The sequence below is a fragment of the Canis lupus genome, chromosome X (genome assembly GCF_003254725.2).
Source record: "Canis lupus dingo isolate Sandy chromosome X, ASM325472v2, whole genome shotgun sequence".
In the NCBI taxonomy this organism is placed as follows: domain Eukaryota; kingdom Metazoa; phylum Chordata; class Mammalia; order Carnivora; family Canidae; genus Canis; species Canis lupus.
Window position 1 is genome coordinate 114,180,754 of NC_064281.1, and position 72,089 is coordinate 114,252,842.

General features: G+C 37.2%; 1 non-coding gene and 1 pseudogene across 1 annotated transcript; one reads left to right on the forward strand and one right to left on the reverse strand.

The window, feature by feature from the left end:
- Positions 1-35,441: 35,441 nt before the first annotated feature.
- On the reverse strand, positions 35,442-35,974 carry LOC112668576 (prefoldin subunit 1-like; annotated as a pseudogene).
- Positions 35,975-64,821: 28,847 nt separating this feature from the next.
- On the forward strand, positions 64,822-64,951 carry LOC112668612 (U6atac minor spliceosomal RNA). Its single transcript, XR_003141743.1, has one exon. It is a non-coding gene; the product is annotated as a U6atac minor spliceosomal RNA (small nuclear RNA).
- The last annotated feature ends 7,138 nt before the right edge of the window (positions 64,952-72,089 follow it).

The window sequence follows — 72,089 nt, forward strand, 5'->3', positions numbered from 1 at the left end:
TTGTCCTTTTAGCAGATGAAAGAAAATTAAGTAGTGGTTTTACATAAGCACACTATTGATATTAAAAGCTTATTTTTAAAACCCTTACAACAACTTCATTCCATTTCATCCAGCTTAATCACACATAAAATTTCATTCCCAAGATTCCATTTTTCAAAAACTTTCTATAACTTCCTATGCCTATTCTACTTTGTCCCTTGTTTTCTTTCCTACTCAGAAATAATCAGCTTTACTTTAGAACAAAATTACTTTCTTTTCCCTCAACAAAAATGCATGTCCATTCCTCACAATTTTTCTTACCAAAAACATATATCCTACCTGCTATATGTATAAAGGTTATTTTTTATTATTTCTAGTAGCTTTAATTAAAGATATTAATTAGAATTTTTAACCCTTGGAGGGTGCCTAGCTGGCTCAGTCAGTGGAGCATGTGGTTCTTGATCTTGGGGTTGTGAGTTCAAACTCCACATTGGGTATAGAGAATCCTTAAAAATAAAATCTTTATTTTATTTTTAAAAGATTTTATTTATTCATAAGAGATACAGAGAGATTGGCAGAGGGAGAAGCAGGCTACCTGCACAGAGCCCAATGAAGAACTCAATCCCAGAACGCTGGGATCATGATCTGAGCCAAAGACAGATGCTCAACCACTGAGCCACCCAGGTGCCCCAAAGTAAAATCTTTAAAAAAAAGAATTTTTAACCCTTAGAAAATTTAGTTTCTAGTGAAAACTAAGAAGTAAGGAATTGTGAACTTTAGATTGGCAACTTTTATGAATACATTTCATAATTTCTAGAAACATTCATTTTCTCATAGTCCATATTTTAAAAAGGTGGCATAGGACATGTTTACTAATAAACTCAAATATCTTTAGTTCCTTTATAAAAAAAAAGAGGTCAAGAGTAGGTAAGCTTAGAATTCTTTAGCAATTAATTTTTCAGTATTTTATCTTATTTGGAAATGAATCTTATTTGGAAATGATCTAGATACATTGCTAAAAATTTCACCTAAAAACTCTAATCTCATTTATGTCTATTTAATTCATTTTTTCTTAACAATCATGTTTAGAGAACCTACAAAAAGCTTCATTAGACATTGACAATGTGAGTCACCACCCTAAGTTATTTTTTTGGTTAACAAATTTTGTAACAGAGATTTCATAAGCTTATTTGATTAGTAACCTCATGTAGGATAAAAGTTTTATAGTTAATGCTGATAACCCAAAAGACAAGCTTGTTCTAATGAAACTAACAATCTTAAATTTTTATTTACCAAGAATTATTCTTGATCATATGAACTTGAAAAACATTTGGTTTAGTTTCGATATCTGAGATCTAGAAATGATTTGTGAGAGCTTTTTGTTAAGCCAATTAAATGGAGCTCTTTTACAACTTAATTTTGGTAATACCATATCTGTAACATACATACATAGATATACATATAAACCCATTTTATAGCTTCTGTTGTAAAATGACATAAAACTCACTAGTTAATAAATGACAGCTAGAAGGAATAAATTAAGTTTATCTGTTCAGATAGCTAAAGCATTTTAGTATTTGTGCAGAAGACCTAAGATTTGTATTTGTCCCCGAAAGTAATCTTAAAGTTTGTGATCTAGAATTTGGGCAAAAGATCCCTTTTAGCAGTTCGTATTTTTTAAAAGATTTATTTATTTGAGAGAGAGCTCTCATGCATGCATGGGAGTGGGGGTAGGGCAGAGGGAGAGGGAGAGAAGCTGAAGCAGACTTCCTGCTGAGCACTGAGCCTGAGAGGGAGCTCAATATAATGACCCTGGGATCATAGCCTAAGCTGAAATGAAAAGTCAGATGCTTAACTGACTGAGCTACCCAACTGCCCCTATATTTTTTTTCAAAGGTCTCTTTACCTTTTTTCCCTTCAGTCTCAGAATGTGGGCTGCCTTTTCATTTCAAAGATATGATGATTTACAAATTCAAGAGACAGAAAAATAATGCAAGTTTTTCCTGAAGAGTTTTGGGTTCTATCTATTATCAAAAGTTTAGGGTAATTGCTATTTAGAGTTTTCCTTCTTTTTCTTAAGTATAAGACAATTTTGTTTCCAGAATTACATTATCTGCAAATATCTGAAAGCAAACAGAAAAGGGTCGAAGTGGGTTTTGAGTTGCTTTCAGAGTTATGCTTTTGTTTCTCTAAAGAGTCAAGTTGTAAATTAAGAATTAATTGTACACATGAAACTAATATATCTATGTTAACTATACTGGAATTAAAACAAAAACAAAATTGTTGATTTTAAGTCTTTTTCATCTGCATTCCTGTATCCTATCTCCAAAGATTTAGGTAGCCTGTTCCATTATCATGTTTAGAGTTCAATTTGCCCATTCAACCACACTATTTGGAATTTGTCTTTCTATATCAGGGTGAAAAACTCCAACTAAGATGGAAATCAAAAGATTTGTTTCTATGTTCTGCTGTCCAGGGGACATGAATTCTTTATGCAGATGTATAGGATATATCTGCAAAGGACATTGCATAGGAAGACCTGAAGCTGGCAAAGTTTTATTAGAGAGCCCAGCAAAATGAGACTTACTGTCCATCCCAGGTGCTTCTGCTAAATTTATTTCCTGGCTTTTCGCATTTACACAAGTAATCTGTATATCCCAGGCCTGGAGATTAGACGTGAGTGCTCTCTGTAAATCTTGTAGGAAAAGGGAAGTTAAAATAGGCATCAGGGTGTTTAAGGGATTTTCTGGGGAAGGTGGAAGAGTTTGGGGAGTTAAGGGAATTTGCTGAGGAATAGGAGCCAGATTTTAAGAAAGGGAATTTATGTTGGATGTAAACTTTACTTTTGTTCAAAGTTTAATTTCTGTTCTTTCATTTTATTAAGAGAGTCCTTAATGCTAGCCATTATACTTCTTTGTATCCATCTTTTTTTAATCCATCTTTTATTTATTTATTTTTGTATATTTTTTATTGGCGTTTGATTTGCCAACATACAGCACAACACCCAGTGTTCATCCCATCAAGTGCCCCCCTCAGTGTCCGTCACCCAGTCACCCCATCCCCCCACCCACCTCCCTTTCCACTACCCCTCGTTCATTTCCTAGAGTTAGGAGTCTCTCATGATCCATCTTTTAATTTAGTCTTTCCATAGGTATCAATAAGACAATTGTTTAGGATGAGAGCTCTCTAACTTTCTTTTTTTTTTAAATATAGAAGTTTTTCCAATTCAAACGATTCATTTCCTGGCCAATGATGAGTAGGAGCTATTAATCTCAATAGCCAAAATAAAGAAATAAATTAAATTAAATTAAATTAAATTAAATTAAATTAAATTAAAATTAAAATTAAAAAAAATCTCAATAGCCACTCAAATCAATTCACCTTTTTATGGCTTACCAATTACACAAGAAGCATCCCACAAGAGAGTGCAATAAAAGCAGTATTTTTTAAAAGATTTATTTATTTGAGAGAGAGCTCTCATGCATGCATAGGAGGGGGTAGCACAGAGGGAGAGGGAGAGAAGCTGGAGCAGACTTCCTGCTGAGCACTGAGCCTGAGAGGGAGCTCAATCTTATGACCCTGGGATCATAGCCTAAGCTGAGATCAAAAGTCAGTTGCTTAACTGACTGAACCACCCAACTGCCCCTGTATTTTTTTTTTCAAAGGTCTCTTTACCTTTTTTCCCTTCGGTCTCAGAATGTGGGCTGCCTTTTCATTTCAAAGATATGGTGATTTACAAATTCAAGAGACAGAAAAAGAATGCAAGTTCTTTCTCAAGAGTTTTGGGTTCACAAGATCCAGAAAGGATCTCCACAAGATCCAGAAAGATCCTTCACAAGATCCAGAAAGTTTACTCCACAATTAGCTTCAGAAAGCCAAGGCCCTCATTGTCACAGGTGGTAAGAATTGTGTTGTGAAAATTCTATCTCACATTTCTTACAGGGACATGAGACACTTCCAGCCATGGACCTGCCAATCCATGACACCGGACAGGCACTACTAGAATGGGACTTTTCCAGCAATAATAAGAGCACAAAGGTTGAGATGACAAAATTCTCTTATGCACTGGGTCCCCTTATGACAAACTGCCCTGACAGCTGGCACAACTGGACAAAAAGAACATTGTTTGTGACATCGTGTATCAAAATCCCAGTCTATTCTACTGGCCACCAGGTGCACTCAAGTATATGCACTGGATAGCAGGGTCTAGAGAGAATATTCTTACGGTTCACAAAGTCAAGCTCTCAGAACATATACCAAGACAAAAGGAAAATCTCATGACAAACACAAAAGACAGACAAAAGAAAACAATGACCATCTCTGGGAGTAAGAGGATCAATAGAAAACGAGAGTACTCATTAACGAATCTTTACTAAAGTCACTATACTCAATGAACTAATTCCACAAATACTTTGTCCTGCTAATCTAAATTCAGAAAAGGAAGGGACAACAATTTTTTACCTTCCTATCTCTCTCTCTCTACTGGGCATATACAAAGAAATCCGGGGAAGCTGACTTTGGTAAGAATTCTTACCTTCTGCTGGCTTTTTTTTTTTTAAGATTTTATTTATTTATTCATGGTAGACATAGAAAGAGAGGCAGAGGTAGAAGCAGACCCCACGCCAGGAGCCCGAGGCCAGACTCGATCCTGGAACCCTAGGATCACGCCCCGAGCCAAAGGCAGGTGCCAAACCGGGAGCCACCCAGGGATCCGCCTTCTGCTGGCTTTTGTCAGTTCTCTGGGATCTTGTCTTCAGGCTCCAGAGTGAGTGTGATGTCTCAGTATCTGCTGGCTAGCTCACAAAACTGTAGGGAGAAAAAATAAATTTACCTCTAACTTCTAAGCTCTTGGCTAGATTGGACATTCCCTGTAATGAAAGAGAAATTAATGGGAAAAACATATTTAATCAATTTTCATATGCAGCAAATATATGAGACCCATCGACAGTCAGGCATTTTGAAGCTTATATGCAGGACTGAACTGAAAAGAAGGTATAGGTGTGGGACTTCAAAGGGGAGGAACTCAATTCCCAGGGAGGTAAGGGCAAATGTTTGGTAAACAAATGTTTGCCATGCTAACTGGAGAAGTCTTTCTGATGTAAAATGAGGTTATCTTTGGCAATGGCTCTCTTCTTGGTACATCTAAATTCTTTTAGGCAGTTAAAGGGGAGGTAGAAAGGTCTTCTTGAGTCACTGGGACCTTTATTGTCTTCAACTCAAAATAACCTACATGCCTAAGAGGCAAGTTTTGGGGCAAGCTGCTCTGAAACCCAGCATTTGGAATGCCCAAGGGACTACCTGGATTCAAATGCATCCTTTAGGAAGCATAATTTTTGTACCTTATTCATCCAAATATTCTACTTTTGATCCTAATTCTTTGGTTTCAAGTTAAGTTAGGGGAATGGTTGTTAATAATTGGAATGTTCCCCCTAACATCTCTGTTCACAAGGATGAAACCATGATGATAGCAAAAAATTCTCCACGTGCCTGGGCCTTTAAAGATTTCTAGATTAAAATAAATAAATGAATAAATGAATGAATGAATAAATAAATGAATAAAAATTTCTAGATTAATTTCACTTATTTTCTCTAAATTCTCACCACAATCCCCTCATATTAAAACATTTCGGCCATTGTAGATATATAGGAACTAAGACCCCCCCAGAAGGGAAGTGACTTGCTGAAAGCCCGAGACTCAGAAAATGGAGATATAGAACTCACCCCTCTGGCCTCCAAGGATGAATTTCTCTCCAAGGTATCATTTCTCTCTTATACCTCAGCACTGCATGGAAATCTCTGGACTTTGCTTGTCTTCTTTACTAAATTAGGAATTTCTCAAAATGAAGAGGATTGTCTTATTCATTTCTATGCCCACAATGGGGGCCTGCCACAGAATGGATATTCAAGAAATATTTAATGAATGCAGTAAGTACTTAATAAACAAAAGAGTGAATAAATGAATGAACAGACAAACTGACCTGGGTCTCCCAACATCTTTGATAAACTGCCTCAATGAATGGCAATAAAACATAAAAATTATCTGTGCACTCCTCCTTTGTTTTTTCCTTTTCTCTTTACCCCCCAACTCGCTCAAATAGTCAAATGCGCATACATGAGTGGCTTTTAATTATAAAGAACTCAAGAAAAAAAGAAGATTGTACAGAAATTTTCCAACTGGAAACTGAAACTTGATTGAGATGGAATATACTTTAAAAGGAATATCAGTGGGAAATATCAGAAAGGGAGACAGAACATGAAAGACTCCTAACTCTGGGAAACGAACTAGGGGTGGTGGAAGGGGAGGTGGGCAGGGGGTGGGGGTGACTGGGTGACAGGCACTGAGGGGGGCACTTGACGGGATGAGCACTGGGTGTTATTCTGTATGTTGGCAAATTGAACACCAATAAAAATAAATTTATTTAAAAAATAATAAAAGGAATATCAAAATTGGAGAATTGCAGATTCTACTTTTAGCTATAACAGAATGGAGATCAGGGCCTGTGATAATAAATTTGTATTTTCAGAAGATCTATTTTATGGACAGGCATTAAAATTTACTCCTTAAAAAAAAAATTTACTCCTTAAAAGTCATCCATATATCAATCACTTTAGTAGTAGTAAAATAGATGCAAGCCCATCCAGGAAACAGGGCATTTCACTTGCACAGAAATTCTAGGTATAAGATGCATTTAGCCAAACATCTCTTTTTTCAAGTTCCAATTGTATGTTTGGATGTGCTTTGGGTGATCGATAGCCCTTCTGTGCAATAAACAAAAAAAAAAAAACAGGCTTTATTAACTGTGTTCACTGTCTAGCAGACCAAGGAGAGTTGTACTAGCCATTGCCAGTTTGGGAACAGGCCCATATCCTTTAGAATATAAGTATAATGGATGTGAGATATTCAGGTGTCCGTTTCCTGGAATTAAAAATGAATAAGGAAAGCAAATGAATGTCAGCAAAAACAAAACCAAGATGAAATAAAAATAAAAACATAAACTTGGCTCACCCTTATAAGCCAAAGGGGTCTGTGTGATGGAAACCATGTTTCTGATATTCTAGACCCTGGTTTTAACTTTCTAGCCCTTTCCTTTCCTTATCCAGTGCTGTTCACCCTACCTTTCAATCAAGTGCTATACAACTTAGTTGCTTTTTTTCTTCAAAATAACACTGAAATTTTTTTGATTTATAATTTCAGAATGTCATGATGCTGGAGTATTACAAAACAAGCAGTGGATTTCACAGCAAAGCCTACATTTTTAACCAGGCAGCCACTGCTGGAATAATGAGTCCCATAACTCAACATACAGGCTCAACAATTGGTAACATTTTTAGCCACATTTGATTTGTCTAGATACGTATAAATATGAGTGCATGCTTGTGTGTACATGCATTTTTGTCTTCAACCATTTGGAATTAAGTCCCAAACATCATGACTCTTCATCCCTAAAACTTCAGCATGCCTCTCCTAAAATTGAAAACACTTTCCAACATAACACAAAACCAGAACCATCCTAAGAAAATTAACGATTTCTGAATCTCTCCTTACATGCAATTCCTTTTAGAATTTTCACTACTATACTCTAAATATCTTTTATATATTTTTCCAAACCAGAATCCATCCGGTCAAGCTCTCCTCATTGCATTTGGTTGTTAGTCTCATATCATCTACAATATTGACTTTCTCATGACATTTATATTCAAAGAAATCAGGCCATTTATTTTGTAAAATCTCCCACATTCTCAATTTACCTGATTGCTTCTTCTTGGTATCATAAATTGATCCTTTATGCTAAACTGGAAGGTAAATCTTTTTATCCAATTAGAATCAGGTAAAAATTTTTGGCAAGGAAAAAATCATAGGTGATGCCCTGTACTTTGTATGGTTTCACATGTCTTTTCTCTCCTTTTCTCTGTTGAAGCTTGCCTGGATAACTGTTCTAGCCCAAGGTAGTTTGGGATCAAGGGTGGGGCTCTGTGCTGAGGGAGGAGTCCACTTGAGATTCCCTCTCTCCCTGTCTCTCTGTCCCTTTCCCTGCTTGCACTGTCTCTCTCTCTAAAATAAATCTTTAAAAAAATATGTAGCTATCAAAGAGTTGCTTTCCTATACTTAGTATTGCAGAGGACAAGTCTGGGGCATCTTGACATTTGCAGGAAATGACTGGTAGTTTTAATAGATGTATATACAGTTTCTTAAAAATTTACCATTATAACTAAATTTTTAACATGATGTGTCTTAATGAGGCTATTTTTTTATTATTTTGTCTGACTGATCCTTTCCATAAGTCCCATAGGTCTTGTAGTTGCTGCTGTTGTTAGTTATTTTTTCTTAGATCTGCACAGATTTCTTGGTAGAAATATATTGAAGTGTGCAATACATCCTTCTTTAAATATGTACCCATAAATCATGTGTTAAAAACCCAGTATTAGCATAATGTAATATTTCAAATGTAACTGAAACAGCTCTTTGATAATCTATAATTGTGAATTGCGTTAACGTGTAGAATTCTGATTCTCCGAGCACAAAAAAAAATAATCCTCTTAAAAACTATGAAATCAAAATAATTTTTTAATTCAAAAAATCTAAACCAACAGTATAATAAATCATCGCATGAGGAGAGCACTCAAAGTATAGATCTTTGATTCTATTGTCTTGCAAGGAGAATTTTAACAAGGAAGATTTTGTTCATTATGTCAGGTCAAGAATATTAACACTACCTTTGTGTTCCTGAGTATTTTCATGAGTCCTTGAAAATGTCACTCAATTATAATTAATTGTTCTAAAATTCAAAAGTCTTAAACTTTTTGAGCATTTTGTCGCGTAGGCAGGTTGAAAAGCAACATTGATCACTTCACTTAGACATGTTTATAGCTGACAAATACCTAAATAAATCAGTGATTCTTCATCATCAAGGAAATGAAAAAGACTGGGAAAAAGTACTTATAATACATATATCTAATAAAGATTATTATCCAGAATACATAAACTACAACTAAATAATAAAAAGGTAAACTACTCAATTTAAAGCCATACAAAAATCTGTACACTCTTCACAAAGAAGATAGACAAATGGCCAAAAAGAAAAACAAAACAAAACAAAACAAAACAAAAAAAAGAACACGAAACAATGTTCAACAGCATTATCAAAAGGAAATGCCAATTAAAGCCATAAGAGACACCAGTACAATTACACTAAAATTGCTAAAATTGAGTAGCCCGGGTGACTCAATGGTTTAGCGCCGCCTTCAGCCCAGGGTGTGATCCTGGAGTCCGGGGATCGAGTCCCACTTCGGGCTCCCTGCATGGAGCCTGCTTCTCCCTCTGCCTGTGTCTCTGCCTCTCTCTCTCTCTCTCTCTCTCATGAGTAAATATATAAAATCTTTTTTAAAAAAAGAAATGGGTACATTTTATTCTATATAGATTATAATGCAATAAACTTGACATAAAAATTAAAGAAAATGTTAACCTAAAAATAAAGAATGTAAAACTATAACTATAGTTAGTTTGAGATATTTTCTACTAGCACCAAGCAATGGGTCAACAAATCTTCATCTGTGGAAAGGAATGAACAAGTGGACTCTATTACAGAGGCTGAATCTGTGGTAGAGCAGCAGACAAATCTTTGTTTATACCGCCACCTCCATCTGTACCTCTAAGTCATGCTCCCAAGTTGCCTAACAAGCTCTTCAGACTCAAATCGACATGAGATCAGTGTCCATCAATCCTTGTCCCTACTCTAGATCTCCAGCCCGGGCCCCCAGAACACACTCATCAAACAGCTCAGGATTCCTCACTTGCCAATTAAGTCGAAGGAAGTTCTGAAGAATCAGGAGACATGCTGTGTATCCTTTGAGATACTGGAAAATAAAGCGTCAGGTAAATGAGCAATTTGAGTTCAGGAGGAGTCACAGATATGCTTTTCACAAACCAATTAGTAAACTGCAGTAGGAGAAAACAGAAGTCCTGAAATAGCTACACAGCTCAAGGTTTTGCACTTTGGTTTGCTTTGTTTCACACTTTTACTAGTTCCTACCTTGACTCCACATGCTGGGTACTTGTTGTGTAAACCAGAATCTACAAAAAGTCCTTGCGGAATGCTCCAGGAGTCTTCTCACTGCATTTTCTTTCTCGGTGCAGCACTGGTGCAAATTGTAGGCTGCTTCCTATAGGATGAACAAAGATGATTTTCAGGAAAATTAGAGTGGGTAGCAAACTCTGACCTCGGCTACCCTGTGGGGTAGCAGCCTAGAGCTCTGGAAAATATTTTATTTTGTTTCTTTAGAGAGTAGTGGGGGAGGTCCCAGTTGAAAATGTCCCAGGGCTGTACTAAAAAAAAGGAGTCCAATTCTAACTCCTAGAAACAGCCACCTGTTGCTTCCTAACTAGCACTTCTGCGCCCACCGGGGTCCAGGGCTTTTGTTCAGTAAGTAAGTTCCTAAATGGCACTGATTCATGTGTGAGCCCCCATCCCACTCTGTGATTTGCCTGACTCTCAGGAATCTCACTGCCAGAGGCAAGCTTCAAGATCTCGAGGCAAACCTAGGCAAGTCTTGTAGGACACAGGGGATAAGATTTCCTTATGAAGGAGAAACATAAGAAACACGCACGCAACAGACACCACTACCAATATTCCAGTGACCCCTGAGGTCACAGTTGACCCACATTCTAGGCTTAAAAGTCCAGAATCTTACATTTTTCTATTATAACAAGGCAACATTTGTTCCTTTATCTAGGGTATTTTCTAACATTTTCTGTGTTAGAAGAACATGGCAAAGAACAACGTAAGCATAGAAATCATGTTAGTATTAGATGGATTTTCACACTGGAAAAGGAGTCTTTGCTTTAAAATTGGATTCATTCCTTGAGCTTCCTTGAAATAGTGAATTTCCTTACCATGTTTAAAAAAGTGGGTATCTCGTGAGCTTCAACACTTAGATTTGCAGACCCATAAACATGGAGAACAAGCTGATAGTTGCCAGGGGGAGGCAGGATAGGCAAAATGGGCGAAAGGGACTGGGAGACATAGGCTTCCAGTTATGGGATAAAGAAGTCACAGGGGTGAAAGGCACCACATAGGGACTATGGTCGATGATATTGTAATCACATTGTATGGCCACAGATGGTAGCTACACTTGCAGCGAGCACAGCGCAATGTATAGAGAAGTTGAATCACTATGTCCTATACCTGAAACTAATGTAACATTGTGTGTCAACTATACTCAAATTAAAATTAAAAAAAAAAACCCCTTAGATTTGCATGAGCTTTTCAGGAACACACTATGAAACACATTGTATTAGATTTCTATTGCTGCCCTAACAAATTAACACACACTTAGTGGCTTCAAACACACAAATGTATTCTCTCACAGTTCTGGAGGTCAGAAGACTGAAATGGGTCTCCCTGGGCTAAAATCAACTTGTGGACAGGGCTGCTTTCCTTCTGGAGCCTCTAGGGAAGAATCCAGTTCCTTACCTTATTCACCTTCTAGAATTCATCTAGATTCCTTTTCTCATGGCCCCTTCTTCCATCTTCAAAGCTCTCTCCTCTGACCTATGTCTATATCCTTACATCTCCTTCTAACACCTTCTTGCCTGCCTTTTATAAGGACTTTTGTGTGTATCTTTCCTACTCAAATAATCCAGAATAGTCTCCCCACATCAGGATCCTTAATCACATCTCCAAAGTCCCTTGTGCCATGTAAGGTAACATAGGTGTAGGCTTCTTGGACTAGGATGTGGATGTCTTTCCAAGGCCATTATTCCACTCAGGACACACAGTGCCATGTTATTTTCTATGTCATTTTTAAAAAGCATACTAATAAAGTATTTAATGAAGTTCTATGTCCTTGTTCATGGAGCTGCAGTTTTGGAACAATTGATATTACTTGTCTGTGAGCTAGATTTAGAATAACGGCAATGTCAGAGGAGAGAAAGTCAAAAACATTAAGTCACATTGACCTAAACCTGAATAAGCTGAATCCAGTTAGAATCTTGTTACAAAAGTAACAAAAGTAATTAATCCTATACTAATTTTGTCAAGCTCATGTAAGCTGTTTAGCTTCCATTCCACCTATGGATATAGAACAATGAATAACATGTAGATAATTCTTTTTTGCATGTTTTAGTTAGTCAAATAAATTCCCCTGCTGAAAGAATAGGCAGCATTATTTATTCCTTAATAGCAGAGAATCTAAACATATCTTTTAGCTATTTGGAGGTCACTTAGACTTTAAGAAACTGTTCTGTCATTACTGAGTCATAAAACCTAACAGCCCATGAATGCTGCCCGAGTTCAACGCCAAAGGCTAAATAGGATAGAACAATGCATTAATTACAGTCTCTTACCATCAGCAGTTGGTTAGGGGAAACATAGTTATATGGAAACCTCAAAAAACATCAAAAATTAAAACACTTTCATGACAGTAACAGTAAAACATTTTTAAAATAAAAATTCCTATTCCATATCTCAAACAGCTTCTCTGTTGTCAATGTTCCTTGTTCTTTGCTAGCTCTTGTTTTGACATACCTGTAATCATAATATAGATAAAAATTTGCCTTTGGCTTTTTATGCTTTACTTAATATATTTATTTTTTTCAGGTAACTATGTAATAGTCATAATTTTCATTTTAATGGCTAGTGTATTCCACACCACAGATGTAACATTACCTTTAGGATCCTGTTACTGGACACTTATGTTGGTCCCATTTTTTAAAAATTTTTTGGTCCCATTTTTTAATCATTTATAAACACTGCTGTAGTGAACATTTTTGGGTATGTTTTTCTTAGGGAGTGGGGACATTATTTTCTTAGGATAGTTTTTGAAAAGTGTAACCGTGGTAATACGGAATTTTAAAACTGATCATGAGAGGAAGCTTTGTTCCATATTTATACTTAGAGAAAGTCCCACTAGAGAAAGGGAAATTATTTTTTTAAAGTGCTAAAAATATCTTTATTTTACACTCATACCATGCCTGAAATCATTTTCCTGAGGACAGAGATAAGAATGAAGAATATGCCAAATGCATACAAAGGTTAAATTATACACAGATTATTGTTGATAATGTAGAAAAGATTATATACGTAGGGGAGGAAAACTTTTCCCTTCTAGACCTTTGGCTAGTCTAATAATTAAATTGACATAAGACAGATTAACAGGAGAAAAAAATTAATTTCATACCTATAGGAACTTCGTATAAACGTTGAGAGGTTCAATGGCAGGCAGTTGAGGCTTGGATGCTATCCTGAGCTGAGCAGACAGGGGTAGCGGATCTGGGGCTTCAAAGGGAAGGAAGACAGTTCACAGGAAGACGTGAAGAGCAAATGTTTGGTAAACAAATGTTTGTCCTGCCATGCAGACAGTGGGACACAGGGAGTGAAAGAAGTCCATTGGAGAAGGACAAACATTATATGGTCTCATTCATTTGGAGAATATAAAAAATAGTGAAAGGGAATAAAGGGGAAAGGAGAAAACGTGAGTGGGAAATATCAGAAAGGGAGACAGAACGTGAGAGACCCCTAACTCTGGGAAACGAACTAGGGGTGGTAGAAAGTGGGGTGGGCAGGGGGACGGGGTGACTGGGTGACGGGCACTGAGGGGGGCACTTGATGGGATGAGCACTGGGTGTTATTCTATATGTTGGCAAATTGAACACCAATAAAAATAAATAAATAAATAAATAAATAAATAAATAAATAAATAAATAAATAATTCCTAAAGGCATTTAAGGGGGAGGTAAAAGCTTTTCCTGAATCTTTTGGGCCTTGATTGTTTTCAGCTTCAAATAATCCACATGCCAAAGTGCCAGCCTGCCCTGAGCCCCATCATATATATATTTATTGAAGAATTGTGGAAGGATAAAAGAAACAGTGAATTTAAAGAGGGCATTAAGATGGAGCTAATTATACACAGCTCATATGTGTGGCTTCTGTTACATTACATGTTACATATTTAATTTAACAATTATTACTCCTCTTGTAGGCATTAGTTTTTAAAGAATAGGGCATTAAGTTCTACAGATGTTGTTACAAGCTACAAAATTTGAATGGTAATAGAGACATGTTAGAATTTCCAAAGTATATATATCTTAGTGTCAGTAATGGGGTGTAAGGCAAGAAGTAGATTTGGCTTTATCAGATGATGGAAGGAAGGCCATTTCTAATAAATTCTTCATGCTGCTTTGTCATTTTAATTCAAATGTACAAGGAGGAAAGACATTTTCTTAAAACTGGCAGTAAAATACTTAACAAAAGAAGGGAGCCACGGGTTAAAGGTTCCACGGAGTGGGAGAAACACTGCAATACATTGAAGCCTTTTCTAGTTTTAATTTCCTTTCATTATGTAGCTGGACATTGTTTACCTAAGGAATTCCCAATCAAATGGAACTAGACTTCGAAGTAAGAAATATGACCAATATATACCAAAGATTAAAAGGTATATTGCCTGTTCAATAATGTGAGAGAAGTAAAAATCCACGCTAATGAGAAAGATGGTTGGCTGCTTTTACATGCAAGACTGTCTTCCAGTAGAGTAGCTCTCCGTGACTACAATGAGTGAATCCACCAGAGAATTCCTGATGCAGCCACCTTTGCTTAATAAAAGAGAATACTGATGTATTCAAACTTTAAAATGCACTGGCTGAAGATCCCATCATATAGCACTGAGAAGAAAAGTGGCAAACTGGAATTTCTGCTATGAGCTATAGAAGGGATAGTAATGATCAATTTCCTGAGAGGAGAATCTTTAGGATATGAGGAGTTACTGCTGATTTGTAAAGAACTTACACCAAGTGGCATGATAAGCTTGGTGAACAACATTAAGCTTTGCTTACGAAACCAACTGGTTGTTAACGTAACTTCATTTCTATATTTCCATTCGTATTTTAAGCATAGAACCTTTCATTCATCCCTTCATTTATTCTCTCATTTGTTCATTCAAAGTATTACGTGCCCAAGTCTGTGATTATATCAGTGACCAGGATAAATATAAAATCCATGCTCTATGCAGCTGACCTCTAATAGGTATCTTTTTATGGTACATATTTTTTTTTCCTAATACAAAGCATCAAAAGGGCCCATTATTATTGGTGACACAGGAAAAACAACATCAAGGTATAACTGTCAAGTGAGGTTGCAGGGACTTATTCTAGAATTACATGGAACAATATAACAAACAGCGGTATATTTCAATGAATATGAGATAAGAAAGAAAGAATGCATGCTCAGAAAAGTGTTAGAATTGACACCAATTTTGTTTTTTAAGGTGTCTGAGAGAGGTCTGTTATGCAATTCACCTTCTGTTTGGGGTGGGCTCAACCAGAAGAAAAAGGTTTTATATGCCTTCCTTTGCCACTAGGTCCTCTTCAGTCTGTGGACCCTCATAACTGTAGCACTGGTGGCCAAACAGAGAAAGACATTGGGCAATAGGTAATCTGGTTTATTTCCATATCCCCTGGATTCCCAAACTATGCCTGGCCACGTCGCTCGGAGGAAGAATGGAAAATGAATGCAGGGCTACACCAACTGTATCTTTTTTCTTAAGATTTTATTTATTCATTCATGAGAGACAGAGAGAGAGAGAGGCAGAGGGAGAAGCAGGCTCCATGCAGGCAGCCTGATGTGGGACTCGAACCCAGGACCCTGGGATCACGCCCTGAGCCGAGGGCAGACGCTCAACCGCTGAGCCACCCTGGCGTCCCAACACCAACTGTATCTTGCATCAGGCTTCCTCTCCAAAGACAAACTTGGATAATCCTGGGAGTGCAGACATGTATAATTGACCTCCAACTGGCTGAGTTGGCATCATTGGGAAAGCTCTCTTCAGAGGCTGAAACATGTAGCCAGCCTAAATGAGGGGCATGAAGTGAGTTAATCCACCTTGGCAGAGACAGATGGCCTCACTTTGAGGGTCTTTTAAAACAATGAATGCTTTTGAGAGGGAGCACCGTGTGCTCACTTTGGCATTTTGATTATTTTGAATTAAAGTTACTTGAGAAACAGCCAGTGCAAGAAGGACACTCTGACCCTCCTTTGCTCCCCTGAAAGCAGGAAATAAATCTCCCATGTGTAGGTTTTTATTCTCTCTGTATCAGGAGGGTACAAGTCTTCTTTATCACCAGAGACCGGGAATTAAGGCTGGAGAAGGCTATATAAACAACCTTGCTATTTTTTCCACTAATTTACTACCGCAAGCCTACACCCCTTTGTCTTGTCAATTCTTTACAAATGTATTGTTTCCTTATTAAAAAGGCATAAAAGGGGATCCCTGGGTGGCGCAGCGGTTTAGTGCCTGCCTTTGGCCCAGGGTGCGATCCTGGAGACCCGGGATCAAATCCCACATCGGGCTCCCGGTGCATGGAGCCTGCTTCTCCTTCTGCCTGTGTCTCTGCCTCTCTCTCTCTCTCTGTGACTATCATAAATAAATAAAAATTAAAAAAATAAAAATAAAAAGGCATAAAAGCTGCCTGCTTTCGTCACTTACTTGAGCCTCGTATGTTTGGGGCTCCTGTACGTGAGAAATTAAATTTGTTTTTCTCCAGTTAATCTGTTTTTTCTTTTTCCCAGTTAATCTGTTTTATATCAATTTAATTATTAGAGCAGCCAAAGAACCTAGAGGGGAAGAAGGAAAAAGTTTTCCTCCCCTACACTTTGCATATGGGCTGCAAAGGAAGACAACCACTTTCTACATAGCTGAAGTGCCCTTTTTTACAGCCAATGCAATCAGCTTAAATATTAAGTTAAAATATTAAGTTGAGATACTCTCCTCTGCCCATGCTTCAAAGAGTAAATGCAACACTAGCCATTATTGCATCATCTTTAAAGAGACACTTTGTAATGATCAAGCTCATTACCTTTGAATGTTTAATTTCTGTCGATACACAACTAAATAATTGTTTAAAATATCGGAGTCCTTGAGAGCTTGTTTGGAGGTTCTAGCAGGGGAGCACAGCTACTCGTATACCCTTGACCGAAGAACGGTCCTCCTCTATTGGGGATGGTCGTCCTCTTTGACCAAACACGCAGCTTGGAGAGGGACACACATGGAGTGGCGAGGGAGGAAGGGGACACCTACCTAGTCAAAGAAGCTGTGGTCTATGTCTACAATGGAATATTCCTCAGCCATCAGAAACAATGAATACCCACCATTTGCTTCGACGTGAATGGAACTGGAGGGTATTATGCTGAGTGAAGTAAGTCAATCGGAGAAGGACAAACATCATATGGTTTCACTCATGCAAGGAATATAAAAAATACTGAAAAGGATTATAAGGGAAAGGAGAGAAAATGAGTGGGAAAAATCAGAGAGGGTGACGACACATGAGAGACTCCTAACTCTGGGAAACGAAAAAGGGGCGGTGGAAGCGGAGGTGGGTGGGGGGATGGGGCGACTGGGTGACGGGCTCTGAGGGGGGCACTTGTCGGGATGAGCATTGAGTGTTATGCTATATGTTGGCAAATCAAACTCCAATTAAAAAATATATAAAATATAAAAATAATAAAGTTTTGTAGTTAAGCCTACCGAGACTATTAAAAATCCACCAAACTATCACCCAGAAAACATTACAAAGTTTCCAGTCAGGAACCAAACAGACATTAGAGGATTTTCCAGTATCCCCTTGGATACCTTCCCAGTATGGCAGAAAATAATCAGTTTATCAATAGCCAGGTCAAATTCCACTTGACTTTTGCCATTTGAAGTTGAATATTCACCTGTCCACATGGACTTTTCCTAACCTACACAGATAATCACTGAAAATATTATGTATTAGCAGAATTCTCATCACTTAAAAGACAAGGCTCTGAATTTTAGTCCTTAAACTTGTCAGTTACTTATTTTTTGTTTTTGAAAAATAAGTACAAATATCAATCAAATGACACCTGTTTGACAGAGGAAGTGATGTCTGTTATTTTTGGCCTAAATGGCCAGTGCAGGCTGTTCTGTAAAACTCTGGATCTCTTTATAGTCAATGAATAATGGTTATTACATTGTGTATGGTTCCTTTAAATGCTACATGCTCATTGGTCCCTGGAGACTTAGAGACCAATTAGCACATAGCTTCTTTTCAGATATATTGATCATCTGAGAACAGATATCACAGACCTCCTGAAAGATTAAAAAGTTTTGTGTGACCTGTAAACTGTGGTAAAAAGAAACACTTTGGTTGACATATCTGTATGTTACTTAAAGCAGTCTATGTTTGTTTCCTCTGCTGGAACTGCTGGACTCTTTTGGTCACAATGAACCGGAGTTGGGCTTTTTCCTCCTACAAAGTTCTAAAACACAGTATGAACAATCTTAGCTATTTATAAATGAACCAACTTCAGCCTCTCCATTTTTCACTATTATCTATTTCCTCAGGGTCTTCTGCCCTTGGAAATTCTGAACACTTGCAAGTCCTTGATGCAGTAGACGTTTTTATTTGGCCCGCCTTTAGGAGAGTACCTGTGCTACTTTCTGCGCTAAAATCTAATCCGTGCAATGTCAGCCCAAATACCTCCTCCAAAAGCATTACCCTGGTTCTTAAAGGACTATTTTATTTGTTTATTTTTTAATGTATTTAATCATGAGAGACACAGAAAGAGAGGCAGAGACATAGGCAGAGGGAGAGGCAGGCTCCCTGCAGGGAGCCTGATGTGGGACTCGATCCCAGCACCCTGGGATCACGACCTGAGCTGAAGGCAGATGCTCAACCACTGAGCCACCCAGGTATCCCTTAAAGGAACACTTTAATGTTCACTGATATTTTAATGTATAATTTAAGAGAAAACTAAGAAAATCATGTAGTTTCTCCTCTATCATAAATGATAAACACTGCAATTTAAAAGTAAATACATACATAAAGATTATTCTTGGTATAGTAATAAGATTTTTTTTTCTTACAAAACCCAACAGAAATAATACAGTTTGGGGTCATGTCACCATTATTAGGACCTAGGGTGTGCATTTTTCTTAGTCTGTAGTCAATATCTCTAATTGCCAGCAGGAGACATCTACTTGAATATTTTCTCCTTTCAATCCAGATCAAGTGTGTCCAAATGTCTACTCTTCGTCTTCCCAGGAAATCTGTTCACCTTTACCACCTTCCTATGTTTGTCACTGCCATCTTCAACCTTTCATTAGTTCTAGTACCAAACCTTAGAGCCTTCTCTGTATCCTTTCTTGCCCTCATCCTCTGCAACCTTCGGGTGCCTTGTCAGTCCTTCCAGTGTATGCCTTTTATATCTGTTCACTGCTACCACCCTAGTCCGAGTCCTTGTCATCTCACACTTGGACAAATACAACTGATGCTTCCTGGCTTTAGAAGCTCTCAAGTTCCTTTTGCCCCAATTCATCTTAGACATTGCTGCCAGAATAATTTCCTTGAGACATAAATCTCATAGAAGCACCTTTCTATTCAAAACATCCAGTGTCTCTTTTTTTTAATTTAAATTCAATTAGCCAACATATAGTACACCATTAGTCTTGGATGGAGTGTTCAACAATTTATCAGTTGCATATAACATCCAGTGCTCATCACATCACATGCCTTCCTTAATGCCCATCACCCACTCACCTCCCCTCCAGCAACCCTCAGTTTGTTTCCTAGAGTTGAGTGCCTCTCATGGTTTGTCGCCCTCTCTGATGCCTTCCCATTCAGTTTTCCAATCTTCCCCCTATAATCTTCTGTGCTGTTTCTTATATTCCTCATATGAGTGAAACCATATGATAATTGTCTTGTTTCTCTCAGCATAATATCCTGCAGTACCATGCACATTGATGTAAATGGTAGGTATTCATCCTTTCTGATGGCTGAGTAATATTCCATTTTATATATATATATATATATATATATATATATATATATATATATCTCCATCCAGTGGTTCTTTAATGACCTCTTTGATATAGCTAAAATGCTATGACATGTAGAATTTGTTCAACCTCCTCAGACTGACATCCAAGGTTTTGCCTGTGCTGGCCTGACCTTGCCTCTGTACTCTCATCCCACTATTCCATAACAGGGACCTAGATCTCCCAACAAGGTACCTCTTCACTGCCCACCAACACCATAATCATTCCTAACTACAAGCTTTTCTTTATGCTTTATCTGGTTGTGTCCCCTGCCAGCCAGTGTTCTTTAAAGTGTCATCCAAAGGTCAACTGGATCAGAATCATCTGAGACGCCTGCAAATCATGCAGATTCCTGAGCCTATAGCTCAGACCTATTGTAGTTGGAGACTTAGAATATGCATGTTTATGAGCTTTCCAGGTGATTCTGGTACAGGCTAAATTGCAAGCTCTTTCAAGTCCAGGACGTGTGGAATTCTATTCTTAGTCTCCTCTGTCTGTGATGGACCGCCTGGCACACATTGGGAAGTGAATTTTTTTTTAAATGGGTGAATTTACTTCAATAGAATATCCTAAATAGGAAAGTCTCTTCAAATGTCAGATGTCTGGCATGGGGATGAAATTGTTTCTTTCCTTTGCTCTCCAATGGTGTCCTAGCTTTTGGTTAAAATCAGGTACGGCCACTCAAGTCTAGTTTCTACTTGTACAATTGAAAACTTCATAGCAAGCACCAGATGGACTCAAATGTAGGCAGGGTATCTGTCTAGCAAGCATGGAGACACAGATCCTGTTGCAAGCTCTTTCAAGTCATTATAAAGAAAAAAGTTAGAAAGTGAAGGCTAGTGGCAGGCTCACATCAAAGTAAGTATGTTCTTCTGACTGACAACAAAATAAAGCCCAGGAAGTTGTCAAATTCACAGCCAGAGATAATAGAAAACTTGATAGGCTGGTGAAGAAGCATGGCATATATGGTTTCTGGTCAGAAAGAATAAACAACCACCACTGAACAAAACAAAGCATCTTCCTCTGACAGCTGCTCATTCAACAATGGAAATACTCTGGTTAAAAAAAAAAAAAGAAATACTCTGGTTAATGTCAAAACCTGGGTGAAGCACCACAAAAGGTGAAAATGAAAATAAAGAAAGAAAATAATATATCCATACGGAGATTCCATCAGGAGATAACACTGAAGGTTATGATCCTTTGAAAAAGCCACTAGTTTTTGAAAAAGTAATATATGCACATGCACATGGTTATAATAAATCATAGCGGGACCTCTGGGTTGGTTAGTTGGTTAATTTGTGAACTCTCGGTTTTTGTTCAGGTCGTGATCCCAGGGTCCTGGGATCAAGCCTTGTGTCAGGCTCCATGCTCAGCAAGGAGTCAGCTTGAGGATTATCTCTCTGCTCCTCCCCCCATGCTCTTTCCCTCTCTCTCTAAAATAAACACATAAATCTTTAAAAATATATTTAAGATGAATATATGATTCTCCCTCTCACATGCCTTGCATTTTATATGGAGGTTCAGATTATTAAATAATTGGTTCTTTAACATGTCTTACATATTTCAACCCTTTAGTGCTACTACTCATCTATAACATATATTGAGCTCTCACTCTATACCGGGAAGAATATTAATGTAACTTAATTCTCACAGCAATCCCATTTTTTTTTTACAGAAAGAATGGCCAAAGGCTATAGGCTCTGAGGCTCTAGCTGCCCTAAGATCGAGGAGAGCAATATCTTGGCCTTCCAGTAACACCTGTGTGCACTGGCCAGACTAGTTGACAAGCTCTGCAACTTGTCCAAGGGCCCATGGTTAGTAGAGTGGGACATGAATCTGAAACTAGGTTTGTTTGACGTTGAATCTCTTATGTTTTTTATTTTTTAAAATAAATTTATTTTTTATTGGTGTTCAATTTACCAACATACAGAATAACACCAATAGATGGGGGCTCATCCCATCAAGTGCCCCCCTCAGTGCCCGTCACCCAACATTGAATCTCTTAACTATGTTACTCTGACTTTCATCCCCAAACTTTTAGTTGCAGATCCTGTGTTTTGCGCTGGGGGCCACTTTAAATGCCATGAAACAACAGAATTGTGTAAAAACATGGAGGCAGTAATCATTTCCTTTTAGTTCTTGAAAATGTAATTCTATAAATAATTATTCATATCTCTGTGCCACTAAGCCTTATAATATGGATTTTGTTACTTCTCTACCTAAATAAGTACTCCAGGCAAGAAGAAATCCTATAAAATGGAGTTTATACAAGCAAGTTCTAATAGTTTCATGAAAGATTTGGACGTGAGAGCTATTGTCTTGAGTCTTTTAAAAATTGTTGAAAATACAACCTGGAAAAAATTATTTTTCTTTCCATATACTTTCCTTGTTCATGACTATAAATTGGTAAATTATCTCATTTCTGAAGGCTGAAATTGTTCAGGTAAGTATTTCCCTATTGGAAATATTTGCCTTTGGTTTAGCAAATAAAACCACTAACTTGAGTTTTGAAATAAATAAAAGTTGAACAGTCATTCAGAATATTGATTTCATTGTTTTTAATTCAGAAAGCAAAAATTGGAACTAAAGCCCAGATGCTGTTTCCAGGATTTAACTACTTTTAAAATGTTACTAGAAAGGTAAAGGGTCACTTTTCTGTTTTTTTTTTCCCTTATATAATATGTAATTCTGAGAATACTTAGCACTTTTATTTTTAGGATATTATTTCACCTGGAGGTGTCTGGGTGGCTCAATTGGTTAAACATTCAACTCTTGATTTTGGCTCAGGTCATGATCCTAGGGTCCTGGGATGGATCCCTGTGTTGGGCTCCCTGCTCCATGGGGAGCCTGCTTCTCCCTCTCCCTCTGCCACTCCCCCTGCTTGTGTTCTCTCTCTCTCTGTCAAATATATATATACCTTTGTGTGTGTATGTTTTCAACTGTATCTAGCACCCTTCACCAAATGATTCCCCACTTCTCATTAGTGAAAAAGCAAATGATAATGCTGTTTAAATGATTGAATAAAGAACACTGATCATCTTACAAGCTGATAAACAATGCAAACAAACAAAACTCAAAAAGTACAATTTCTGTAATGCAGCAGCTAAAACTGTATAGAGCAAAAAAAACACCTCAAAGTGAATGTAATTATTTTTTTAAAGATTTTCTTTATTTATTCATGAGAGAGACACACAGAGAGAGAGAGAGAGAGAGAGGCAGAGACACAGGCAGAGGGAGAAGCAGGCTCCACACAGAGAGCCGATGTGGGAATCGATTCTGGGACTCCAGGATCAGGCCCTGGGCCGAAGGCAGGCGCCAAACCACTGAGCCACCCAGGCTGCCCGAATGTAATTATTAATTTTATAATCATGTGAGTAAAACCATATATTTCAAGTGGCTATAAAATCTTAATTTACAAAATTTAAGTTAAATATAATACATCGAAAATTTGCTAATGTAGTAATGACACACTATGACGTTTGCATATATTTCAAATATTTTCCTTAAATTTTTCTCTTCATACCAGGCCATCATTAAAAATACACTTTTCCATGTTCCATTCCTCAGGACACCTATAAGCACATATATGTAAGATGAGAGCAAGCTTTGAGTGGAAACTGCAGAGGGATAAAGTCCTGTATCAACCTAATTCAGTCTCTATCAGGATTTCTCAGCACTACTGATATTTGAAATAAAGGGAACAGAATTTGCCACCCCCAAATATTTATCTTTTGCATAAGGATTATTAAAATATTTTTTAAGAATGAGTAGACATAGGAAAAGCTCTGAAAACTGAGAAGTTACTCTTTTGTAAGGAACATTTACATTTATAAACAAATCTCTATTTATAAGAGTATCTCCCTTTTTATACCAGGAAGAGGATGACCAAATCTCTAGAAACTCTTACCAAGGAAGAAGGTAACACCTAAATCTGCATAACAACCTGACCTCTATTCACTGTGCTTTTTCTGAGAGTTTCCCATAACTGGCTCACCCACGCCTACCATCTTCTTTTTTCTTTTTTTTATCTGAATATAATTGATATACAATGCTACATCAGTTTCAGTTATACAGTGGAGTGCTCCCAACATCTTCTTTTTCTTTAGCTGGAGATAGTTTTTAAGGTGGTGGCTTGGGCCATTTCAGGGAGGTACTCAGTTTTTCTGGGTCTCTCCTCTGTATACAAGAGGTATGCATGTAATTAAACTTCAGTTTGTTGTTCTCTTTTTAATTTGTCTTTTATTATAGGGGTGGGAGTGTGTGTGTGGGGGGGAGGCTCTCCGCCAAGAACCTAAGGGTAGAGGGAATTTATTTCCTCCCTCACAGGTCCAGATGATTTCTTGTGAGGGCTTGCCCTGTTGGGTGTTTAGCAGAATCTGTGATATCTATCTAGCACCTACTCAGTAGATGACAGTAGCAACTTTCTCCGGGTTGTGATAACCAGAAACGTCCCCAGACATTGCCAATTGTCCCCTAGGGGACAAAACTGTCCCTAGTTGAGAAGTCCATATTTGAGATAAGACCCTTCTACGTCTTTAACTAGTGGGGAAGGAAAATCAAGTTTCAAACTTTATACAGATTAAAGCTTAGACCACCAAAAATTAGGGTGGAAACTGAGAAGGAATGATGAGTGTATTTTTTTTTCCTAACTTGATCTAAAAATAGTAAACTAAAACAGGAACTTTTCAGAACTAAGCAGATTTAAAAATATCTGTGAAGACTTCAAAACACAATTGATCATAGCCCATAAGGTCATTTGCAGACAGGCCTGTACATGTATCTTAGTGACTGCACCAGGGTATGTGCTGTGCAATGGGTATCCAGAAGGCAAGGTGACTAGGAGAAAAACTGGAAGTAGGAAATCAGACTGCAAATAAAATACAAGTCAGGACAGCAGTGAGGTAGAAATGTAGAAAAGCACATAGAAATCAAATGTAAGAAATTGTTTACAGACACAGAGTCATCATACAGGACATCCCCAGAAACAGAAAATGAAGCAAGGCTGGGGGCAAATCATACGCATGAACCCAACAACGAGAGAGGGCACCCATACTGACACAGCCCAGGATTGCTTTCCTCATCTCAATTTGTTTATTTCTCCTCCCTTGGAGAGAGTCATCACTAGTCAACCTGGCCTAGAAACCTGCATGTGGTGACCACCTTTCTGGGTCAGCAGCATAGGATCAGACTCACTTGTTTAGCAAAGGCATTTCCGTGACACTCTAGCAACAGATAGCAAGTTAATAGATTGTGTCTGCTGACACTACTGGTTTCCATCTCATTGTGGAAATGATGGCTGCTGTTTTTCAATAGGGACTGTGGGCAGACATTCAGACTGGAAATATGATTGATTGTGTTTGTATCTGCTCTCTCATTTTCCAAGTGAATTTCAAAAACTTACATGAGAAACCCCAGAACATCTCTTTGATGTGCGGTAAGGCCCTGATGAGTACATTTAAACAGTGTCAGAAGTCATACTTTTTCCACTTATGAATTTCTCATCTATTTTTGTCTTTAGAGCACTTCTTAGCATCTGAAGTTTGTTTGTCCTTGTTTCTTGTGTCTCCTGCACAAAAATATGAGTTCTATGAATGCTGAGACCTTGTTGTCTTGTTCACAGCCAAGTCCCTAGCACCTACAACAGAGCTTGGCATGTAGTAGTCACTCAGTAAATGTTTGTTGAATGAATAAATTAATGAATGAATGGGCAATAAACAACTGGAGAAACATTCCTACTCAAGTAAGAAGTCCTTTTGAAAATTTTAATCTCACATTATTGTACCTACCCAGAAATACCACATTATCTGCAGATATTGTCACTCAACTCCCTCTGTTTTGGAGGTGTCAGTGACTGTCAACGGAGGCTCTGAGGACTTCTTGATGAACCGCAGAGGAGGAAATCACTCTGATCTCCTGGATCTTGACACCAGCCATTAAAGACTGCATATCAGCCTGAGAACTAGAAGTAGCATTAGTGATTTTGGGTTAAAAGACAGACCACAGAGCAAGGAAAGTAATGAGGAGTTGTGTTTTCACCTGCCCTCCATACAATTAAATCTTGACCTCTAGCTGTATCTAAATATGAAATAGAAACATTTGAATTCAGATATGGCTGTGGAGTCCTACTGATACCAGATACGATGCATGGGATTAACACCTCTTACGGAACAAATCATTGCACTAATTAGATCCCAGGAGCCAATACCTGCAACAACAAACAGAGAATAGTAGATGGGATACCATATGCATGACCAGCTCAGTGAATGAATAAACACTGGTAGTTCAGTATCTAGTCCCAGTCCAGACTCTGCACAGTAAATACTCTAGATCTGAGAATCTGTAGTAGGCCACCCAGTTAAAGCCTTGTAAAAGTAAAGTGAATGGGTTGTGTAAGGGAAAAAATGCAACCAAAATATTGGTATTTTGAAAGAAGAATTTACAGCTTGGCAAGGCAAGTTGTGAAAATTCTGTTTTGTTGAAAGGAAGAGAGCTTGCGCAGCCTTTAGAATAGCTTCTCATGACTAAGGAGATCACAGAATGCAAAAGATTCAACATAGTTTTTTGAAAATAATGCTATTTGAGGGGCACACTGCTCTAGTTTGCTCAGTTTTGCTTTTATTTATAGGTTTTACTTTTAATGAATCCGAACAATAGTTATTTTCCTTAATGGAGAAGCATTTTAGGAAAGTTCTTTGAATTGCTAGAATCACTATACAAGCTTAGACTATTTCTGATTCAAAGAACAAACTATTTGGTTTAAAATATAATGGATGATGGGGCAATATGAATTCAAGATCTCTTTGGAGTTTAAGATGCATTAAGTAGAACCAGAGTAGAGAGTGTCAATAAAATATATGATCATTCTCATTCTTAGAAAGAACAATGATTTTAACACACATGCTAATATAAAGACAATGAAGAAGAGAGGAAGAGAGTTTCAAATAGAAGATCTTATTTTTTTTTTCCAAATAGAAGATCTGCATACAGAGACACCTGAGTGGGTCAGTGGTTGGGCGCCTGCCTTCGGCCCAGGGCATAATCCGGGAGTCCTGGGATCGAGTCTTGCGTTGGCTCCCTGCGTGGAACCTGCTTCTCTCTCTGCCTCTCTCTCTCTCTCTGTGTCTCTCATGAATAAATAAAATCTTAAAAAAAAGAATAAAGAAGATCTGCATACAAATGATGTCATTTATTCAGAGCTCACTAGGTACTCTGCTTCTTACAGGGGCATGATGCAAAAATGGTCTGGGCATCCTTTCTTGGCTAACAAAAATGTATATGGCTACACATGAGTAGGCTTGGAAACTGGCTTCACTATTCTCTACCTTACATGTATAAGTGAGATTCCAACATGGATTCATCATTAATATCTTAGCAGTTTGGTACCAATCTATGCATCAGCACATTATTAAAATCTCCAAAAAAAGTGGCACAATGTCTTAGTCATAAATAGTAAAGTAAGTAAAATAATCTTTTTCCAAGGAAAAGGAAGAACTTAGGTACTCCAAGTCAGTGCTCAAGTGTTTTGGGGTAAGTTATGCTTAAACTAGATTTCTTCATTTGTAAGTAGTCACCTCTCATTTATACATCATAAGAATAAGCACAGGCAAAAAAAGGAGAGACTGGATTATAAAGCCATGACTCAACAAAGGAACTCACAAACTACAGACTCAGCGATCTACTCTCCATTTCTTTTGCACTCATGTTTAAATGTATTAAGGTCATCAGTTAATTCAAGGGCAGAGAAATGCCAGGTTCTTACCACAGTGTCAAGTGCTCATGAATGTGGAAATCATTATATTTTACTATAAGAGTGAGATTTTTTTTTTTTTTAATTTCGGAAGTAGATGTACAAACCCAAGTGGTCTGAAATAAGCCTGATGTGGGAAAAATAGAGGAAGGCATGACCATAGCATTGCTCTTCCTATCCTTTGGACATTTTCTCCTTGAATTTTCTTGTTGCCTTCCTTAAGTTCCCTTAGTAATAATGTAGTAAAGATTGCTACGCAATATTACTTTTCCTTTTCCTTAATAGCAGAACCTCGAACTTGTTTGGTTTGTCAATATGCTTAACCAAACAACTGTATTTCTGAACCTCCCTTGCTGTGAGAACAAAGGAGAAGACTAAGATTTGGCCAGTGTAATGTAAATGAAACTGTTATGTGCAACATTCAGGAAGGTTCCTTAAAGATAACTCACTCCATTGCCTAATCTCTCTTCTTCTAATGCATGGAACACAGATACAATGTCTAGAGTTTCAGCATCCATCTTAGACCATATTAGGAGAGTGGGACAGAAAAATGGAAGGAATTTCAATCCCTGGAGACTTTAAAATTATACTACTAGCCCTGGATGTCTAGTCCTGGAAATATTTTAGACAAGAGAAAAATTAACTTTCCTATTGCTTAAATCAGTGGCATTTTGGACTTTTTGTGTTAGGCAGCTGAATCAAATTCTAATTGATATAAAACACAAAAAGAATTCCCCCAAAGTTAAAACAGTGAAGGAAATAGGGAAAAGCAGATACAAGGTATTAAAGAAGTAAATGGGAGAATTTGTTATCCAAAAATGTCTCTTGGGCAGCCTCGGTGGCTCAGTGGCTTAGCGCCGCCTTCAGCCCAGGGCATGATCCTGGATACTTGGGATGAGTCCCAAGTCGGGCTCCCTGCATGGAGCCTGCTTCCCCCTCTGCCTGTGTCTCTGTCTCTCTCTCTCTCTCTCTCTCTCTCTCTCTCTCTCTCTGTGTGTGTGTGTGTGTGTGTGTGTGTGTCTTTCATGAATAAATAAATAAAATCTTTAAGAAAATGTCTCTTTGGCATAAAGATTATTTTATGCTGATTATTTTTTAAAAAATAGCAGACATGAGAGAAGTTCTAAAAAGCAAGTAAAAGTTAATTACCCTTTGGTAAGAGTAATTTCGATTTATAAAGGTGTTGGGGACAAAAAATTTTCCTCTACGTTCAAGATTCTTCTAGCTGGTCTAGAATCAATTGGCATAATACAGATTAACAGGAGAAAAAAACAACAACAACAACAAAGTTTACTTGCATGCACACAGAGGCCCAATAGTAAAATTGAGACCTAAAGAAATGACCAAGGCAGGCAGTTTTTATACTCTTTAGGCAAAGAGGCATAAATATGTGAGGAATTGGCAGGACAAAGAAAATCTATGTTTAGAGGAGCTTTAATCAGTAAGGAATTCTAAAGAGAATTTTGATTAGGGTAGTAAATGAGCAAAAGTAACAAGGTTTATTTATGCAGCCTTCTCATTTCTGAATTCCCTATCTCTGGAGAGAAAGATGTCTCTTTAGCTCCTGTTACAGGGAAGGTATCTTTCACATGGGAGATTAATTTCCTGCTTTCTGGAGACAACAAGGATATGGAGGGGAGGCTCAGAGTGTTCTAATTGCACTGACTGTTCTTTTAAGTAACTTTAATTCAAAATAACCAATATGCTGAAGTATCACATTTGGGAACTGCCTGCCTTTGGCCCTCACAAGGGAAATTTCCATTTGTAAGGGTATCTCCCTCTGTACCAGGAGGAGAAAAATATAGAGAAAGTTATCAATGGAGAAGGCATGGACTTAAATCTGAATAACAACTTAATCCTTGTTACCTGTGCTTTGCCTGAAAACCTGGTTCTACCCCACCAAACATTTTCTTTTTTCATTGGCTGGAAATGGTATCTAAGGTGGTATCTTGGGCCATTCCAGGGAGTCACTCAGTTTTCCTGGGTCTCTCCCATGTATACAGGAGGTATACATGTTATTAAACTTCTCTTTTTCTTCTGTTAATCTTTTATTACGGGGGGTCTCAGCCAAGAAAGGTAGAGGAAAAATTATTCTCCCCCACAGAGGCAAATAAAATACACATAATCAGGACTCCTATTTCAGAGAGCTAGCAGATGCCTATAATGACAAGTTGCTCTCATTACATGACTAAAGAGAACAAATAAAATATATTTGTTCATGAAGCTTTCAATCCGTTTTGGAACAAATATGCGTAATCCAAAAAGTTAAAGATGGTACCATTTTTTATTTATAGTAGTATTGTGTACTTCTACATCATCCAATAATGCCCTCTCCAGCATTAAGAGGGAACTAAATGTAATGCAGTCTCTACTATGGGTTAGGAGCTATAAATGATTTAATAGTGTCCTTCAAAAATTCCTGTTCTCCCAAACCTCAGAATGTGGCCTTATTTAGAAGTAAGGTCTCTGCAGATAATACTATTTGAGGATCTCCAGATGAAATCATCCTGGATTTGGGGTGAGCCCTAGGTCCAACGACTGGTTTCTTTACAAGAAGGAGATTTGGATACAGAAAGACCTACAGAAACAGAGAAAGAGACACAGAGAAGGCCACATGAAGACAGAAATTGGAGTTATACTGTCACAAACCAAAAAATGCTAAGGATTGTCAGCAACCACCAGTAGCTAGGAGACAGGCATGATATGTTTTCTCCCTCAGAGCCTCCAGGAGGAACTAATCCTGCTGACACCGTGATTTCAGACTTTTGGCCTCTTGAACTATGAGAAAATAAAATTCTGTTATTTTAAGCTACCACGTTTGTGGTAATTCATTACAGCAGCCCTGGGAAACTAATACAGGATCCTAACATACATTCGCTTATTTAATCTTCACAACAGCACTGTCAGACTGAAATCATTATATATATTTTATAGATACAAATGATGAGTCACAAAGAAAAGGTAGTATTTTATTTCTCTGATAGGTATGCAGTGCCTATTCTGTGCTAGACTCCTTATATATTAGGAAGCACAAATAGAAATAACTGCAAAGAAACACAAATTATAAATGATCAAGTCAAAATTTGAATCCAGGTCTGCCTGACTCGAGAGGCACAATGTCCTTATCATATTAGTAAACAATGTTCCTCCAATTGTCTTCAATCCTGTGGTGTCAATGCAATTCCAGCGCTATCAGAGCAGTAGAAATTACTCTTCACTAATGGTCCTATCTGTGTCTCAGTGCTTTTTTTTCCCCCCAGTAAGACCAAGCAGAGCCACATACTTTCCTTTCTGCAAACAAAATGCTTTGGGTGAAATTTCTCAAAGCTGAGATCATGGGACTTCTTCCTTTGAAAGTGAAAATGTTTTTGCAGATCCTTCCTTACTCCATTGCAAAGAGGGATTTGTTCCATCTGCTCATCACATCTGGGTCAAGGGCAGTAGCTCTGAAGATGATTGTTTGATTTCATTGAAAAAAAAAAAACAGTTTATTGGTTCCTAATTCTGAAACCATATGGTGCCAAACTTGACTTAAGAGCCTCTGTGTGCAAGCATCAGCACCCCCTCCTTTTGACCTATTCCCCAAGTAGAATAAGGATCATCCTGCTCCAGGCATGAAGAAGCAAAGGGCAGGGTGGACAGAGTCAAGACCTGACTATGTTACAGTGAAAAAGCTGTAGAATCATAACATGAAAGAATTAGAAATCCATTCATTTTCACTTTTCTAGTTTACAGATGATGAAATTGAAACCAACAATGGGTTAGGGACTTGGCCAAGGTTAAGTAGAAAGGCTAGAAGACAGAGTCAGAAATAGAAAGCAAGGTTCATTACTTAAAAGCTGATGCTCTCTCTATAAATCGTATTCTTTCTTTGAGCCTCAAAATCCTTATTGGTAAATCAAGGCTAAAGATACCAGCTTGGCATATCCATTAAGGTTATTATGATCATCAAATGAGAATCTACATGAAAGACCTTGGGCCCAACACTTCTCGTCTCTGGGTCTCAAGTTCAACTACTTTCAAATAAGGATGCTGCACTAGTTGATACCTCAGTTACAATACTTGTCTCTATGGGTTTTGTCTACTCCGTATTTCCCGTCCCTGAACTGAACAATTTGTCTCTTCTTGATTCAGCTTATTTTAGCAACAGTGAACAAAGTGTTTGGGGTCAGATAGAAACAAAACTGGCATCTCTATCCCAAGGGCACTGCCATATTACACATTCCATTAAAGAATATAATTAAGTGAACACACTCAAAAAAAATTCTGCTGAATGATCACAAACAAAGCCTTCGCTATAATCAAAAAGGAGTGCTCCTTTCACTCCTGGTTTTGTGCCATTTTTTCATACTTCTAATTTTGGTTGAAAAAATACTAGGTTCTATTTTAAATGCTATTATTTCTCAGGAAATTCAATTACAAAAATGATTCCTTTGTTCTCTAAATGATAGTTGGCTAAATACTCTACTTGTGAGGGTTAGAATACACAATAAAAATAGGGATTCACCTAACTGCAATTGTTACCTACCCAGGTGCAAGATTTTGTTGGTGTGGGGAAATATGGAGAGAGGAGAGTAGGAGGAGATGCTTTTCCAGTACATATGTGTTGTGTCTATTTTCCAATGTTAAAAAAGGGGTGAGCGTGATTTTGAGGGTTAGATTGAGGGGAAACTCAAAATTGTAAGATCCTTGATGAAGATTTTTAATAGATTTTAGAAAGACAATTAAGAGGTATGTGTAGAATGTTTTATCTGCTATAACCTGAAAGGCATAATCTTGATATACCTAATATTAACCTTTCATCCGCTCACCCAGCTGCCCTGCCTTTCAACAAGTAATTTTGAGTACACACCAGGCGTCAATCTAGGTTTTGGGGAAAAAGTAGTGAACAGATAAAAATCCCTGCCCTCATGGAATTTACTTTTGTGTGTGGTGGGGGTGGGGGCGGGGGAGGGTAGGAAGCCAGACAATAGACAGATAAATAAGAAAAGTATATGGTATATTAATTGGTAAAAGCCTATGGAAAATAATGAAGGAAAGGAGATAAGGAAGACAGGTGGCAGGGATAAGAATTGCAATTTCTGCAGAGACCTGCAGAGATAAAGGAGTCATCCATGAAGATATTTAAGGGAAGAATATCTGGGCAGAGGGCTCAACAGTTGCAAAGGCTCCGAGGCAGGGGCATGCATGGGGTGTTCAAGGAAGCCAGATGACTGGAGCGAGGCAGGTGAAGAACAGTAGGGGATGGGATTGGGGGAGATTTGGAGGGAGCACATGGGCTTCCAAATAAATGTTTTTACTCAGAATGAGACGAGAAGCCACCTGAGTTTGTTGAGCAGAGAAGAATATAATTTGATATATGCTTTAATAGGATCAATGTGGCTGTTCTGCTGAGAACAAACTGAAGAGGAACAAAGATGGAAATAGAAAGATCAGTTAGCAGGCTGTCGAGGTCATCCAGGTGAGAAGTGATGGTAACTCCAACCAGGCTGGTAGGGTAGTTGCTGTGATGGTTAATGAGAAGTGGTCAGATTATGGCTATATTTCGGGGACCGAACAAATCCAAACAGGACCATATTTCAGGCAGACAAGCATCTCTCATGCTCAGGCTAAAGGAATTGCAAACTTTAGAGTGGCACTTTATATTTTTGAGGGGTGGGAACTGCAAACCTGATAGCCTGACTTTTATCCAAAGGAGTTCACTCACTCACTCTTAAATCTTAGAAAAGGAATTTGAGGAAACATCTACTCTACAAATATCTTATTGTACCTCAATAGTTTCTGAGCTATACTCTCAGTATTTATTTTTTTTTCCTTTTATACTGTTAGTTCAAATTGGTATTTTCACTGACCAGATATTGAAATATGTGCCTTGGGACCACACAAGATAACTGAAGGGAAAACAATGACAAGGGGCTTAAACATGAGGATTGCAAGAACATAATGCAAATGAGAAAACATATGCAGCAACATCAGTATGTGGATGTGCTTTTCCAGCAAATATCAGGCGCATCGCCAAAAAGTCGCAGGTGTACACGGCATGTGAAAATACGAGAGTACAAAGTGAAGAGATTTATGTCCGGTACCCTTTCACTCAATTGAGAGGTGGGCATCATTTAAATACAGTTTTGCAAATACTGGAGGATTTAAGGGAATATCAATAACTCCAAAATTTAAACAGGGAAGTTGAGAAACGATGAATCAACGAGGTTTCAGAACACTGGAAAGCTTCTGCTAACCAAATTTCTCAATTTGTCCCTTTATGAGGTTTGACCATATTTTATGTGACTGGGTTCAAATTGTGTATTTAGTCAGGTTGCGATGAAATATAAATAAAAACGGCCATTGATTCATCAATATCACTGTTAACATGAATGTCACATTTATATGTACAAATGACTACTTCTCCGAAATAAACTCATTGATTTTGCTATGCATAGACACCTGGCCCAGGGGATAAGTGATGGCTGAAATCCCATTTTTCATCCACTTCTTTCCAAGTCACAACTCTGGTGATAGGAGAGGGGGCATCTGTTTATAATTATGTCAGGTAGAGAGGTCTTTTGGTACGTCACACTAAAGTATGTAATGTGCTCACAACGGCTCCTCCCTCCATTCCCTTTGTAAGTAGTCACCTCTTGGAGTCATTTTATTTTTTTTTATTTTATTTTTTATTGGAGTCATTTTAGACCAGGCTTCTCAAACGTCAGTGAGCATAGAGAGCTCTGGGGCGGTTGCTACTAATTCTGATTCCTGGGCCTAGTCACCAACCTCTTAACCTGACATCTCAGTAGAATGGGGACCAGAATTTGCAACGTAAACAATATCTCAGCAGGTTCTGAGGCTGGTAGTCCATGAACAATAGGCTGAGAAACACTGTTTTTTAAAAATTTAATTTAAAATCCAGTATAGTTAACGTGTTATATTAGTTTCAGGTACATAATAGAGTGACTCAACAGTTGCATACATCACCCAGTGCTCATCACAAGTGCACCCCATCACCTATTTCACCCATGCTCAGCCTCTTCCCCTCTGGTAATGAGCAGTCTGTTCTCTAGAGTTAAGAGTTTGTTTCTAGGTTTGCCTCCCTCTCTCTCACTTTCTTTATCCCCTGTTGCTCCTTTGTTTTGTTTCTTAAATTCCACATATGAGTGCAATCATATGGTATTTGTTTTTCTCTGACTGACTTATTTCACTTAGCATAATACTCTAGCTCCATCCATGTCATTGCAAATGGCAAGATTTCATTAGTTTTATTGCCGAATAATATTCTATTGTGTGTATATATACACACACACACACATATACCACTTCTTTATCCATTTATCAGTCAGTGGATACTTGGGTTGCTTCCATAATTTGGCTATTGTAAATAATCCTGCAATAAACCCAGGGGTCCATGTGTCCCTTTGAATTAGTGTTTTTTTTCTCTTTTGGGGGGGTACATACCAGTAGCCTGATTACTGGATTGTAGGGTAATAGTTCTGTTTTTGACTTTTTGAGGAACCTCCATATTGTTTTCCACAGTGGCTGTACCAGTTTGCATTCTTACCAACAGTGTAGGAGGGTTCCCCTTTCTCAGCATCCTTGCCTACACACCTGTCGTTTCTGATTTTAGCCATTCTGACAGGTGTGAGGTAATATTTCATTGTAGTTTTGACTTGCATTTCCCTGATGAGTGACATTGAGCGCTTTTTTTGGGGGGGGGGGAACACATGCCTTTTATTGATCTAAGGAGTATAACTAGTTAATAGGCTTGGGCAGAGCTCCCCTATCTGTATGGCTCCCATTTCCCTCTCCTGGGAGTTTGTGACTCACCCTCAGGGAGAAGAGTGTTCTGGACAGGGGTGGCAGACAGAGCCACAATAAAAAATACAGAACTGGGGTCTGAAAGGGTATCATGGTGAAGTAGAAAACACAGGGTTATGAGATCATCCAAATAAAAAGTGCACCAGGGCAGAAGAGAAGTTTCTCCACATGGGCCCCCCACCTGCCCTTGCCAGGAATGGGAGGGGGCAGGAAGCTTCTGCTGGAGATTTCCTACTGTGCCCTTCGTGCCATCAGCATCTCCCGGATGTTGTCCTCAGCTTCCTTCACACTCCGCTCCAGGTAGGATTTTTTTCTGTTCTAGTTCTTCAGTTTTTTCTTCTGCTATTTTCTGTTTCTCTAACAGTTGATTGTGAATTACCTCCTTGGACCAAAGAATAAACATTCTTCCTACACCTTCATACATATTAGTCTCATCTACCAAAGTCATAATCTCTGTATCTGTAAGATGCACGTGCTTTTTTGTTCTGTTTTGCTGTTCAATCTGTATGTCTGCAAGCTTCACCTTCTGTTGAGTGTCAATAACTTTGGCTTGAAGTTCTGTGAAGGCCTTCTTCAACTCCAGATCCATGGGAGCCGCCATCTTGGTTCACTCGGTGCTTCTCTGAGCACTTTTTCATGTGTGGGTTGGCTCTCCGAATATCTTTGGAGAAATATGTGTTCAAGTCTTCTGCCTATTTTTTAATAGGATTATTTGTTTTTTGGGGTGTTGAGTTGTATAAGTTCTTTACATATTATGGATACTAACCCTTTATCAGATATGTCATTAGCAAATATCTTCGCCCATTCAGTACGTTGCCTCTTAGCTTTGCTGATTGTTTCCTTTGCTGTGCAGAACTTTTTATTTTGATGTAGTCCCAATAGTTTATTTTTGCTTTTATTTCCCTTGCCTCAGGAGACATATTTAGAAAAAGGTTGCTACCATCAATGTCAGAGACCTTACTGCTTGTGTTCTCTTCTAGGATTTTTATGGTTTCAGGTCTTTCATCCATTTTGAATTTATTTTTGTATATAGTGTAAGAAAGTGGTCCAGTTTCATTCTTCTGCATGTAACTGACCAGTTTTCCCAACACCATTTTCTGAAGAGACTTTTTCCCCATTGAATGTTCTTTCTTGCTTTGTCAAAAATTAATTGACCAGAGAGAAACATTTATGATTGTATTTTATCCGTGAGAAAATATCTCAACTCTCTCAAAACACGAATGAATTCTAGTCCTAGATTTTCTATTTATTACATGTACAACCTTGATTCAATTTGTAAAATGAGGATAAGATTTGATATGCCTAAATCACAGGGTTATTACAAAATCAGACAAGAAAATATGTATCACTGGTTCCTAAATCAGGTTTTGCATCAGAATCACCTAGCACTTATTAAACATACAACTAAATGGGTTCCACTCCCAACCCACTGGATCAGAATTCTTGAGAATGGGTCTTGGTATTCCTTTTACCTCTCTTCTATGTTAGAACTCCTGTTTTCTGGATATCCTGTTCCTTATTTTCTTTTTTACACCCATGTTTTTTTTAAAGATTTTATTTATTTATTCATGAGAGACACAGAGAGAGGCAGAGACATAGGCAAAGGGAGAAGCAGGCTCCTTGCAGGGAGCCCCATGCGGGACTCGATTCCGGGACCCTGGGATCACGCCCTGGGCCAAAGGCAGATGCTCAATCACTGAACCACCCTGGTGTCCCTACACCCATGTTTTAGTGGAAACCATTATCTGGCAGCTTCCTGAGAAAAGGTGCATGAAGAGAATTTTAAAAATCTGAACATGAGATTATTTGACCCCTATAATCAATTCATGGTTTGGCTAAAGATATAATATTATGTAGGAAATTATCTCCCTTCACAAATTTTGATCATAGTGCTAATGCTTCTTTCTTTTTTTTTGTAGGTGGCTTAAGGTTTTACCCTCAATATTTCTGTTTCAAAGAGCCTTTGTATTTACCTGCTAATTTACTATTTCTGGTGTTCTATGTTCATTACTATTGACCTGAGCTTCCATCCTGCATCATTTCCATTGTTTACAGAAATTATTTAGCATTTCTTTGAGTGCAGGTCTGCTAATGAGTCTCTCAGTTTCTGTTTATATAAAAAGGTCTTTCACTCTTTTGTGAAGGACTATCATCTTTTTAAAATTTTTTTTATTTTTAAATATATTTTTACTGGAGTTTGATTTGCCAAGATATAGTATAACACCCAGTTCTCATCCCATCAAGTGCCCCCCTCAGTGCCCGCCACCCAGTCACCCCGTCCCCGCCCCCCACCCCCCCGCCCACCTCCCCTTCCACTACCCCTTGTTCGTTTCCCAGAGTTAGGGGTCTCTCATGTTTTGTCTTCCTCTCTGATTTATCCCACTCATTTTCTCTCCTTTCCCCTAAAATCCTTTTCACTATTTTTTTACATTCCCCGTATGGGTGAAACCATATAATGTTTGTCCTTCTCCGATTGACTTACTTCACTCAGCATAATACCCTCCAGTTCCATCCACGTCGAAGCAAATGGTGGGTATTTGTCATTTCTAATGGCTGAGGAATATTCCACTGTATACATAGACCACATCTTCTTTATCCATTCATCTTTCGATGGACACTGAGGCTCCTTCCACAGTTTGGCTATTGTGGACATTGCTGCTATCAACATCGGGGCGCAGGTGTCCTGCCATTTCACTGCATCTGTATCTTTGGGGTAAATCCCCAGCAGTGCAGTTGCTAGGTCGTAGGGCAGGTCTATTTTTAACTCTTTGAGGAACCTCCACACAGTTTTCCAGAGTGGCTGCACCAGTTCACATTCCCACCAGCAGTGTAAGAGGGTTCCCTTTTCTCCGCATCCTCTCCAACATTTGTTGTTTCCTGACTTGTTAATTTTCCCCATTCTCACTGGTGTGAGGTGGTATCTCCTTGTGGTTTTGATTTGTATTTCCCTGATGGCAAGAGATGCGGAGCATTTTCTCATGTGCTTGTTGGCCATGTCTATGTCCTCCTCTGGGAGATTTCTCTTCATGTCTTTTGCCCATTTCACGATTGGATTGTTTGTTTCTTTGCTGTGGAGTTTAAGAAGTTATTTATAGATCTTGGATTAGCCCTTTATCTGGTCATTTGCAAATATCTTTTCCCATCCTGTAGGTTGTCTTTTAGTTGTGTTGACTGTATCCTTTGCTGTGCAGAAGGTTTTGATCTTGATGAAGTCCCAGTAGTTCATTTTTGCCTTTGTTTCCCTTGCCTTCATAGGTGTATCTTGCAAGAAGTTACTGTGGCCGAGTTCAAAAAGGGTGTTGCCTGTGTTCTCCTCTAGGATTTTGATGGATTCTTGCCTCACATTTAGATCTTTCATCCATTTTGAGTTTCTCTTTGTGTCTGGTGTAAGAGAATGGTCTAGTTTCATTCTTCTGCACGTGGCTGCCCAATTTTCCCAGCACCATTTATTGAAGAGACTGTCCTTTTTTCCAGTGGATAGTCTTTCCAGCTTTGTCGAATATTAGTTGACCATAGTGTTGAGGGCCCATTTCTGGTTCTCTATTCTGTTCCATTGATCTATGTGCCTGTTTTTGTGCCAGTACCACACTGTCTTGATGACCACAGCTTTGTAGTACAACCTAAAATCCGGCATTGTGATGCCCCCAGCTATGGTTTTCTTTTTCAATATTCCTCTGGCTATTCGGGGTCTTTTCTGATTCCACACAAATCTTAAGATGATTCGTCCCAACTCTCTGAAGACAGTCCATGGTATTTTGATAGGGATTGCATTGAATGTGTAAATTAAGGCTATCATTATCTACTACAGAATTTTGGGTTAACTTTTTTCTTTACCCCCTTAAAGAAAAATGTTACAACTGTGTAGCTCTGTTATCTATATAATTATATAGCTCCCTTTTCTACCCCTACTTTGATACAATTAATATAGCTTTTAACAGATTTTCATGTGCTAGAAACCTAAGAATATTTTTAGTTGTTACTTTATATAATTTTAGGTAACAAAGAAGCTGAGAGAAGAGAAAAAGTATATACTTATGGAGTATATTATTTACCATTTCTGGTTTTCAATTTTTTCCCATGGATTTGAGTTCTCACCTGGTCTCATTTCCTTACTCAAGTACAACTTTGCATTTGCCACCTCTTTTGTGCTGTTACCATCAAATATATTACTTTTTGTACATGTTATAGGCCCAACAATGTACTGATATACATATTATTTTGCGGCATTCAAAAAATCACTTAACAGAAGGAGGAATATACATTCATATTGTCTTTTATAATTAAGCAACTACCTTCACCAGGGCTCTTCAATATTTTATGTGGATTTGACTTTCTGTCTGGTATCATGTGCTTTCATGCTGAAGAACTTCCTTTAGTATTTTTTGTAAGCAGATATCCTAGCAAGAAATTAGCTTAGTTTTTATTTATTGGAAATATCTCCCCCCTCAGTTTTGAAAGGTCATTTTTTTTTTTTTTGGTTCCAAGATACTTGGTTGAAACCTCTGTCTGCTGTACTGCCAATTCTATGGAACAGCAGCAAGTCATCCAGTTCTATTTTGTTCTCAGAGGCTCCCAGGCATCTAGAGTAGCCAGGTCCCATCAGCATTCTGAGACAGGCGAGACAGAAACCAGTCCCTCAGGAAGCCCCCAGAAAATCTGAAATATTGGTTGCATGCTCTACTCTTCCCTTTCTCCCTGAAGGAGAGGCTGCCAAGCTGTGTCAGCTTCTGTCAGTTGTATCACAGGTCCTCTGGGGCAGCAGCACACTGCGCAGCTCTTTCTTGTTCTCAGTAGCCTCCAGGCATCTAGAGCACGCCACGTCCTATCAGCACTCCAAGACAGGTGAGACAGAAGACAGTCTATCAGGAGCCCCCCTGAGAAGTCAGAACATTGAACTATTGTCCAATATTCTCTTTTTCTCCACAGGGAGCATCTGGGAGCTGGGATTTTCTGCCCAGTTGTGTGACACTATTGGGATAGACTACGGAGAGAGAGTGCCAGGAATTTTCCTACTGCCTTTGGTGTGGCTGGTTTTGCACTTGCCTTAAGTTCAAAGGATTTTTATTTTATTTTTTTAAAAGATTGCATTTATTTATGAGAGAAAGAGAAATCATGAGCAGGTGAGGGGCAGAGGGAGAGGAAGAAGCAGACTCCCTGCTGAGCAGGGAGCCCGAAGACCTGTGGCTGGATTCCAGGACCCTAATATCACAACCCGAGCCAAAGGCAGACACTTAACCAACTGAGCCACCCAGGTGCCCACAGGGGGCTTTTAAATGGTTCTGAATTTTTCACAAAGAGAATTGGTCTATGTGTTTTTAAATTGATGTCTCTGACGTAAGAAAGGGAGTCTGGGGTTTCCTATTCTGGTATCTGGCTGCTGTGAGGATTTTTCTGGATTCCGTATTGAAAATATTTAAGGAAGGGAAGAAGCAGTTAGGTCAGTTAGGAGGATACATAAGAATTCAAATGTGAGATGGTGGTGATTTTTAAATTTTTTTTCAGATTTTACTTATTTATTTGAGAGAGTGAGCCAGTGAGCATGAGTGGGGTGGCAGGGGAGCAGAGGGAGAGGGAGAAGCAGACTCCCTACTGAGCCTGACACAGGGCTCAATCCCAGGACCCCGGGATCATGACCTGAGCCAAAGGCAGTCGCTTAACCGACTGAGCCACCCAGGTGCCCCAGGAGATGGTAGTGATTTAGACCAACATGGTAGCACTGAGAATGTGTGGGAAATGACAGTCCAGATATATTTTGAAGACAGAATATACAGGGTGTGCTGGTGGGTTGGAAACAAGATTGTCAAGATCTGACAATGATGACCCAAGGATTTTGGCCTGAACAACTGATGGACGGAATTGTTTCTAATTGAAGGGGGGGGGGGATTCATATGGAATAGATTGCATGAGGAGGGGAAAAATCAAGACCTTGTTTGGGAGATGTTAATTTATAGTTGCCTATAATGCAATCAGTAAGAAACGTAAAGTAGGCAGGTTTTTCTTTTCTATAAATTTTTATTTAAATTCTAGTTAATGTCAGTGTAATATTGGTTTTTCGTGTAGAATTTAGTGACCTACCACTTACATACCACACCTAGTGCTCATCACAAGTGTCCTCCCTAATCCATATCACCTGTTTAACCCATCCCCCCACTGCCATCCCCTCTGGTAACCATCAGCTTGTTCTCTATAGTTAAGAGTTTGTTTCTTGGTTTGCTTCTCTTTTTAACCCCTATGTTCATTTGTTTTGTTCCTAAGCAGGCAGTTTAGATATAAGTCAGAAGCTCAGGGGACAGGGATTGCATGGGTTTAAAAAAAGAAAAAACACAAAGAAAACTCCACCATAATGGAGGCATTATGATGGAAGTATTTTTGCCTGTTTGTTTAACTCTGCTTTGTTTACTTCCTAGAACCTGGCTTATATAAGAACTATAAATATTTATTAAATTGAATTTGCATGGTTTCTATATGGTAGTATAGATTTCAACACATGTGTTCAAGCCAACACATTGAATCAGAAGTTTATAGTGATAAATCTGTCATTCAACCGCACATTTGGCTTCCTAAGACAAAACGAGGTACTTGAGCCACATATGGTGAAAAGGGGTGGTGATATTGTTTTCGGGTCAACTTGTTACGAGGTTATAAAGTCAGGTGAGTAATTTTATTATCATTGCTTGAAACCTGGCTCTGAAGAACCTCCAGAAATGTCACTTCAAATATGTTTAAAGAAATGAAGTATCCTTACTGTTACAGGGCATCAAATGGAACATACCAGTGGTAGTAAAATAGTTTTGAAGAAGACTCTGCTCACTTAGAAACTATTAATTACATTGCTTATAATTATTCTAAATATTCAGAACAGAAGAAAGTGTGGACATACACATAAATGTATATGCATATATCGAGAGAGAGAAGAGAGAGATTGATATACATGCTTGTGTGTGTGTAATTAGTGAATCAATTAATTATCTCATTCATACAGCTAACTGGTTAGTTTTAGTCTAATTCAGACTAACTAGTTTTAGTCTAATTAGCTATGAAACCAATGCAGGATGGTCTCTTATATTGAAAACACTGAGATCAGGTGTCCCCATTTCAGCGCTCATGTACAAGGCTTCAACCTTTTTCATGTCTGATCTGTAAGAGAGAGTGTGCTAAATCAGCACAACAAATTCTAAACGTGAGTTTTCATCAGCAAAGTAAATAACATTCCAGATACACGAAGTGCCTGAAAATATTGTGCAGGTCTCACTGCCTTCGCATAAATGAAGGGTAAAAGAATAATGTTGTCCCTGTAGTTTATGTTCTTTGCAGCGGCTCTCTTGGTCAAAGAATCCATCCAATTTTCATGGAATTCTGTTGCCTGACACCACTAGAAGTTTTGTTAAATTCCACATGACATTTTGCCACATCTGATTTGAAACTTACTGCTCTATCTGGCTTGAATGAACCTCTCTTATAATATGCTTCTAGAGTGACTGTCCAAAGAGACAGACAATTGGGATTCCATCCAGCCTACTGAACAGTTTGACTGGGGAACTGTCTACTAAAATATGTATATTTGGTAAAATGCAGCCTCAGTTTCACTGGCGCAGTAACATACCACTCTGTAGTGAGGGTCTAGGGGAAGAGACCTCTAACCCTCAGTTGGCTAAAGAACATACTAGTTGTGAAAAACCAATTCGGTTCATGTCTATTTACAATCTTGTATTTTCTGTTCTTTTTATGGCACTTATTTCCCACTTTATGTTACAGGGTTTTTTTAAATTAATTTATTTATGATAGTCACACAGAGAGAGAGAGAGAGGCAGAGACACAGGCAGAGGGAGAAGCAGGCCCCATGCACAGGGAGCCCAATGTGGGATTTGATCCTGGGTCTCCAGGATCGCGCCCTGGGCCAAAGGCAGGCACCAAACCACTGCGCCACCCAGGGATCCCATGTTACAGGTTTTTGAAATTGAAATGCTTTATCTGAAAAAAAAAAAAAAAAAAAAAGAAATGCTTTATCTGCACTAGACTGCGGCCTCCTTGGGGGCAGGGACAGTGTTTCATTTGTTCAATTTTATGTTCCTCTAACCTTAGCCCCATGTATTGCATAGAGTAGGCACTCAGTGGAGACTGAGCAAGTTGAACCTGTGAGATTATTACCAAAACTAAACTGAATTTGACCCCATGCTTTGAAGCTAAGAAAAGCAAACACATAGCCATGATGGAAAGCTGTCTGTATAATCTATTCAAGAGAAATAATCACCTTCCTCCTAAAAAAGTCTTTTCTTTTTAAGATCTTTGTCACTTAATGAAAAACAAAAACTCAATTTTAAGTAGTACCGATTTGCATCTAAATAATTAAAAAAGAGCCCCAAGGAAAAAGTAACTTAAGATTTAATTGGTATATTGTGTATTTTAAAGCCTTCTGAGATAATTTACTCCAAAGTAGTACATAATTCATAATTTTCAACTGTTTTATTTTTATTTTTTTAAAGATTTATTTATTTATTCATGAGAGACACACACAGAGAGAGGCAGACACATAGGCAGAGGGAGGAAGCAGGCTCCTTGCAGGGAGCCCGATGTGGGACTTGATCCCGGATCCTGGGATGATGCCCTGAGCCAAAGGCAGACGCTCAGCCCCCTGAGCCACTCAGGTGTCCCTCAACTGTTTTAAAACTAATCTCCTCCTACATTTTTTATTAGCTTCACAAATCCCGTGTTATTTCTTTTTGAATGTTTAGAACATGTTTAAGTACAAGGTATTTGTTAAACTATGCCCAGTATGTGGTGTATTTTATCACATGATCCTATAAATACATTAGTTTTAAAGTGTTTTTTTGTAATCTCTACATCCAATGAGGGGCTCAAACTTATGACCCCAAGATTAAGAGTTGCACACTCCCTTGACAGAGCCAGCCAGGTGCTCATGTGCACTTTTTGGCAGCAGGGTGGGGGAGGGGGATACACATTTATTTTTTAGAAATGGAAACAAAAAGAAAATGTCCCACTGTAAAGTCAAAACTGTCCTTCTAAACAGGAAAACTAAAAGGATATAGGTATAACAGATAGCTGGGGCACTCTCTTTTTGGTACTAGAAAACTCAAAATAAGAATACTAAAAGAACATGTATTTATGGGAGGCTCTTTTGTTTGCATTTGCAAATGCATTTTAGATTAAAATTTTTACTTATATTGCTCTTTAGGAAAGCAAACAATACACACAGCACCTTAATAGCTAATTTTCTGTTCAAAATTTAAAATCCGTATCTCCAAATTTTACATGTTATATGGCTTATTTTAAGAAATATTTGCATTCCTTCTAAAGAAAACATAGGCAGGTAATGTTTTTCTACATCTACATTTTATAATGCACACACAACAAACAAAATCTGACTGGTTTAACAAAGCCATAAAATGAATCTTATCCACAGGTTTCATTAAGCATCTAATTGCCCAGGGATGTGGAACCACCAACACATGAAAAACAAGGTCCAGAGCCAATCTAAGACTTCTATACCACCCAGTTATGCCATGGTTGACTGTGAAAAAGGTCGGTGAGATAATCCTATGTAATTTTTGTAGGATGCTTACTGAAAAGAAAAGAATAATTCTGAAATCTAAAAGGACTTTGAAGTGGGAAGTTTCAGCAGTATTTTCATATGGCTTAAACAAAGCATAGATCAAAAGACATAATGGAGCTACTAGAGAGAGTCCATAGTTATTCAGAAAAGAATGGGCTCAATTAAAATTGGAAATAGAATAAATTAGGCTAGAAACATTTCATTTTGTTTTTCAAGCATTCATCAATTCATTTAAAAATTAATGCTCACCCCACAAACATTAGGATGGCTACTTGAAGAAGAAGAGAAAGAAGAAGAAGAAAAGAGCTAGTGTTAGTGAGGATGTGGAGAAATGGGAACTCTTGTGCACTTCTGGTGGGGATGTAAAATAGTGTAGCCTCTGTGAAAACCAATGTTTTGTGGTACCTCAAAAAACAGAAAATATAAGTACCAAATAATCCAGCAATTCCAAAAGAATCGAAAACAGGGTCTTAAAAAGATATTTGTACACCCATGTTCATAGCAGCATTATATTCACAATAGCTAAAGCATGGAAGCAACCCAAGTCTCTATCCATGGATAAACAGATAAAATATGGTTGGTATACATGGACAATGGGATATCATATAGCCTTTAAAAGGAAGGTATCTAAAATAGTCCAGAAAGCGGAAAGTAGGATAGTGGTTGTCAGGTGCTGGGGAAGGGTTGGGGGGAAATGGGGTATTGCCACTAATTTTCAGTTACGTAGATGTGTAAGTTCTAGAAATCTACTGTACAAATCATGCCTAAAGTTAACAGTGTTGTGTTGTATACTTAAAAGTTTGTAAAGAGGGTATATATAGTGTTAAATATTCTTCAAAAATAAGAAGGAAACCTTGACACAGGTTATAACATGGATGAAACTTGAGGACTTTATGCTAAGTGAAATAAGCTAGTCATAAAAAGGAATACCATATGATTCCACTTATATAAGGTACCTAGAGTGGTCAAATTCATAGAGACACAAAATAGAGTGGTAGTTGTCAAGGGGTGAGGGAAGAGCAAACGGGGCATCATTTAATGAGCATAGAGTTTCAGTTTTGCAAGATGAAAAGAGTTTTGGAAATCCACCGCACAATAATGTGAATATATTTAACACTACTGAACGGTACACTTAAAATAGTTAAAATGTTAAATATTATGTTATGTGCATTTTGCCACAGTAAAAAGTTAAAGATAACTTTAAAAATTATTGTTGAAGGGTGCCTGGATGGCTCATTTGGTGAAGCGTCCAACTCTTGGTATTGGCTCAGGTCATGATCTCAGGGTTGTGAGATCAAGCTCCGCATTGGGCTCTGTGCTCAGCATGGAGTCTGCTTGTCCCTCTCCTTCTGCTCCTCCCACTGCTTACACTCTGTCTTTCTCTATTTTGGAAATAAATAAATAAATAAATAAATAAATAATAAATAAATAAATAAATAAATAAATAAAAAATCTTTTAATAAAAACAATTATTGGTGAATGTCCACTATGGGCTGAAAACCACATTCTATGTTGAGGATAAGATAAAAAAGACATGATCCAGCATTTTCAGTACTGGGTATTTACCCCCAAAATACAAAAACCTTACTTCAAAGGGATACGTGCACCCCTATGTTTATTGCAGCATTATTTACAATAGCCAAAGTAGGGAAGCAGCCCGAGTGTCCACGGATAGATAAGTGGATAAAGGCGAGGTGGTATATATACACAATGAAATATTATTCAGCCATGAATAAAGTCTTGCCATTTGCAACACCATGGATCTAGAGAACTTGGTGCTAAGTTAAATAAGTCAGTCAGAGAAAGACAATATCATAGGATTTCATTCGCATGTGGAATTTAAGAAAGAAAGAAAGAAACAAACAAACAAAAACAAGCAAAGAAAAAAAAGACACAAAAAGAAATAAACCAAGAAACTCTTAGCTATAAAGAACACATTGATAATTACCAGAGGGGAGGTCTGGGGTGTGTGTGATGGGAATGAAGGAGGGCACTTGTGATGAGTACCAGGTGATGTATGGGAAGTGTTGAATCACTATACTTATGCCTGTCACTAATACTACATTGTATGTGAACTATACTGGAATTAAAAAAAAAGATATGGGGACACCTGGGTGGCTCAGAGGTTAAGTGTCTACCTTCGGCTCAGGGCGTGACCCTGGACTCCCAGGATCGAGTCCCACATCGGGCTCCCTGCAAGGAGCCTGCTTCTCCCTCTGCCTATGTGTCTGCCTCTCTTTCTCTGTCTCTCATGAATAAATAAATAAAATCTTAAAAAAATTAAAAAATTAAAAAAGATATGATTCCTTTCCTCAAAAGGTTTAGCGAGTAGACAGGCAAAGAAACAATGACACTTGTGTATGCATGGGGAAAATTCACAGGGGATAGAGCACCTAAATCTATGTGAGGTGGTTATTGAGTCTTTGCAATTAAGGCTGAAGAATAACCAAGAAATACTATAATATTTGAGGTGTTGTTCTATACTAGCTGTCTGACCATAAGCACATTTTTTTAATCTCTCTGAATCCCAATTTCCCCATCGGTAAACATGGGAATGACCTATGTCAGAGATTAATTGGTAAAGATGACGGGAAATAATATACGTGAAGTTCCCAGCACAGTTTCTGGTGCACAGTATTGCACAGCCACTTGTATCTATTACCATGAGTGCTGTTGTTTCATTATTTTTACTATTGTTGTTTTACCCTGGCATCAACTTTTCCTTTTGCATTGCTAAATTTTGCTGCTTTCAACCTTGCTTTAACCTTGCTATCCACTCCTCCTTTCCTATTCCACTCTCTCTATCCAGTCTCTCATCATTTCTCACTTGGGCAATTACAAAAGAATTCTCACTTTTCTTATTGTTGTCTTCCAAACCATCCTTTAAATTGTAGCTAGAGTGGTTCAGACTTTGAGTTTCCTGAAAGACAGTTCAGATCACTTGGCTCTCTTCTTTAAGAATCTTGAAACTTTCCTCTGCTCACAAAATAACATCTCAATCTCTTGCAATGCTGGTTTGAGCGCTCCTAAATCAATCTCCACCTATCTTTTCTTTTTTTTTCTTTTTTTTTTTTTGGTCACTACAATGTGTGATGCTCTTCTTTATCCAGCTATAATGGACTGCTCTCCACTTCCCAAATATGTAGTGCAGTTTTGGCATTTAATTCTTTTATACACAGCATTTCTTTTGGTTGAAATACCATTCTTCACCTTTTCAAATTATATTCTTCTTTCTTATCCCAGTTCAAATGTCACCTCCCAAGTTCATTGTTGCATAGCAATTCGAATATCAGTATAATTGTTTATTCCTCTTAGTATTAAATTCCCTGTTATTTTTTTCCCCAAAGAATATAATCTAAACTCCTGAACTTGGCCTTCTGAACCACTCATGCTATGATCCCTTCTAAGTCCACCTCTAACCATTCCCTTACAAATATCACTGGCTCCAACAAACTGCTAAGTCTCTTCAATTCTTCTCATATACAAAGCGATTTTAAATATTCAAGACCTAACATGAGCCGTCAATTAGACTTTCCTCAAAACCTCACCCCAGAAATCACTCCTGATGTGAAATTCTGTAATACTCTGTCAGCACCCCTCACTTTTCTTTGGACTCTGTGCTCTGTATATTAGCATTTGATTTGTATTAACCTTCCAATTAAATTGCTTCTCAAAACAGAAAGAATCTTAAGTTTCCTTGTATTCCTAGCATCTCACACTGTCTCTCAGGTAATAGATGTTTGTTCAGGTGGTTGTTTTAGAGAAGAAAGGGCTGAAAGAGATTTTAGGGTCCATCTAATCTTGTCTCCTCATTTTCTAGAGGAGGAAATTAGAACATAGAACAGGCTAAGGTGTTGTCTAGAAAAGTCCAGCCAGTTAATGGCAACATGCAAAAAAGAACTTCAGGTTAGAATTCTTTGGTTGATAATTTGAGGCTGTTTAAGATGCTATTTTAAATTTTATAAGATAGATTTTGAAATATTTATTGAGAGTATTTTTTCAAAATATTTTGTTTGTATGGAAGCCAATTTAGTTTTAAATAAAAAGTTAACTATATACAACCTGATAATATTAATTATTAATAATAATAAAAGATAATAATAAAAGATCTCTACCACATTTTAAAATAAAAACCTTTAAAATAAAAAATGCACTTTAAAAAAGGATAAAAGCTACAGAGACAGTTGCACAATATACATGCAAATACTGCCACTGAATTATATACTTTAAAATGGTAAAAATGTCAAATTTTACGTTATATATTTTTTACTGTGAATAAGGAAAGCAAATAATGTAATATAGCAAAACCCACTGAATTGTCCACTTTGAGTGGGTGAATTGCATATGTGAAGTATTATGTCAATATATCTGTTTTTTAAAAATAAGAAGAGAGATATTTTGCAGACTTAATATTACTTCAACACTGAAAATAAATGAGAAATTCTGATGTGTTACTCTGTAGTCTTCAACCAACTACCAATATTTTCTTCTGCAGATAAAGGCTGATGCTTTGTGTTTAAGCCATCAAAAGAAGATTAACGTTCACGTTTTAACCTATTGAATCTTTTGATTCAAAGATACACTGCTACCTACCAACCTATGACAATTTGGCTAGTCACCAATTCTTATATTCTTTTGGAAAATAGCTTTCCACAATTAGACATAGGTAAGGGCTATGCTTTCTTTACCTCATATTTGTTAAAAGTAGGAGGTTGCCATGTTAAAACAAAACAAGTTAGATCAGTTTGTGTCAAATCTAAGTTAAAGAACAAAGACACGGAAAGCCAGTTACATAATGAATCCTTGTCGCTCATGGGGGTCCCACCCTCTAGCCTCAAGTAGTCCAACAAGATCTCTGTGCCAGAAGCAGTGATATTCCCAAGGTAGGTATAATAGAAGATAGCAGGATTTTCATATCTGCTTTTGCATTTAATCTGTAATGATACACTGTTTTGCTTGGATCATATGAAGAAAATTCAGCCTCAAACAAATACCTAGTCAGAAAAGGGAGTAGGCTTAATTGACTTTCTAAATAATTACGAACATTATTTGATATTTCAACAAAACTCAACAAGAATTTCTTAAAAATAATTGCAAAGTTAATTCTGAATCCATATGAATGAATTTTCACTTGTGTGATTTTGTAATGTCTGCATGGCCACTTGAAAAATACTACTCCACATGTATTAATATCACCACCATCTCAACAGAAAAGGCTTTGAGCTGCTTTGAGCTGCATGTTCAGTGTGGAATCTGGGAGGGATTCTCTCTGTCTTTGCCTCTGACCCTTCCCCCATCCCTCCCCTCAAATAAATAAATCTTTTTTTTTTTTTTTTTTTTTTTTTTAAGAAAAGGCTTTAAGTACTGGGAAGCTAGTAAACTCATGGTGGTGGATACAAAATTTCCAAAAGTCTAATTCTGATTTGAACTGTCAAATATTATCATTGGTAGCAATTACTGTCATTTGCTTTCCTTGAAGTGTCAGGCTCATATTTACCTTGGGGGAAATATCTGCAAAATAACCAACTCTGAATGACCACAGTTTTTTTCTCTCATTCATTCTTTCAGGCTAAAATGGTGTTCCTTGAAACATAGTAGAAAGTTCAGTTCAGAACTCAAAATATTTCACAAATGATTTTCCTCAAGATCACAATCAGACTTCAGTACATGTTTTCAGAAATGCTTCATGTATACTTCTCATTTTGTCAAACAGCATGGTAAATAAAAACACATGTGCTCAAGGGTAGAGAATTAATTAAATTAAGCTTTACTATTCAATCAAGAACTTTCTTAAATGAAACTGGATTTTAAAAGAACTGATAGTGCATGGATGGAAATATACAATAACTACTTCTATAAGTTGATGCCATTTCTTCCTTGATTTGTGCTAAGGCACCAGCAGTTTATCCACCATTGATTTTATATCAACAATACAAATTGCAACACAGTGAAAAAAATAGTTTTAACCTCACAGACCCCCTGAAAGTTTCATGAGAAACCCTAGTGTCAGTAGGACACAATTGTACCACTGCTATATATTTCTAAATTGTCCTTCTAAAATATGAGAAGATACTCTTTGTCCTCTTACTTCTAACCTCATTGTTCAAAAGTTGTCCCTAAAGTTGTTCATGTTCCTATATTTATAGTCATCTCTTTGGCATTAGTTTGGGAGTGCTGAGAACCAAATCCCAAGGCAAGATTAGGTACACAAAAGGTTTACCTAGGGAGCAGAAGGTGAGGAGAGCCTTCAAACTATGAGTCAAGTCTGACACCTCTGGAATGAGAGAGAGAGGGAAGGCAGCTTGAAAGAAGGTAGAAAGGGTAGGAAGAGGCTTGGATTACAGAGCAAGTCCAAGGGTGATTTGGTCAGGTAAGTGGAGAAATAGCTAGTCAAAGTTTTCCAGTGTAAGAATGCCATGTCCCTCCACAATGGGCCTGCCTTGGTACTTCAACATGCTCCATCATTGGCTGGGTGAAGCCCATGAAGAGTGAGAACTTGGTAGGCATGCAGTGGTTGATCCAGAAGGACAATGGCTATAGCCATCAGTCTCTCATGCTCTATAAGGTATAAGAACCGAGGTCATTTTCATGACCCCACCCCCCACAGTCCACCTCTTGCATCAAACAGATCCGTTTCTCCAAGCATGTTTTGGAAACATTCCCCATGATTCTAATGGTCCTGTCTTACTTTGGGGAAACTGAGAAGTGAAAATTTAGTGAACAAACTACAATTACCATCACTGTAGTTGATCTTGGGGTTGCAATAGGTACTCATCTTCTCCTTTTCTCTACTATTTATTCTAGATTCACCTTATCATTAGCTATCATTGTGGCATGAAAGTAAGAGAGCCAGTAGGTGCAAAGAATTCCTAGGTGAGGCAATATGAAAATATGGAACAGGACACCAAAATCTACAGGCTTATTTGCTACATCTATCATGTTAGTTAGGTACAATGTGTGTGTGTGTGTGCGTGTGTGTGTGTGTGTGTCTATTGTGAGAGACTAACAATAATTTTCCTTCCACCTTTCTAAGGTTCTGGGCTGAGATACCCGCTGTGAAAGACAGATTCATAGGAGAAAAGCAAACAAAAGTTTAATAACATGTATACCTCATATACACATGAGAGAGACCCAGGAAAACTGAGTACCAACCACAACCCCCGAAATGGCCCAAGTCACCACCTTAAATCCATCTTTCATTAAAGACAAAAGAAGATGTTGAGGGGTAGAGGGGAGTCCATTATAGGAGGCTGTCAGGAAAAGCACAGTAAACACAGGTAAGTTGCAGATTTAGGTCCTTGCCCCCTCCACTGATAAGAGTTTCTAGAGATAGAATCATCCTTCTCTTCCAGATATAGAAAGAGAGACACCCTTACAAATAGAGATTTCCCATATAAGTGGAAATATCTCTCACAAAAGGGTAACTTCAATTCAGTTTTCGGAGTTTCTACTGTGTCTGCTGTTTCTTAAAAATAATCAGCATAAAATAATCCTTAGGCCAAAGAGACATATTTTGGGATGTTAAATTCTATTCATCTGAAGTGAGTGTGTGGATTATAATTATATATATATAATTCTCACAAGTATGGTAGGTTAATGTTACATTCATTTTATGAATAAGGATATTATTAAAACTCAGTGAGGTAAATTTTCTTGTTCAAGTTTATACAGATGGTAATTGGTGTATAATTTCCAATAATTATAATTTCCCAATGCCTGAGCAACATTACTTTAGAAAAAGAAGACCTCTGGGCAACCTGATAGTTGCTTACTCTACATATCACTCTGCAAGTTCTCTCCGTGGAAATAATATAGAAGAAGCAAGAGGCATTGATATAAAAAAGTTAAAACCTGGGGCGCCTGGGTGGCTCAGTGGTTAAGCATCTGCCTTTGGCTCAGGTCGTGATCTTGGGGTTGTGGGATCGAGTCCCACATTGGGCTCCCCGCAGGGACCCTGCTTCTCCCTCTGCCTATGTCTCTGCCTCTCTCTGTGTGTCTCTCATGAATAAATAAATAAAATCTAAAAAAGAAAAGTTAAAACCCCTGGAAGTAGCTCTTGCTCTTCTGATATCATAATATAGCAAAACATTTCTATATACTTTGAGAGTATTAGAGCTGGTATCTTCCAGCAGATAATTCCATAGGCATAATATCTTATTAAGCCTTAACCTTTCCTTTATAAAGAAATATGAACTTACAACTAGAGCCTTATTTATAACAGTTGTTAGCTGGCATTTGGTATATGCTTAATGGTTCCTGCTGTTTCCTGAGAAGTAAATATAAACCTATAGCACCTAATTTTCTTCCAAGTCTATCATCAGGCCTCACCTCCAGATCCTCAGGGACACTTAGCTCTTAACTACTTCCTTTGGTTTTCTTTTCAGTACATTTATTTTACAAAATAATAATTGCATCCTTTAAAATTTGTTCCTCAAAAATAACATCACCAACCTAACTCCTGGGGAAAATTGTAATTGAATCAATGCAATGTTTAAGAAGAGGTTGAGAATATCACCTAATCTACTCCCTCTACCACCACTCCCTTTTTTCACAGATTAGGAAATCCAGACCAAGCAAGAAAAATATGAGATTTTCAAGGTAATAAAGCTATTTAATGGCAGATAGGTAGTAGACTGGTTTACCCTCTTAGAGCTCCCCAGGTAGACAAGAGAAACACAATTTTGAACACAAAAGAAGAGTTAACTGGCAAGGTGAGAGCTAAAAGAGACAAGAGGGCAGTAATAGATGATGATGGGCATTTGTAAAACCAGTAAAAACATCCTTACTAATCTTTTCTTGGGGAATGAAGATACCTCTATGAGATCCTGATTTTAATTCCTTTGGGTATGTACCCAGAAGTGGGATTGCTGGAGCATATGCTAGCTTTATTTTTTTAGGAGCTTCCATACTGTTTTCTACAGTGCTGTACCAGTTCTTTTTCTTTAAATAATCTGTACTGGTATCTTTTTTTTAAGATTTTACTTATTTATTTGACACAGAGAGAGAGAGAGAGCGCGCACAAGCAGGGGGAGTGGCAGGAAAAGGGAGATGGAGAAGCAGGCTCCCCTCAGGGCAGGGAGCCCAATGCGGGGACTCTGTTCCAGAACCCTGGGATCATGACCTGAGCCAAAGGCAGATGCTTAACCAACTGGTCACCCAGGTGTCCAGTGCTATACCAATTCTTGTACTTCCATCTTTCATCTGGGGCTTAAGCAGGGGGTAGCAGGGGATGGGGAACTACAGAGATGGAAAAATGAGAGTGAAATGTGATTTGTGCCAGATGTGTTAAAAAATTCTAATTATTTCAATTCCTCTTAGTCTGCTAACTCATCTGTTAGACCAGAGCTTAGGCAAGTCACTAAAAATAGTTGGAATCTAATATGGCTATGTCCATCAAGGTAGAGTAGGTTATGCTGCAGGAACAAAACCCCTCAAAATCCAGGGATTTAAAACAAGTTTCTTTTATACTCAGATGATGTATCCATCACTGTTCCATAGGGGGGCGCTGTTATTCCAGTTACTCTGTCTCCCAAGTTGTCAAGAGTAGCCATCATCTTGTAACATTGCTTGTCACTGTACCAGAGGAAAGAGAAGTGGCATAGTCACCTCTGTTCATATTCATCGGAAGGAACTAGTCCCACAGCCCACCCGACCACAATTCTGCTATGTGCTTGTTAGAAAAACCCGATGTATTTGGCAAACAATTAATGGCCATCTCAATGGCAAAAAAAGGTTTCTTTTGTTCTGTATCTAATAACTCGGGAAAATATTAAAGCACAACCATCTTAGATTTTTCGAGCTACACATGTGATGCTGACTATCATCTTCACCTAACTTGCCCATTGAAAATGGTAATAGCCCCTGAATTATCCTGGTAGTACGTCTGCCCTCTGACTGGTCTCTTTCAATGGCAGTGATCTCACTACCTAAACAATCAGGATAGCCAATATTTACACACCTATCATTGATACTGAAGAATGTTCATACTCATATTTGGATGAAATTTGATTTGTTCTGACATTATTGTCCAGGTTCTACCCTCTAGAAAAATAAGAATATATTAATAATAGAAATAATGATATGCATATATAAATGTATGTATTTATTTTTAAAAAAGATTTTATTTATTTATTCATGAGACACACACACACACACAGAGAGAGAGAGAGAGAGAGAGAGAGAGAGAGAGAGAGAAGCAGGCTCCATACAGGGAGCTCGAAGTGGGACTCGATCCTGGGTCTCCAGGATCACGCTCTGGGTCGAAGGCGGTGCTAAACTGGTGAGCTACCCGGGCTGCCCCAATGTATACATTTAATAATCAAAGGAACTCTTTGTTATTAGGCAATGTTGTTATCATTCCCAAACAATGACTGTGATTTTTAACTCTTCCACATAACAGCCTTTTAAATATATGAAAATTAGTATTAGCTAATCAGCCCCACTTCCTCCAACTGTTTCTCATGAAATAGTTTCCAGGTACTTCATCGACTTGCTTGTCCCATTTATTTTAAGTGGAGACATGCCCAATATAGGGCTCAGATTTACGAGTTACATGCTCTACCAGCTGAGCCAGCCAGGGGACCCTCTGCATGTACTAGTTTGTTGATACTTCTAATGTTGTAGTTCTTAGAAATAACCTTAGTAGTCTAAATAGTTGGAACAGCACATAGTTCAATAGGATTAGACTTATTTTCAGTTCGTATATTATATTCCTAGTGGTCCACACTAGGCACAAATGACTTTTTTATTTGTCTCTTTGTGTTGAAAATCAGGACGTAATCATTCATCCTGTCCCAGATCTAATTGGTTTCTATAATCTCAGCCCAGAATTTCAACTATACAGTCAACTTTTAACATTTAATGACAGATTAAACCCAAGATGGATATTACTTAATCTAAGTATAATATTTTATATCTTTGTCTATAGCGAGAAGAAAATATTTTATGCTAATTGTATTCACTTTGAGAAGATGGCATCCTCATATTCAGAAACTAAAATACCATCAGATGGGATATTCTCAATATCAAGCATACATATGCACACACATCCTCTCTTACTTCTCTCTTACTGTTAAAATAATGTAGCTGTTTCTCTCAACTAAAGCTAATCTCTCTGCCAGTACTTGGATGCAATCTGTCTTTCCTGAGAGCTTTGCATCAATTTCCTTTTTACATTTTACATATTTATCTTTTTCTCTCAACTCTGTATTTCCATCTCTGTCACCAATGTACAAGTCCAAGCTTACCACCATCTCTAACTCAGACTATAGCCTCCTAACTAGTACATCCTCATCAACTTTGATCTTGCCCCATTATAGTAAATTTCTCCATACAGCAAAAGTTATGTTTTTAACTAATATACCCAATAATGTGACTTTTGTGCTGAAAATTCTCCAATTGTTTTACATCACACTTAAAATCTAAACTCTTGATTGTGACCTACAAGACCATACTTGATACAGCTTTTGCTTTCCTCTCTGACTTTTTTGCATTAGTTTCCTGTAGCTGCTGCAACAAATTACATAAATTTGGATGACTTAAAATAATACACATTTATTTTCCTGCAATTCTGGATGTCAGAAGCCTAAAATAGGTTATCAGCCTGCATTTCCTCTGGTCACTTGAGGAGAGAATCTGTTCCTTGCCTTTTTCTAATTCCTCAAGTGTCCATCTGCACTCCTTGGCTCATGGCCCCATGTCACTCTGACCTCTCTTTCTATTGTCACATCTCCTTCTTCCTACACTGACCCTCTTACTTCCCTCTTATAAGGACTAGTGTGATTTCTTTGCACCAGCTGGATAATCCATGATAATCTTCTTATCACAAGATTCTTAATTTAATCATATCCACAAAGTCCCTTTTGCCAGGTAAGGTAACATATTTGCAGGTTCCAAGGATTAGGGTGTGTACATCTTTCTGAAACCATTATTTTGCCAACCACAATCTCCTGAAACTAATCCCCATTCCATTATGGTTTAGTCATACTAGCTATATAATTTGGGGCTCTAAATTAGAAGCAACAGAGACTTATGCTGAATAATTAATGAGAAAAGAAGCTTACTAAAATGAATTTTTAAAATACTAGCGTGTGGGGGATAGAGAACCAGGCTCCAGGCTATGCTTCCAGAAACAACAATCAAAATCATCTTCAGGGATGCCTGGGTGGCTCTGTTGGTTGAGCAGTTGAGCGTCTGACTCTTGGTTTTGGCATAGGTCATGATCTCAGGATCGTGAGATCAAGCCCCACATTGTGCTCTGTGCTCAGCACAAGTCTGCTTGGGCTTCTCTCTCTCCCCTGCCTCTCCCCACACTTACTCTAAACAAATAAATAAATAAATAAAATCTTCAAAACAAAATCATCTTCAGAAATGATCTCATGAAGAAATTTCCATCATGTCTGGACCAGGAACACAACTTTTCAATACCATTATGACTCCCAAGGAAAAAAGATCTCCTTCCTCTCCCTCTTGTGACACTACCTCCTGAGTCAAAGTGTCAAACAATTGGGGGTGTCTGGGTGGCTCAGTAGGTTGAGCATCCGACTCTTGATTTCAGCTCAGATTATGATCTCAGGGTCTTGGGATTGAGCCTTATGCCAGGCTTCACACTCAGTGGGGAGATGGCTCGAGATTCTCTCTCTCCATCTCCCTCTGCCTCTCCCCTCTACATGCTCTCTCTCTTTCTAAAACAAATGAGTAAATATTTTTTAAAAATTCAAACAATTGTGTCTGATTGGTGGAGACTACTTAGCAAGAAAGGCCAGAAAGGCAAATCCTTAGTATTTAATCTCTTGAAGAAAGAGGCACATTTTGTGTTCCACTAAAACTCATAAAGAAAAGACTTATTTAAAAAAGGGGTGTTCAAAATACCGTGTCACCAAAATAGATTGCAAATGTCTAAATCCCCTTAGTTCTCTTTCTAGATTATGTTGTTTGTTCCTGTGTCAAGGCCTTTGTACTTGCAATTATTTCCTCTTCCTGGAACATCCCTCCTCATGTTCTTCAGATAGTTAACTTGTTCTCATTATTCAAGTGTCAGCTCAACTGTCCTCAAAGAGGTACATTGGGACACTTTATCTAATGTTCTTCTCCAGTTACTCTCTATTATTAACTTGTCCTGTTTTCTTCGTATCACTATCTAAATTTATCATGCATTTTTCTTGTTGACTATGTATTCCCATAAGACTGTATCTTCCCCTGGAGTAGTGACCATATCATTTATACATCACTATATGTGTTGTCACTAGCATACCTCATGCATAGGAGGTTGTCAATAAATGATTTTTGAACTGAAAACCAAATGTACTATACTAGAAAATGTACATGCTTTGGAACTAAATATACCTGAGTTTGGACCCTTGTTCTACCAATTAAAGGTCTGTCACCCTATAAAAACTCCACTAAAAAATAGAACTATAGGCCAATATCCCTGATGAACATGGATGCAAAAGTCTCAAAAAATACTAGAAAACTGAATCCACCAATACATTAATAGAACCATTCACCGTGATCAAATGGGATTTATTCCTGGATTGCAAGGTGGTTCAATATTATCAAATCAATCAAAGTGATACATCACATTAATTAAAGAAAGGATAAGAATCATATGATCATTTCAATTGATGCAGAAAAAGCATGTGGCAAAGTACAACATCCATTCATGATAAAAACCTTCCACAGAGTAGGTTTAGAGGGAACATACCTCAATATAATAAAGGCCCATCTATGAAAAACCCACAGCTAATATCTTCAATGGGGCAAAACTGAACATTCCTCATCTATGGTCAGGAACAAGACAGGGATGTCCACTCTTACCATTGTTATTTGACACAGTATTGGAAATCCTGGCCTCAGGAATCAGAGAACACAAAGAAATAGAAGGCATCCAATTGGCAAGGAAGAAGTAAAACTTTTACCATTTGCAGATGACATGATACTTTTATACAGAAAACATGAAAGACCACCCCAAAACAGCTAGAACTGATACACAAGTTCAGTAAAGTTTGCAGGATACAAAATCAATGTACACAGATCTGTTGCAATTCTATAAACCAATAATGAAGCAGCAGAAAGAGAACTTTAAAGAATCAAATCCAATTACAATTGTACCAAAACCAACAAGATACCTAGGAATAAATCTAATCAAAGAGGTGAAAGAACTGTACTCTGAAAATTATAAAATACTGATGAAAGAAATTAAGATGACACAAAGAAATGGAAAGACATCCCATGCTCATGGATCAGATGAACAAATATTGTTAAAGTGTCTATACCACCCAGAACAATCTACACATTTAACACAATCCTTATCAAAATGCCAACAGCATTTTTCAGAGAGCTAGAACAAACAATCCTAAAATTTGTATAGAACCACAAAAGACCCTGAATTGCCAAAACAACCTTGAAAAAGAAAAATAAAGCTGGAGGCATCACAATTCTGGACTTCAAGTTATATTACAAAGCTTTAGTGATCAAAACAGTATGGTACTGGCACAAAAATGGACACATAGTTCGATGGAACAGAATAGGAAACCCAGAAATGAACCCACAACTCTATGGTCAATTAATCTTCAACAAAGCAGGAAAGAATATACAAGGGGGAAAAGACAGTCTCTTCAATAAATGATGATGGGAAAATTAGACAGCTACATGCAAAGGAATGAAACTGGACCACTTTCTTACACCATACACAAAAATAAATTCAAAACCTAAATGTAGACATGAAATCATTAAAATCCTAGAGAAAATGGGCAGGAACCTCTTTGACATTGGTTGTAGCAACTTCTTTTTTTTTTATAAATTTATTTTTTATTGGTGTTCAATTTGCCAACATATAGAATAGCACCCAGTGCTCATCCTGTCAAGTGCCCACCTCAGTGCCCGTCCGTCACCCAGTCACCGCTCCCCCACCCCCTGCCCACCTCCCCTCCCCCCCCAGTTCGTTTCCCAGAGTTAGGAGTCTCTCATGTTCTGTCTCCCTTTCTGATATTTTCCACTCATTTTTTCTCCTTTCGCCTTTATTCCCTTTCACTATTTTTTATATTCCCCAAATGAATGAGACCATATAATGTTTGTCCTTCTCTGATTGACTTCTTTCACTCAGCATAATACCCTCCAGTTCCATCCACCTCGAAGCAAATGGTGGGTATTTGTCAGAAGAGGGAAATTTAAAATAGTAATAGAACAAAATCCTCACCACTGGGTATGGTGCATGGAATTCAGCATTTTCACATAACATGTATGGCCATGAAAAGTGAGATAACCACTATGGAAAGTGATTTGTCAGTATCTACTGAAGGCAAAAATGTGTATAATATTTACATTAGCAATTCTTCTTCTAGGAATGTGTGTAGAAATAACACTGAGTTTTGTATTTTGATGTTATACCCTGCAACTTTGTTGAACTTGCTTATTAACGCCAAGACTGTGTGTGTGTGTGTGTGTGTGTGTTACTTAGTGTTTTTTAAGTATCAGATCATCTTATCTTCAAACAGAGATAATTTCATGTCTTCCTTTGCAAATAAGATAACTTTTCTTTCATTTTATGGCCAAATTTTCCTGGAGAAACTTCCAGTACAATGTAGGGTTGAAGAATAATTGATATCCCTGTCTTATTCCTGAACTTAGAGGGAAAACTTTTGGTCTTTCACCATTAAGTTTGATGTTAGCTCTGGGATTCATGATAAAAATACTCAACAAACTAGAAGATTTCTTCAACCTGATATCTTTTCAGTATTAATTATATTGATGTTATTTTTCACGTGTTACTGATGATTTTCCAAATACTGAACAATTCCTACAATCTGAATAAATACTCCCAAGGTCAATACATGATTTCAGTATATTGCTAAATCCACTTGCCAGAATTTATATTTCATTCATGCATCTCTATTTTGCATGACCATAAATAAGATCCAGCTATAATTTAAACTATCTTTTTCTTAAAATCTTTTTCAGTGTTATACTAGCTCCATAGGATTTATTGGGTTAATTTCCTTTCTTTATGCTCTGAAACACATTAACAACATAAGAAAGTATTCTCTGAAGAAATGAAATGACTCATAGTTAAATCTTTCTTAGCCCAGAGTCTTCTAGGAATTTTTACACTTAAAACATTTCTTTTATGTTTTTGGTCTTTTCAGATTTTCTATCTTTACGTCAATTTGGTAACATATTTTCCTTGAAAAACATCAGTTTTGTGGATACTTTCTAAGCTTTTCATTCACCTACAATTTTTATTTCTCAGTTTTTTTTTGAGACATCTAGTTTTTTCTTTTTCTTTTTGCATTTGGTTATTGGATTTATTTATGATAGATTAATTTACCTTTATTTTTATGGTCATCAGTCCATTAGTCTATGTATCACAATTTTTACCTTTGCAATAAGAGCAATTTTGATTATATTTAAGATTCTGATTTTTTCGTGGAATAATATTCTAATCCATTTTTTGTTGTTAATAAGATCAGTAAAAAAAGAAACCTGATTTTTCAATACTTGAAGTCATAACTAAATCACAAGTGTGTCATAGCAATGTATCCTAATTTCAGACCAAGTATCCAAAAGCATATAACCACAATTTTGTTTGTTCAATGTCCAATTCTGGGGATTAAAATAAAAGTTGCTATCAACATGCTTGCCAATGTTGAAAATAGCTAGCTGTTTTCCTTAGTGTTACTGTTTTAAAAAGATTTTAAAAGCATTTTGACTGCAAGTGTGCAACTTATTAATTTCCTTGCTTGTGGATATTATTGCTCCTTCTCAGCAGACAGGGTTTCGTCTAAATATTTATTGAGCATAATTTGGAATACATATTTTATTCCATTTCCATCCAATAACATTAAGGCCATGTTATTTTCAAAAGGTACAGAAGTAATAAAATCCACACATGCACATCTTTGAAATTAACTTTATCCATATACAAATAAAATTGACATTAGTTTGACTACATAGGCACTTGAGTACTCACTAATTTAGTTTATTCTCAACTAAATTATTATTCTAAAATAGTTGTTGCAGACCTTGTCTCTGTGTACTTTATGATTTTTAAATTTCCTAAAATCTCAGCAAGAAACAGATTACTTAAGCTTGAAAAAAATCCATGCGTGTTTTGACCTTCTTTGAAGGGAATTTAGTTTCACTATTTTAACTAATGCTGGTAGCACAACAAAGAGACTAATATTCAAACATGAATGTTTATGACAGCCCTTTCTTTACGACTTATTTGTGAACTGCAGACCCATATTACATACAGAAGAGTTGAAACTTACTTGCTTTTGAAAATCTTAGTGGAGGGTGGGGTTTAATTTTACATTTAAAATGATAAAATGGTGTTTAAATGCAACAAAGTTTATTTATATACCATAAAACCTGAAACAATAGATAAGAAAAATGGACATATATGATAAACTACAAAAACATTAAATTACTTTATAACTTAATTTTCTAAGCCAATGTTTCCCAAACTATTGGGCAGAAAACCTCAGCAGCAGAGGGACTTGGGTGTTTGCTAAAAATGCAGATTCCTGGGATCCCCAGGTGGCTCAGCGGTTTAGCGCCTGCCTTCAGCCCAGGGCGTGATCCTGGAGACCCAGGATCAAGTCTCACCTCGGGCTCCCTGCATGGAGCCTGCTTCTCCCTCTGCCTGTGTCTCTGCCGCTCTCTCTCTCTCTCTGTGTCTCTCATGAATAAATAAATAAAATCTTTAAAAAAATGCAGATTCCTGAGACCTAGCTTAGATTTAAAGAATTAGAAATATGTAGGGGTGAGGTTAGGGAATCTGCATTTTAACAAGTTTACCAGTTGATTCTTATCAACAGTAGAGTTTAAGAATCACTGGCTCTCATTTCTTCTTGAATCATCTTTTACCCTTGCCTAGCATTTCCCTCAGCTTATAACCTCTAATCAGTTGTCAACTCCTGATGGTATTCAAGAAATAAAATCATATTGAGCCAGTCACAGTATTAGGCATTTGGAATAAAAGATAATTAAGACATAAGCCCTATCCTTAAGGAGTACAGCCTTGTTATGGAGCTATTTATGAAAACAGACAATTTTAATAAAATAAAATTTTTATCATGATAGCTCCAGAGATTATGGGAGGGTCAAGAAGGGCTACCTAAGCCATTCTGGAAAAGAAATGTATAGTGGTTACCCAGAGGAGGTTATTATACATTATGGCTAAAAGAAGAGGAGTAAACTAGACTAAAATGTAAGCCAATGGCATTTTAAGTAGAGGAAATATATACAAGAGCATAATGGGGGAAAAATCTTGTGCTTGAAGAAATATAACAACCACTTTTATTCAAGTGTGTACTAAGAGATAGGTAAGCAATAAATTAATCTGGGAATATAGTTAAGGGCAAGAGCACAGGAACTGTTTTAAATATAGTGAGGAATTTGGACTTTATCCAGAGGTACATAAATATCCACTGAAAGATTTTAAATACAGGATAAAGAGATCATATATGCAATTTAGAAACATAATAATGGCTACTGTGTGGAAAATGGATTTTATAGGGGCAAGCTTGGAGCTAGTGAGTCTAGTTAGGTGACAGTTGTAACAATTCAGATGAAAGAAGCAAATAGAGAAGAGTTACTTAGAAAGGATACAGAAGTGCTGCAAATCCAGGAAATAATTAAGAGTTTAAATCAGCAGGAAAAGAATTTAAATGTGGAAAATGGAAAAAATAACTAGGTTTCTAGAACAGGTGACTGAGGAGAATGGGGTGTCCCAATCTGAAACAAAGTGTATAAGAAAAGGAGCTGATTTGGGAAGTAGAAATGATAAATTCCATAAATGCCATGTTAAGCTATAGGTGCTTATTGGAAATGTGGATAGACATGTTAGGTAGGAAATAAAATTTAAAAATTTAATTTAATTTTTTAAAAAAGAAATGTTAAGTAGGAAGTTGGCAATATGAGCATGGAACTCAGAAGAAATACCTACACTGGAAATACATGTTTTGGAGTCATTCATACCCAGATTAGAGCTAAATCCAGAAGAGTAGATGATATCATGCAGAGAAGAGTGTCTAGAGTAAGAAATTTGACCTAAAATCAGAACCTTGGAAAACACAATATTTTTCCAAAGCCGACCATATATTTTAGGTGTGTTTTACAGCATTACCTTGCTTCCAGTCACCAAATCTGTATTAGTTATCTATTGCTGTATAACAAATTACCCCAAAAGTATCACCTGATCATGTCATACAGTTTCTGAATGTCAATAATCTGGGAGAAGCTTAGCTGGGAGGTTCTGACTCAGGTCTCTCATGAGGTGGCAGTCAAGAAGCCCACCAGGGCTACAGTCATCTGAAAACTTGATTGAGCTTGAAGAATTCACTGCTAAGCCTACAGACATGGATATTGGCAAAATTATTTGGTTCCTCAAGAGACAGACATTATCATATAGTTTTTTACTATATGATATGACTTCCCCCAGAGTGAGTAATGAGAGAGAGAGAGAAAGTTATAGTGTCTTTTATAACATAATCTCAGAAGTGACATGCCACTACTTCTGCCACATTTTATTGGACACACATGCCAATCCTGGGAAATACACAAGGGTTTGGATACCAAGAGGCAGAGATCACTAGGGGACGTTTTGTTGCCTGGCTACAAGTACAAATCTCAATGTCATCTTTTTTAAGAGTTTTCCATCATTAGAAGAGGGATAATGTCCAATTTCTCTTAAAATGTGATTGGTATTATTATTATTGATATTATTATAACCATTATTTATAAATTAAGTCATTTCACAAGTGCTTGCTATATTTTTTTACCTTATTTCCTATTATATCCGTCATGCAATGTAACTGAGTATTAGTGTGAGATACTGAAATGAGGTCAGATTCCAAATAAACAATCCTATGTTAAAAATCTGGTTTCAGTGTTATGAACAGAGAGAAGGTTAGCATTCCCCCTGACAAGAGTGAAAGAGGACTCACACCTCAGGACTGACACGATGCATATGGTTAAGGCATTGCCATCTACTTCATGGCATCTAACCATCATTTTTTTGAATGAGTTCAAACTTATGTGACCATCAATCTAATATAGACTGCTATATGCATAAGATGTTATATATGAGCCTAGTGGTAACCACAAATCAAAAACCTGTAATAGATAAACAAAAAAATGAAGAGAATGTAATCCAAGCATATCATCAAACCACAAGGGAAGAAAGCAAGAGAAGAAAGGAACAAAGAACTACAAAAACAACTGTAAAACCAGTAACAAAATGGCAATAAATATGTATCTATCAATAACTATTTTGAATGTAAGTGGAATAAATGCTCCAATCAAAAGACATAAGGTGATTAACTGGATAAAAAAATAAGATCTGTCTATATGCTGCCTACAAAAGACTCACTTCAAAAGACACATGCAGATTGAAAGTGAAAGGGATGGGAAAACATTTACCATGCAAATGGAAGTGAAAAAAAAAGCTGAGGTATAACAATACTTATATTGGACAAAATGGACCTTAAAACAAAGACTGTAACAAGAGACAAAGAAGGATACTACATAATGATAAAGGGAACAATTCAAAAAGCGGATATAACAATAATAAATATTTATGCACCCAACATGGGAGCACCTAAAGACAGAAAGCAACTATGAAGGAGGACACAAAGAACATAAAGGGGGAAATTGTTAGTAATACAATAATATTAGAGGATTTTAACACCCCACTTCTATCAATGGATAGATTATCTAGATAGAAAATCAATTGATATAGCCACTGTGGAAAACAGTAAGGTTCCTCAAAAAAATAATAATTGAATTACCGTATGATACAGTAATTTCACCACTGGGTATTTACCCAAAGAAAACAAAAACGCTAATTCAAAAAGATATATGGACCCCTATGTTTATGGCAGTGTTATTTACAAAAACCAAGATATAGAAGTAATCCAAGTGTCTATCCATAGGAAAATATATATAATATATATGTATATATACATATATATTGCCATGTGTAACAACAGGGATGGATCTGGAGGGTATAATGCTAAAAAAAAAAAAAAAAGACAGAGAAAGACAAATACCATATGATTTCACTCACACATGAAATTGAAGAAACAAATAAATGAACAAAGAAAAAAAAACTAACAAAAAAACAGACTCTTAATAAAGAAAAGGAGCTGATGGTAACCAGAGTAGATGTGGTGGGGGCAGGGGGGGCGGGGAATGGGTGAAATAGATAAAAGGATTTAAGAGTACACTTATCTTGAACACTGAAAAATGTTTTGAATTGTTGAATCACTATATTGTACACCTGAAACAAATATAACACTGTTTATGCTTGAATAAAAAAGAAATTTATAAAAATGATTAAAAATGAATAAAATGAATCTATCCCATTCCCTGAAAAATAACATTAAATAAAATACAATGAGGTGGTTTTCAAATATTTTAATCTCATGTTCAAATTCTATTTGTGGGCAGCCCTGGTGGCTCAGCGGTTTAGCGCCACCTTTGGCCTGGGGTGTGATCCTGGAGACCCGGGATCGAGTCCCACGTCGGGCTCCCTGCATGGAGCCTGCTTCTCCCTCTGCCTGCGTCTCTGCATCTCTCTCTTTCTGTCTGTCATGAATAAATAAAATCTTTTAAAAATTCTATTTGTATGACTTGCTAAAAATGGAATTTAAGGAGTTATAAATTATTTCAGTCAGTGAAGTAAGGTGATTAAACAGAATATAGATGTATGTGATACTTATGTAATATAAACACTTAGAAACAATATGAAGCATTTAAACTAGAAAAAAATCTGGTTTCATTATAAATTAGCTTTGTATCATAAGCATGTTATTTAAGTTTTCTCAGCTTTATTGAGGTATAACTGAAAAGCAAAAATTGTATATAGTGGGGTGCTTGGGTGGCTCAGTTGGTTGGGCGTCCAACTCTTGACTTTGGTTCAGGTAATGATCTCAGGGATGTGAGATTAAATAAATCTTTAAAAGAAATTGTATATAGTTAAGGTGTACAACGTGATGATTTAATATACATATGTGAAGTAATTACCACAATGAAGTTAATTAACACATCCAAAACCTCACAGAGTTACCATGTTTTTGTGTGTAGTGAAATCATTGAAGATCTACTCTCTTGGCAAATTTCTTGTATATAGTACAATATTATTAACTATAGTTACCATGCAAAACATTAGATCCTCAGAAATTACTGGTCTCTCTCTTTTTTTAAAAAAAGATTTATTTATTTTAGAGAGAGGCAGAGGGAGAGAGTCTCAAGCACTCTACCTGAGACTGGAACTCCACTGAGTGTGGAACCTAACACGGGGCTGGATCTCACGACCCTGAGATCATGACCCGAGCTGAAATCAAGAGTTGGGTGCTCAACTGACTGAGCTACTCAGGCGCCCCAGAAATTATTGACATTATAACTCAAAGTTTGTACCCTTTGGCTAACATCTCTCCATTTCTGCTACCCCCTTGGCCCTTGGTAATTACCCATCTAATGGGTAGTTCTCTGGTTTTATGAGTTTGACTTTTTAAGATTTCAAATATAAGTGAAATCATTAATTATCTTTTCTGCCTGGTTTATTTCACTTAGTATAACATCCTCCAGGTTCATCCTCCAGGTTCATCCTCCAGGTTCATCTCCTTTTTTCTTTTTCATTTTTTTTTCTTTGAGCTGAATAATTTTCCACTGTAAATACATAGACTGCTTTTTTAAAATTTATTATTTATTTATTTTTTTTTTTTTGCTTTTTCTTTTTTTATCCATTGACAGACACATTGTTGCCATATCTTGGCTATTGTGAATAATGCTGTAATGAACAGCGCAGTGCAGATATGTCTTTGAAATATTAATTTAATTTCTGTTGCATATACAAAATTGAGATTACTGATGATATCTGATAGTGGGATTACTAGAACATATGGAAGTTCTACTTAAAATTTTTTATGGAACCTCTGCTTTTTATTTTATTTTTTTATTTTTATTTAATGCTTTTTATTTTATTTTATTTAATGCTTTTTATTTTTATTTAATATTTTTATTTAATATTATATTTTTATTTAATGCTTTTATTTTATGGGACCTCCCTACTGCTTTTTATTTTAATGGCTGGAATAATTCACATTCCCACTAACAGAGCACAAAGCTTTCCTTTATCCACATCTTCACTAATACTTGTTATCGCTCATCATTTAGATAATAGCCATTTTAACAGGTGTGAGGTGACATTGCATTGGATTTTTGATCTGCATTTCCTTGATGATTAGTGTTGTTGAGCACCTTTTCATATGCCTATTGGCTATTTGGATGTCTTCTGTGAAGAAATATCTATTCACTCCTTTGCCCATTTTTTAAATGCTATTTAAATTGGATTACTTATATTTTTGCTATTAAGTTTTAGGAGATCCTTATACATTTTGGATAGTAACACCTTATTGCATATGTGGTTTAAAAATATTTTCTCACATTCCATGGGCTGGCTTTTTTCATTTTGTTGATTGTTTCCTTTTCTGTACAGAAGCTTTTCGGCTTGATGTATCCCACTTTTTAAATTTTACTTTATTGCTTGTGCCTTTGGTATTGTTTCCATAAAGTCATTGTCACCACCAATGTCAAAGAGATTTTCCCCTATGTTTTTTCCTAGGTGTTTCACAATTTCAGGTATCACATTTAAGTCCTTAATCCTTTGAGTTGATTTTTGTGAATTTTGTAAGACAAGGATCCAATTTCATTCTTTTGCAGGTGGATACCCAGTTTTCCCAAAGCCATTGACCGAAGAGACTCTCCTTTCCAAAATTTGTATTCTGGGCATCCTTGTCAAAGATTAGTTGACCCTATTATGTGTAGGCTTATTGCCGAGCCCTGTATTCCACTGTCATAGATGTCTCTCTTTATGGCAGTACCATACTGCTTTGATTACTACAGTTTTATAACATAGTTCTAAATCAGGAAGTGTGATGGCTCTAATTTTGTTCTTTTTTTCTCAAGATTGCTTTGGCTATTTAGGGTCTTTTGTGGTTCCATGTAAATTTTAGGACTATTTTTTTCTACTTCCACGAAGAATGCCATTGGAATTTTGATAGGAAATGCATTAAACCTATAGATTGGTAAGATAGCATAAATATTTTAGCAATATGAATTCTTCTAATCCGTGAACACAGAATATCTTTCCATATTTTTGTTTTCTTTAGTTTCTTTCATTAGTGCTTTCTAGTTCTCAGTGTATAGATCTTTCACTTTCTTAAATTTATTCCTAAGTATTTTATTCTTTTTGATGATATTCTAAGTCAGGTGGTTTGTAAATTTCTTTGTCAGATAGTTCATTGTCAATGTCTAGAAACACAACTGATTTGGGTGTGTTGTTCTGTACCCTGCAAATGTACTGAAGTTATCTTTAGTTCCAACAGGTTTTCATGGAATATTTAGTGTTTTCTCTATATAAAACCATACCATCTGTAAATAGATAATTTTACCTCTTTCTTTCCTATTCGGATACCCTTTATTTCTTTTTCTTGACCAGTTGCTCTCGTTAGGTTTTCCAGGACCATATTGAATAGAACTGGTGAAAGTGGGCACTGTTTTTCCAGATCTTAGAGAATAGGCTTTCAATCTCTCCTTCTTGAGGATGATGTTAGCGGTGAGATGTGCACATGTGGCTTTCATTATGTTGAGATACATTCCTTCTTTTTTAAAAATATTTTATTATTTATTTATTTATTTATTTATTTATTTATTTAATTATTTGAGAGAGAGCACATGGGGGCAGGGGCAGAGGGGGATGGAAAGGGAGAGAATCTCAAGCAGACTCCATGATAAGTGTGGAACCCAATGTGGGGCTCGATCTCACAGCTTTGATATCATGACCTGAGCCAAAACCAAGAGTCAGATGTTAACTGAGTCACCCAGGTACCCCAAGGTACATTCATTTCTTCTGTACTGTACCTATTTTGTTGAGGATTTTTATCATGAAAGGATATTGAATTTTGTCAAATACTTCTGCATCCAATGAGATGATCATGTGATTTTTATCTTTCATTCTATTAATGTGATATGCTACATTTACTGATTTGCTTATGTTGAACCATCTTTGCATCCCAGGGATAAATCCCACTTGATCATGTTGTAAGATCATTTTAATGTATTGATAAATTCAATTTGCTAGTATTTTCTTGAGTATTTTGCATCTATATTCATCAGGGATACTGGCCCATAGTTTTCTTTTCTTGTAATGTCCCTATCTGGCTTTGTTATCAGGATAATGCTGGCCTTGTAAAATGAGTTTGGAAGTGTTCCCTTCCTTCAAATATCTGGAAGAGTTTGAGAAGGATTGGCATTAATTTTTCTTTAAATATTTGGTAAAATTAATCATGAAGACACCTACTTACGGGATTTTTTTTTTGTTGAGATGTTTTTTATTACTGACCCAATCACATTATTTGTTATTGGTGTAATCAAAATTTCTATTCATGATTCAGTCCTGGTAGGTTGCACGTTTCTAGGAATTTATTTACTTCTTCTTATTGGTTATCCAATCTGCTGATGTATAATTGTTCATTATAATCTCATGATCTTTTATATTTCTGGGATATCAGTTATAATGTCTCCCCCTTTCATTTATATTTTTTTATTTGAGTCTTCTCTTTTTTTGTTAGTCTAGCTAAAGTTTTGTCAATTCTGTTCATTCTTTTAAAAAACGAAATCTTAGTTTCATTAATTTTTTTCTGTTGTCTCTCTAGTCTCAATTTCATTTGTTTGTGCTTTGATCTTTATTGTTTCCTTCCTTCTGCTAACTTTGAATTTAGTTTGTTCTTCTTTTTCTAGTTTTTGAGGTGTGAAGTTAGCTTGCTTGAGATCATTCTTTAGACTCTGATAGCCACCGTAAGAGAGTGGTCTTGCCCATCTAGAGACCCATCTGGAAGATAAGCTCCTCCATGCCCCTGAAGGCAGGTCAGTCAAATTCAACTGAATTGCAGAACCTAAAGTAGCCCTGTGATTGGCTTCAGTCCCACTCACCCAGGGCCAGGGGTAATCCTGTTTCACTGGGAACCCAACAGGTGGTATGCTCATCCAAGACCATGGAGGAAGGCCTGCAGACCTTGGTCCCAGCTGTGGACCTTGAAGTAGCCCTGTTCTTTGACTCTAACCTCTTTCAACCACAGTTTGAGGGCATTCATGCCTATCCAATGAGCTACCAGTGACTTGGTGGGACCCAGCCCAGGGACCTGGTGGAAACCACACAAGGTCATACATCTGATAACAAGCCCACAAACCTCATTGTAGATCCAATAGGTGCCACATGGCCCGGTTCCAACTCTGCTCCACTGTGATACTGCAGTCAATAATACCAAGTGTCCAGGGAACTGACAAGAGAAGGTCTTTACCTGTCAAAAGCAATCTGTAAAAACTTGAAGAAGCCTTTACTCCTTCAAATGCATAGATACCAATGGAAGCTTACATATATCAGGAAGCAATGGGCAAACATAACAATGCCAAAGCAAACTAATAGACCTCCAGTAACTGAACCTAAAGAAATGGACATATGAATTGCCTGACAAGGAATTCAAAACAATCGTGTTAAAGAAGCATGTTGTTTAAATTTTGATACTTAGTTTTAATTTCTTGACCTTTAAGAAGAAATAATAATTCCTCTGTCTTACCATGATTTATAAGGATTAAATGTTAAAGTAGATAAAAGACCAGACAGAGTGCCAGGTACATAAGTGCTCAGTAAAAGTGAGCCTTTTTGATTACCATCCAGCCATATTCCTGCGCACATTTCCCCTCTATATCTCATGCTTTGTGGACTCCATGATTTTTCCAGGGCTTACTCTGCCAGAAATACACGTAACTTCCTTATGTATACTCACATCATTTCCAACCTTCAAGGTCAAGTTCAAATTTTCTTCCCTTCTTCCTAACTGAAAGCTGGAGGTTACTTCTTCCTTGAATTCTCATGGCACATCATCTTTACATTTATTATGGCACATACAGTATTCTCTACTACATATTATGGCTACATGTGTGGATATCTAATTCCCTAATGAGCCTATAAATTCTCTGTAAGATGATTGTTTGTCCTATTTGTCTTTTATCTTCCATTGAACCTATTACAGTACCATGCATGTATTAGAAACTCAATAACTCCTATGTGAATAAGGCGAAATGTCAAAAATA